General features: G+C 51.9%; 3 protein-coding genes across 3 annotated transcripts; 1 reads left to right on the forward strand and 2 right to left on the reverse strand.

Moving 5' to 3' along the window:
- The first annotated feature begins 1,156 nt into the window (after positions 1-1,156).
- Positions 1,157-30,783, forward strand: CDHR2 (cadherin related family member 2). The gene is made up of 31 exons (XM_005892582.3): positions 1,157-1,208; positions 1,480-1,551; positions 5,720-5,859; positions 5,970-6,023; positions 7,264-7,353; positions 9,523-9,612; positions 10,033-10,158; positions 10,235-10,381; positions 10,464-10,539; positions 10,639-10,757; positions 10,900-11,133; positions 12,018-12,173; positions 12,254-12,415; positions 12,696-12,757; positions 13,025-13,268; positions 15,415-15,654; positions 17,364-17,433; positions 17,564-18,169; positions 19,310-19,381; positions 19,807-19,856; positions 21,414-21,565; positions 21,715-21,823; positions 21,913-22,001; positions 22,463-22,531; positions 22,633-22,710; positions 22,805-22,865; positions 22,956-23,080; positions 27,134-27,247; positions 27,328-27,408; positions 27,591-27,648; positions 30,649-30,783. Exons 1-31 carry the CDS (start codon positions 1,157-1,159, stop codon positions 30,781-30,783), a joined length of 3,933 nt encoding a protein of 1,310 aa, XP_005892644.2.
- Positions 30,784-30,996: 213 nt separating this feature from the next.
- Positions 30,997-34,759, reverse strand: GPRIN1 (G protein regulated inducer of neurite outgrowth 1). The gene has a single exon (XM_070374847.1). The coding sequence runs from the start codon at positions 34,603-34,605 to the stop codon at positions 31,852-31,854; it is 2,754 nt and encodes a 917-aa protein (XP_070230948.1). The 5' UTR covers positions 34,606-34,759; the 3' UTR covers positions 30,997-31,851.
- An 18,324-nt stretch (positions 34,760-53,083) lies between these two features.
- SNCB (synuclein beta) lies at positions 53,084-61,990 on the reverse strand. The gene is made up of 6 exons (XM_005892571.3): positions 61,733-61,990; positions 60,969-61,098; positions 58,181-58,222; positions 57,851-57,969; positions 54,043-54,132; positions 53,084-53,712 (listed from the first exon to the last, which is right to left on the reverse strand). Exons 2-6 carry the CDS (start codon positions 61,087-61,089, stop codon positions 53,680-53,682), a joined length of 405 nt encoding a protein of 134 aa, XP_005892633.1. The 5' UTR covers positions 61,090-61,098; positions 61,733-61,990; the 3' UTR covers positions 53,084-53,679.
- Between the last annotated feature and the right edge of the window lie 7,698 nt (positions 61,991-69,688).

Here is a 69,688-nt window from a genome sequence, read left to right on the forward strand (position 1 = left end):
CATAGTTTTGTGCACTTTACAGCTTCAATTTATCTTCGGAAAAGTTCACGTATTCACTTAGCAAACAATTCAAAAGGCACAAAAGGCTATACAGTACAACGTCCTGTTTTATGGAATAATTACACAGATGCAGGCATGTAGCACACTTTCTTGACAGAGGGCAAGAAACATCTGTGGAACTATCTTGCTTTCCCTTGGCTTTGGTATCCATCATCTTTTGGGATGAAAGAACCTTGGCACTTCAGGCGTCTCTTGATGATAGTGAATCCAAGTCCCCCTCTTCCTGGATGAAGGACAGCTTCATCAACATAAGGCGACCAAGAAGACTGGGCCAGGCAGGGTCTTCCAATGGTGCCTGCCCAGCTCTCAGTCAGCAAGAGGAGCACAGAGTCCTTCCCATACCGACTTGACCCGGGACCCCTTCTACTATGCGGCATCTTCCAGGGCTGGGGTTCCGTGGAGCACACTTTGAGAAAGGATGCCAAGGCAGCTATTTATTGGGTCAGCAAGTAGGACAAAGGACCCTGCCCACCCACAGAGTCTCTGGATGGTCCTGGACAAGTCACAGTGCCTCTCTAGGCCCCTGATTTTGAAGGACACTATTAACTTGGAGAGTTGGACACAACTGAAGCGACTTAGCAGCAGCAGCAGCAGCATTAGCTTGGACACTTCAAATAGGCAGGGCAGCATAGTGGTTGAGGGAATGGATTCTGGAGTCCAAAGACCTGTGTTCAGAGCACGGTCTGACGCTGACTCTGTGTGGCCTCAGGCAAGCCCCCTCCTCTCTCAGACTTGGTTCTTTAGCAGTCACTTTGTCGTTGTAGGAATAAGGAGATTATGCATCCAATATACCTGGGGCCATGCCTGCTACACAGTGGGCCCTGAACTCTGGGGTCAAGTTCAGGCTCAGTCTCAGGCTGAAGCTCTAGACCAGGCTCAGCTACCCTGCCCTCCCTCTCATGCCACACCCCCACTTCCCCTCCCGGGGCACATCTGGCAAATGGGCAGCATTTGATAGGGGCCTGGGGGAGAACCTTGAGTGATGATGATGAGTGGGCCAGGGCTGGACCCACAGACAAGGCTCCACCAGAGGAGGGAGGCCTGGGCTCCAGTGCCCCTTTCCTGACGTCTCTTCCCGCAGGTCCCTCCAGACATGATGGGGTGGCCGTGGCTGTCCTGCCTCTTGTTTCCTGCCCTTGTGGTGTCTGGTAGGTACCTCCCCTCTCCCATCAGCACTAACCTGGAGGCCCTCAGCAGAACCCTCTAGAAGGGCGGGCTGCTGCTCCATCAGCAAAAACCTAGCTGCTACGGCCCAGCTCTATGCTTGGCTACCCTGGGGAGGCCTGGGGAGGAATCCAGCCCCAGACTGGTGAGCTGGGCTGAAGGCTGGCCTGGGACTGGTACGGGCTCCCGTGGGGGTAGATGGGGTTCAGTCTTTCCAGAGGTGTCCAGATGTTCCCGCACCCCGTGTCCCTGCAGTGGCAGCCAACACGGCCCCAATGTTCACGTCCAACATGTCAATGGTGAGCCTGCCTGAAGATCTGCCAGTGGGTGAGTACAAGTTCCTGTGCCCATATCGTGCCAAACCCTCACCCATAAGAGGGCCCGGGGTCCCCTGTGGGCTTGCTCCCCATCCCTGCAGCTCCACAGCACCTCATGGCCCAAAGATGGTTCCAGAAGTTTCTTCTTTTCAGCTTTTTGGTCAAAGACCCTCACACAGCATCAAATAATTAAGACCCACCCAAGAGAACACCCCTCTTGTTTCCCATCTCTTTCAGGCTTTCTGATTTTCCCAGGGAGAAAGTATCCATTCGGTACCATTATTTTTCTTCTGTCTCTCTCACTTGCTCATCTCTCTCCATCCCTTGCTATTTTTTTCTTTTTCTTAAACAGACAGAGAGAAGACTTGAGGCTCAGCGCCTTTCACGGACACATCTCATCACAAGTCGACACCTTTGCTTTGCTTTTGTTGTCTTTGTAGAGTTACCTTCCATCTGTGGCGAGTGAGACAGGTTTTCCACGTACAGTAACAATCTAAAGTTCGCTTCTAAAATAAATGTATTTACATAAAATAGTAAGTCAATTAAAAGGAGGGTCATAAATAATGAGACATGGTTGGTAGTAAAGATCTTGGCAGTGCACAGGAGTGAATGACGTTCACAAAGCATTGTTTTGGATGAAGCCACAGGGACTGGATGCCAAATTCCCAGCAGGCAGGATGGGGGTTTAAGAAGCTGAAAGGATGGATGGCTGTATTCACTGGGATATAGGGTCAGCTGCGCAGAAAGTGTTAGTCGCTCAGTCGTGTATGACTCTTTGTGATCCACGGACTGCAGCCCCCAGGCTCCTCTGTCCATGGAATTCTCCAGGCAAGAATACTGAAGTGGGTAGCCATTCCCTTCTCCAGGGGACCCTCCCAATGCAGGGATCGAACCCAGGTCCCCTGCACTGCAGGCAGATTCTTTACTGTCTGAGCCACCAGGGAAGCCCTAGCTGCACATAACAGACCCCAAATAATAGAAGTATAAACGAGGTCAGTGTTTACTATTCTCTTACATAGTCTCCGAGAACAGTGAGTCAGGGCTGTTGGAGGGTCTGTTCAGTCAAGCTGGCTCTTGCTCTCTGCTTTGGGTGTCAGGGACCCTCCTTCCATTTCTAAGTTCTGCCTCCCCTGTGGCATGGACTTCATCCACAGGGTCCCAGATGGCTAGTGTCACACCCTATTCCAGTGAGAACTTGGGGGAGGAAAGGGCCAGGAAGGTTCACTTCTTTCTCCTAAGGACAGGCCTCCAGATTTCACGCACGTTACTTCTGCTCACATCTCATTGGCCAGAACTTAGCCTCATGCCCTAGCTGAAAGGCAGCTGGAGAAATGAGGGCTTTGTTACTTTAGTTACGCATGTGCCTGGCTCAAAATCCGGGGTTCTATTAGTCTGAGAGAAAAGGGGATTTCTCTTTGAATACTGGGGGACAATTTAGTCTTTGTTGCAGTGTCAGATATCTAAATCTACCAGATGACACAAGAGACGGCATCAAGGAGGCTGAAATCCAGAGTCTGCCTTGGGATCCAGAAGCCCAGGTCTGGGTACACGAAGAAAGGGTGGGTGATGGGCTTAGCAGCCACAAAGGCTACATCCATTTGCATGTGGTTGTCAGGACAGCGTAAGTGTTATATTAATAAAGATTTAGAGGCCAAGATGAGGGAGGTGATAGTCTCATTAAATCCCGAGATGGCATAATCCTCCCTGGAGGACTAGGCTGAGGTTAAACTATTTGATATCTATGAATGCAACAGAGAAGTAATATATACGTGTTAATGATATTTTACATACGTTTTCATAGCTGTTTAGTCATGGATAAACACACACACACACACCCCCTTCCAAACAAATGTCACAAATACATGTAATCCAAATGCCCTCATGATCTCCATTCTCTTGGGTAACCCTTTAAAATCAAGTATGATCTCCGCCAGACCAAATGAGGGTCTTCTTTAAATATATAATTTACTTATGTATATATTTTGGTTGTGCTGGGTCTCTGTAGCTGCATGCAGGCTTTCTCTAGTTGTGGCAAGAGGGGGCTACTCTTCATTGTGGAGTTCAGGCTTCTCACTGTGGAGCTTCTCTTGTTGCGGAGCACAGGCTCTGGGCACGCAGGCTGCAGCAGTTGCAGCAGGCTGGGTCAATAGTTGTGGCTTACAAGCTTAGTTGCTCCCTGGAGTGTGGACTCTTCCCAGACCAAGGATCAAACCCGTGTCCCCTATGGGCAGGCAGATTCTTATCCACTGCACCACCAGGGAAGTCCAAGGGTCTTTTCTTCTGTAACCCTGGGGCCCCTCTCTGGGCTTTCTTAAACCAAAGGGCAATTTTTTCCTTTCTGAGATGAATTCCATGGTTCTCTAGGGATGAGAAAGCATTTTCAGTCAGGTTTAAAAAAAATGTTGTTTAGACCTTTTATTTTGAAGTATAGTATATGTAAATGTACAGGGAGGTACACTGAATTACCACATGTAAATCCCTGGTGGCTCAGATGGTGAAGAATCTGCCTGAAATGCGGGAGACCGAGTTCAACCCCTGTGTTGGGACGATTCCCTGGAGGAAGGCATGGCAACCCACCCCAGTATTCTTGCCTGGAGAATCCCCATGGACAGAGGAACCTGACGGGCTACTGTCCATGGGGTTGCAAAGAGTTGGACACGACTGAGCCACTTTCACTTCAACTGCCAGGAACACCTACACCTCAACCCATCTCTCCCCTTCTAGTCACTCTCCATCCTGCATAAGACCTGTTTTCCTGACACTAACACTGTTTAATAGTTTAGTTTTGTCAGGCAGACTCTTTTTTTTTCCAGACTTTAAAAAATACATTGTATTTTAAATATCAAATTCTACTTTAGTGACAGAGACCTAATATATGTCTTTTATTTCTATGGCTCTTATTATCTGTTACATTTGACTTTTTTCAGACAGACTTTTAGAAAAGCGTTTTCTCCCTGATCCATCTTTCTGTGACCATGGACACGTGTACAGAGAAAAATTTACACACACCCACTCACCTCCCATATTTCCTTGAGTATAAGAGCCATGTCAGTTTACACCTTGACATTTCTGAGTCAGGATGTATCTTATGTTTGAGAGAGTTGCTTAACACAGAATGACTCCCCACCCTCATCCCAGCATGCATTAAATTAACAGTGTGTCTCATGGCAGAGTAAACACAATGTAGACAGCAACATTTTTCTAGTCCGATGGTCTTCCTGGAGGAGGGGGCCTGGGTGGGGAGAGACCGAGCTTTCCAAGGAGTTTCTGGAAGAGGCACGACTGATCAAAGAAGAGCAGGCTCCAGGTGTGTGGCCCAGACTGTCCCCGAAGGGCCATCGTGGGCAAGAGGGAGCAAGCTGGTTCCCTGGGACACGCAGGCTGCAGGCTGACCCCGCCATCATGTCACCATTCTAGCACTTTTGCCTTTGTGGGCCTCTTCCATAATTAAAAGGAACAAGATACAATTGACATACAACATGATATTAGCTTCGGGTGTACAACATACTGATATATTTGTATATGTTTCAAAATAACTACCCCAATAAGTCTAGCTAATATCTGTTATCACACATAGTTACAGAATATTTTTCCTTTGCTGTGAGAACTTTTAAGACCTACTCTCTCAGCAACTTTCGAATACAGTATTATTAATTATAGTCACCATGCTTATACATGTACATTATATCCCCAGGATTTACTTATTTTATGACTGAAAATTTGTACCTTTTGACTCTCTTCACCCATTGTTCAGTCTCCTCACCCCACGTCTGGGAACCACCAATCTGCTCTCTGAATCAGTGACCTTGGATTTCTGTTTTCAGATCCCGCATGTGAGTGAGATCATCATATAATATTTGTCTTTCTCTGACCTATTTCTTTTAGCTGAATGCCCTCTAGGTCCATCCATGTTGTTGAAAATGGCAAGATTTCATTCTTTTTTTTATGGCTGAAAATATTCCATTTTGTACAAAATTTACAAAATATTCACACACACACATACATATATATACCACATCTTCTTTATCCATTCATCCATTGATAGACATCCACTGATGCCTTGGCCCTCCTAATTTTAAAAGAAGTTAAATGTACCTGCGGGCCTCGTGGGCAGCTTGGACAGGCCAGCATCGAACTAGGTGGCCGTGGACCCTGGGCATTCCCTGTCCCTTCTGCAGGTGCCGAGGCTTTCTGGTTGGTAGCTCAGGACCACGACAATGACGAGCTGAAATATGGGATTAGTGGCTCCAATGCCTACTTCTTTAATGTCACCTCAAATACTGGGGAAGTGAAGCTGGCCAGCCCTCTGGACTATGAGGTAAAGGAAAACAGCTTGGGAAGGCCTTGTGAGGGGTAGGGTGGTGGGCAGGGCCCTGGCGGACACCCAAGCAGGGCTCACCTTGGTGCCTGTCTCTCTGCCCACTGCAGACGCTCTACTGGTTCGCCATCACCATCTCCGTGAGCGACAGTTACAACAACCAAGTGAGTCAGCAGCGGGGGGGAAGGGTGAGGGTCCCAGGATCAGAGGACAGGGGCCTGAGGGACCACGGCTAGTGGTGTCCCGACCTCAGACAAGCAGAGTGAGCCTCAGTTAACAAAAAACAAGTTGAATGTTTATTTTTATCAACATTATACTTGTCCATTTTTCATCATACAGTATTACCAAGATTTTAGTATTTACTATTAATTTGCTTTAATTATATGCATATGTTTATATATATATATATGGTGTATCTATTTTGCATATCTACTGTTTGTAGATATACTGTTTGTATATTTGTATATCTACTGTTATCATGAATTGCATTATTAATTCATATTAATATGTGTATTAATAAGAAAACAGATGCCAAATAACTCCCTACCTTCTCTCCTCTGAGATCATCATTTTCAACTCCTTTGACTAATGGGCTGGTCTCAGTGTTCATGTTTCTCAATACCACGCTTATACAGCTACGTCTGTGTCTGTGAAAGTTGGGGGTTTTCTCTTTATGACCTGTTCCTTAAAACCTACGCATTAAAAGATGACTTGGATATTCATAAATACTTTATAAGAGAGATACTTTCTCTCTGTAATACTTCCCAACCCACTCCCAACTAAAGTATCCACCGTCACTGTTTCTTATCCCTCGCTAAGCACTGGCATACATATATGCATCCATGGAAGAAAGATTGTAGTTTTCGGTGTATTTTCTTAAACCCGAATGGAATCCTACTGCCTGTATGGTCTTGCACTGACTTGTCCACTCAACAATCAGCTTTGGAGCCTTTCTGAATCTGCACACAAGTCTCCCATTTCCTGTATGTCTATGGCCCAGTGTGGGACGTACCATGGTGCTTAGCTGGTCTCCTCAACACTTAGGTTGTTCACAGCTTTATTTTGTGGCTAACAAAGCTAAAAGGAAGATTCTTGTAATAAGACTGCTATGTTTTAGATTTCTTAAATGACCTAAAGTACTCTCCAGTGGTTCAGCAAACATGTGGAAAGAGAGAGAGAGAAACTAAATAAGGGGTAAATCTGCATGAAGAGTATCAGGAGTTCTTTGTTCTGTACTTGCAACTTTTCCGGCATTTGAAATGGTATCAAATAGAGAGTCACCCCAGACACTGCCTGATTGTTCTCCTGAGACGCTATGCCAACTTGCATTCCTGTCCAGGCACTTCTGAATTTGTTTTCCCAAACTCCCACGTTTTCTGGCTCACCTGGGCTTCTGACTTGCAGGTGCAGAGGGAAATGCAGGTGATCGTAGAGGACAGAAATGACAATGCGCCTGTTTTCCAGAGCATAAGCTTCTCCGCCAACGTCAGCGAGGTAACATCTGCCTTACCAGGGTGGGTGTATAGAATGCAGGCATCCTACAAATCTGCTCAGAGTGGGAAGGACCAGAGACAGTCAGCAGGTCATCCAGGATTGGGAAGAGTGCCTCCTAGAAAGGGCAGCCGCAGGAACCAAATTCAGGGGGTTGCATGTAACCCCATGTACAATGGTTACAGCAACATTTTTCAATCCATCACACTGGATTGGAGTTCTTTAAGTTATGATCATCCCAGGTGGAGAGGAAGAAATTGATTTTCTCATGTGTCTGGACATTTGAATGGTCTATCTGTCTTCATACATGGCTGGATCTAGGCACTCAAGCCAGTCATCAAGAAGAGACTTCTCTCCGCCTTGCACCTCTGTGACTCTTGCTGCCTTCATCCTGGGCTTGGGGGAGAAGTTCTCTCTCGTGATGATGAAAGTGCCCCAGCAGCTCCAGGCTCACATCCCACTGGCTTTGAATTGCAACACAGATTGTCTCTTTCTCAGTGGTCCCAACCAACACCCCAGGGATGACTCTCATTGACCCATTTTGGGTCACGTGCATGTGCCACCATTGTTTACTGGGCTTCCCAGCTGGCTCTAGTGGTAAAGAATCCACCTGCAGTGCAGGAGATGTAAGAGACACAGGTTTGATCTCTGGGTCGGGAAGATCGCCTGGAGAAGGAAATGGCAACCCACTCTGGTATTCTGGCCTGGAAAATCCTGTGGACAGAGGAGCCTGTTGGGCTATAGTCCATGGGGTCACAAAGAGTCAGACATGACTGAAGCAACCTAGCATGCATGCAGTTGAGGGGTGTGGAATGCTCCAGTTGTCAAAGTCTGCATCATAGGCCTTCCCCTTTAGCAAGGATGACAGCCTGACTTGAACTGCATGGGCAGGGAGGAGGTTCTCCAGTCGTCCACAAGCAGGAAACACAACACTCCTGAGTCTTCATTGCTACATGGATTCAAAGACCTGAGAGGTGTGCCCTACCCCCCCAGGCCAGACAAGAGGCTGGTGAGATCCAGACAGACCTTCAACAGGCTCTACTGAATGCCTACTATGTGTCTGGCACTGTCCTTGGTGCTGAAGATATCTGGCGATGATAGACTTGGTTGCCACCTTCAGTAGCTCACATTGTAGTGAAGATCACAGACACTAATGAACAAAACATTAAGCAGATAGGATTATTTCAGAGGTGTTGTGTTCAATGAAGAGCATAAGGGGTTGCTTTTAGGTTGAGCCAGTCAGGAAAGTCTTCTCTGGGTGGGTGACACCTGAGCAGAACTAAATGTCAAGGAGCCTCCCTGGGCTGCTCCAGGAAAAGGATTTTCCAGGCAGGGAATAGCAACTGCTGTGAGGTGTGAATCAGCCTGGAGTGTTGTAGGCATAGCTAGAAAGCTGCTGTGGATGGAAGGTGGAGTGTGAGAAACAGGTGAGGTCAGAGAGGTGGACCTGACCTGAGAGTGATGTGGTCTGGTTCAGGATTTTCAGAGATCTCTCTGGCCACCTTGTGGAATTAGTGAGTGTGTGGCCAGGTCCTGGGGCAAAGGCATCTGAAAGAAACTTTCAGCTCTGAAGAGTACTGTCTGTAACCTGGGCTGGAGGCTACAGAGAACCCACAGGGAAGTTTAAGCAGGGGAGTGGCAAAACCTGAGTTCTGGAATGATCATTTATACTGGCCCTGAGGGGCTCAGCAAATCAGAAGCTAGTTCATGTGGCGAGGGGGCTCCATCAGGGAGAGGAGAAGTGGGAACTCTGCTTCCTGCCGATGTACAGATGCCCCAAGAGGCCCAGCCCGGGCGAAGAAAAGGGGGCCACCTGTGGAACACTGGGCTTCAGGTTCTGGAAGGTCTGTCACTATCCCCGTGGTAGGGCTGTGGGCCCTGGAACTCCAGGTGGGGGCATGTGCTTGGGCATGAAGAAAATGGATTGGAACTCAGAGTTGATGAAACCTTTTGTATTAGAGGGGCTTCCCCGGTGGCTCAGAGGTTAAAGCATCTGCCTGCAATGCAGGAGGCCTGGGTTCAATTTCTGGGTCGGGAAGATCCCCTGGAGAAGGAAATGGCAACCCACTCCAGTATTCTTGAGAATCCCATGGATGGAGGAGCCTCAGTCCACGGGGTCACAAAGAGTCGGACACGACTGAGAGACTTCACTTTCACTTTCTTTTGTTACAGACCTTGCCGGTGGGCTCCCTGGTGTTATCTGTGCAGGCCACGGACAAAGACACAGGCTCGGCCGGCGCGGTGGTATACTCCATAGAAAAGGTGAGAGTGTATGGTCCACGTGGGAGTGTGGGCGCTGCCGCTCCTCGTGGCCACCAGGGGGCAGCATCTCCCACACAACCTGCAGGGACCTTCCAGCCCAGGAGCTCTGCCATGGCCCAGCCCTGGTCCCCACACCATCCTCTGGCCCCCTCTGGCCCCCTCTGGCCCCCTCTGGCCCCATTCGGTCCAGTCGCCTAAGAAGGGTATCTGCTGCAGACTGAACCCTTCTCCCCACCCTTTCACCTGGAGTGCTGAGGCAGTATCTTGCCCATTTCCCAGAGGCAGAAACTGAGAATCAGAGAGGTTATGTGACCTGGTGAGGTCAAGAGCAAAGCCAGGATTCGACCCCAGGCCTCTGAGAGGAGGTCCTAGGGGCAGAGCCATCCTGGGGCAGCCTGGCCTGACTGTGCTATGCCTCAGGTCATTCCTGCCACGGAAGGCAGTGAGTACCTCTTCAGGATCCTACCCAATGGTTCCATCATCCTCAATGGCAGCCTCGACTACAACACCAAGAGTTCCTTCTATCAGCTGGAGCTGAAGGCCTGTGTGAGTAGGGGCGCTGGTGGGAGCTGGGGGCATGGGGACCCGAGACCCAGATTCATGGAGACCTGTCTCCCGGCAGGACTCGGGTGGCCTGTACAACAATCACACCGTCATCCAGTGCTCCTCATCTGTCTTCGTGTCCATCTCTGTAATCGACAAGCCAGACCTGGACCCCCAGTTTGTTAGGGAGTTTTACTCAGCCTCCGTGGCTGAGGATACACCCCAGGTATGCTGGGCACCTGGGAGAGGGCCTGGGGGGAGCTGAGTGGTAGGGAAAGGGTCTGGCTACTGACCGTGCCTCCCTGCAGGGAACCTCGGTGCTGAAGGTGGAGGCCATGGATGGTGACAGAGGCATCAATGACCCTGTGATCTACAGCATCTCCAGTGAGAACGGGATGTCCCCAGGCTGGGGCTGGGGCAAGGGAAGGGGTGGGGGTTCCGTCAGAGCCACCGGAAGGAGCTGCTCCTGCTGCTTCTTCCCAGATTCCACAAGGCCTGGCTGGTTTGATATTGGCAAGCAAGATGGGGTGATCACAGTCAACAGTCCCCTGGACAGAGAGCAACTGCTAGAGGAGGATGAGGAAGTGCAAGTGCAGGTCACGGTGAGTGAGGGAGCCACTGCCCTCTTTGCACCCCCGCTCTCTGCACCCCCACTCTCTGCACCCCCACTTTGACCTTTGATCTCAGCTCTCTCAGAATGCTGGTTCTCTGACCTCTGCCTTCCGGCTTCAACTCTGCTCTCAGGCTACCGAGACGCACCCCAACATCCACGGGCAGGAGGCCAAGGCGAGCATATGGGTCACGCTGAGAGTAACAGACGTCAATGACCACGTACCTGAGTTTTACAACTGCAGCCTCCAAGACTGCGCATTCACTCCCAACGAGACTCAAGTCAACTTCACTGGCTACGTGGATGAGCACGCCTCCACGCGCATCCCCATTGAGGACCTCACCATGGTGGTCTACGACCCAGACAAGGCAGGTGCACCCAGATCATAGGCAGGGTGGGCGGAAGTGATGATGGGGGATCACTGGGGAGGGGAGGTGGCGAGTGACCAGCAGAGCACCGACCATGGTACACAGTGTCACAGTGGGTGACAGCAGTGCCAACCATGCGTGGAGGTGACAATCAGAGTTTGAATGACATTTGGAACTTCTGAGTGATGCTGAGCTGGTGGGAGGTCTTGTGTTCAGGGTGGAGCTCAGTGGTGGGGAATGGAAAGGCAGGATGCTGGGTAATGTTGAGTGGAATGTCACTTTCGGTGGTGGTGTGTAGAGGGTAGTGATGGGTAGATAGTGAAGTTGAGGGGAGCTGGTATTGGATATTGGGGGATGTGGGAGGTGTTGAGCACGGACGCTTCTAAATGGGTGTCAAATTGGAAGGCATTCTTGGGAGAGGTTGGGATTGAGTGGTGGATGATTTGGGTAGTACTGAATGCTGAATAAGTACAGTGGTAGTGACAATGAGTTGATACAAAGTGTTGAGTGGGGGATGATTTTGGGTGGTGGTGGTGGTTGGGTGGTGTGTGGAGTTTATGGTTGGCATTAAGTGGAGAGGGTATGGAGCAGAAGGGGCGTGTGGGTAATGGGCCAATGTTGGGCACTGATGGTGTTTGGTGTTGGAGTGCGTGGTGGAGGGTGGCTGGTACAGAAGACTCAAAGGGAGTGAGTGGTGTGTGTCCAGGCTCTGCAGCCCAGGCTGGGGCCCACAGTGCCTCAGAGAAGTCTTCTTCTGATGAGCCCACATCTACAGGGACTAGTGACCAGTCCACCCTCCCAGGGTCTGTGGCCAGGGATTGGGGGAAAGACGCAGGAGGGTACACTGCAGGACGGGGGTCCCTACTTACAGCCCACCTCTACAGGGCAGCAACGGCACCTTCCTGCTGACCTTGGGGGGCCCGGATGCCGAAGCCTTCAGCGTCTCCCCGCAGCGGGCAGCGGGCTCAGTGGATGTGCAGGTGCTGGTGAGGGAGCCATCGCTGGTGGACTACGAGAGGCAGTCCGTGATGCTGGTGCAGGTGAGCGGTGCTCGGTGGCCCAGGGGAGCCAGCCACGGGGCGCTCCCACCCCCACGCCGCTTCTCTTCCTCTGTCCTTAGGTCACAGCCACTGACTCTGTCAGCGGGAACGCCTCTGTCGCCTCGGTGACCATCCACCTTCGAGACACCAATGACCACAGGCCCACGTTCCCCAGCAGCATGTACAACCTCAGCGTCTTTGAGCACAGTCCTGTCGGCTATGTGGTCACCGACAGCATCCGCGTGAGTGACGGGACAGGGCTGGACTGGGCTGGGAGAGGCGTGGAGATGGGCAGGCCTGGGGCTGGCCCTGCCAGAGTCTCTGCATCATCTGGGGTCATCGGATCCCAGCAAGCGTGCATGTACATGTGAGTGTGCGAGGGTGAGCGTGTCAGTCTGAGTAGTCAAGGGCTTCTCCCTTCGGCTCAGGAAGCAAGCCTGCCCTGTCCTCATCAATTACACGGTCAGCAGCGAGGGCATGGCTTCTGCTCAGTGTCCCATTTCCTGTCTCTCTGCCTCGCAGGCCTCCGATCCCGACACAGGAGAGGGGGGCCGCGTCACCTACAGCCTGCTTCCAGGGAACGGGTAACGTCTCTGATGGGAGCGGGGCAGGTGGTAAGGGGGACCCAGGTCCGCCTCTCTGCCTCACAGTGGGGCTAGAGGAGCCAGATAAAATATAGGGTACCCAGTTACATTTCAATTTCAGATAAATAAATTATTCCTTTTTTTGTTGTTGTTGTGTAAGTAGGTTGCAAATATTCCATGGGACGTCCTAAAATACTTTTCATTGTTTATCTGAAATTCAAATTGAAGTGGGCATCCTGCATCTTTTTTCGCTCCATCTGGCCGCAGGGCGGACATCTTTGCAGTGGATCCAGACTCGGGGAAGGTGACGGTGAGAAACAGCGAGCTGCTGGACCGGGAGAAGCAGGCTGTGTACTACCTCACGCTGCAGGCCACGGACGGCGGGAACCTGTCGTCCTCGACCACGCTACAGATCCACGTGCTAGACGTCAATGATAACAGTCCCGTGGTCAGCGGCTCCTACAACATCTTTGTCCAGGAGGAGGAGGGAAATGTCTCCGTGACCATCCAGGTGCGAGCCAGCCTGAAACTGGTGGGCGGAGGGAACAGGCCCAGGGCACCAAGCCTGGCTCTGTGGTCATGTTGGCCCTGTGCTGGAATCTGGGCTCTGCTGTGTAGCCCTGAGAAAGTCACTCAGTCTCTCTAGGCCTCCATTTCTTCTTTGGAAAATAAGGTCAATCATAGACCTTATTCCCAGGGTCATAAAGGATATAAAGTACTGCCTAGCACAGAGCAAGCCCTCAAAAACCACACTGCTCTTTAAAATGCAGGTCCCGACCTCACTCCAAAAAGGATTTGGGTGGCTTAGATTTAAAAGTATAATAAAAGAAATGAAGAAAAAGAGAAAATAAACACAAATCATGTCCAACTCTATGTGACCCCATGGACTGTAGCCCACCAGGCTCCTCCATCCATAGAATTGTCCAGGAAAGAATATTGGAGTGGGTTGCCATTCCCTTCTCCATGGGATCTCCTGACCCAGGGATTGAACCCAGGCCTCCTGCATCACAGGGAGATTCTTTACCATCTGAGCTACCAGGTGGTGTAAGCACAAAGGCAGGGTTAAACCCGAAGCCATACAATTGCTAGGAGAGGGCTGAAAATTCAGTTGTGAGCTTCATAATGGCCAGAGCAAAAATGGAAATGAGACCAGTGGCCAGGTTCTCAGAGATGAGGAGATAAGAACCAACTGTTGGCTCCAGAGGAACGCTGGGGAGAAGCTCCTGCACCGAATCATCGATAAGGACGTCTTGTGAGAAGCAGGAAACAAAGTCTTCAGAATGACAATCATGTGGCCACGGGGCCCTCCCGTCTTTCTGGGGCTTGTGGTTTCCTGATCTCTTGATAACCTTGTGAAGTAGCTGCTCTAATGGTCCCCATTTCACGGAAGGAGAAAACAGGCTTAAAGAGGTTAAGTGACTTTCCTGTGGCTGTACAGCCAATGAGTGGCAGTGCTGAAACCTGGGTCTTTCTCCATGCATCTCAATGCTTCTCACCCTGGTCTGAGAGCTCTTTGGGGGCAGGAGCATCTCAGATATGCTGCTGGAACCACAGTGCCCGGTTTCAGCCCTGAGAAGTGCTTGGCGAATCAGCCGGCCTGAGTTCAGAGTGCTGAGGGATGAACAACCAGAGTTTTTCATTTCATAAACAAGAACCCGACAGATCTAAAACAAAAAGAGCTGAAGGTGTCAGTATGCGAGGGAGGAGACTAAAGAATTGGGTCCAAGTCAGACTAGCCCAGCTCTGGATTCAAAGCCACATTTGCTGAGCACTTACGTGCAGCAGGCCCTTTGCTGAGCCCTGGGTCCTCCGAGATGAATTCACCATAATTCCTGCTTCCAGAGAGGGTGGCAGACCATCACGCAAGGGTGTCACTTGTGCTGTGTGGAAGGCGGCACAGGGGTGGGGGAAGCCCCGCGGAGGGACCAACCTGACCTGGAGTCAAGCAGACACGGTGTCGAAGGCATTCGTGTGTGAGCGCAAAGCCCTGATGGCAGGGGAGAGCCTCTTGGGCTCTCTGTGCCCAGTCACCCTAAAGGCACACCAAGCGTGTGCTCAGGAGCCTGGCAGGACAGGAATACACACACACAGATTGGGTGAAGAATTTCAGCTACTTAAAAAAAATAATAAAGCACTGAAGTAGTCATGATGAATCAGAATCTCGTTGGACTTCACACTTACTTTTTTGGCTGCACCACGTGGCCTGTAGGATCTCAGTCCCTCTACCACCCCCACAGCCAGGGACTGAATCTGGGCTCCAGGAGGCAAAGTCCAGAATTGTAACCACCAGGCCACCACGGAATTCCCCTACATTTACTTCTGTTGGTTAATTTTTACGTTTGACTGTCTTTAGTATATTGCCCCCACACCTCTCACCTCGCTAGAATATCAGCTCCATACGGGAACTGTCTTGATCACAGCTCTAGTCCAGTACCTAGAACAGGGCTGGGCATGTGGTAGGTAAACATGTGTGGGATGAAGGAATGACCTCAGTGTTTAAGACCTCAGAAGGTCTTGCAAGCTCTTGTTGGTCCTGTCCTCTTAGCTGGGAGACAGGAGCTGGGAATTGGGGAGAAGCCCTCTGATTTTAGGAGGGGGAGGCCCATGGGTGGGCAAGCACCTGATGGCGGGCATCCCAACCCTGCTCACCTGCCCAGGCTCACGACAATGACCAGCCAGACACCAACAACAGCCTGCTGCACTTCAGCCTCCTGCCCAGCCCCTTTAGCCACAACTTCTCAGTGGACCCCGACAAAGGCATTCTCAGAAACCTGGGGCCCTTGGACCGAGAGGCCATCGACCCTGCTCTGGGGGGCCGCATCGTGCTGAGCGTGAACGTGTCTGACTCTGGCGAACCTGCCCTCTGGACCACAGTCGGTGTCACCATCACCGTGGAGGTAAGGCCCGGCTCAGTTGGGGACGGGGTTTGGGATGAACCCTGTATTGGGAGGCTCCCGAGAAGGTGGCCTGTTCTGCCTCCTCCCAGCTCAAATCACATTTCTGCCCTTGCAATATAGTGGGTAAAAGAGTTCTGGAGCCAAGCTGATGGGTTAGAGTCCTGGCTCATTGGTTGTGTAACCTTAGGCAATCAGTCAGCCTCCCTGTGTCCTCAACTTCCTCATCTGTAAAATGGGGATGAAAATAATATGAGTTAATAAATGGAAAGTGTTGCAAAGAATGCCCGGCCTGGAGAAAACACTCAGTGCACACCTGGCCCTGCAAGGGAGCGGGGGTTAGCTCCATCATATTGATCAAAAAACTAAGGTGCACAGAGGTTCAGTAGCTTGCCTGGGTCACAGAATGGGGCTTTGAATTCAGTCTGGTTCTAAGGCTGCTGTCCGGCCACAAGCACCTTATGTCCACGATGTAGTTGGCGCCCCCTTGGGTTTTGCAGTGCACAGCCTGCACCACTGTACACAGCAGTCTTGTTTCCCACTGGGTTGGGATGTGACACTTTCCTACAAGGGTCAGAATGTGATATCAGGGAAAACAGAAACAGAAGATATCAGAAGCCAGGTGAGGTCTCACCAGCTGTCTTTGGGGGTCGGGGGCAATAGGCCATAAAGAAGGAAAAAAAGCAAAACTGCCTTTCTTGAGCCATCAGGGTTCTTTCACACCCATGAGCCCTGTGAGTAGGGATGATGACCCCAATCTGCAGATGAAGACACTGAGGCTCAGAGAGGTCAGAGTCACACACGAGGAAGAGATGGAGCTGGGTTGAACTTGGAGCTGTGCTTGTAGCTCCTCCTGTGAGGACGACCTTGAGAAGGCAGCTGGCCATGGGCATGGGGCAGTGATGCCATCTCTGGGAAATCTCCATCAGAAATTCCACCTGGTTAAGAAGGAGAGGGCTCTGGTTTTCAAAGATGTCCGTCCTACCATTATTTAGAAAAAGCCCAAAGCAAAAGTCCATGAGCCGCCCTGGGGAAGGACCCGGAGAGCCAAGAGCACTCAGTATACCAGCGTCAGGGGAGGAGGTGCAGGCGGAGTTGGCCTGATGCTGTGACACAGGAGCAGCACTCTGCGTGGGTGACCAGAGAGGCCACTGGAAAGGGAAGGCGAGAACAGAATGCAGTGGGCATCCGAGGGCAGGACCAGGTCCAGCCCTGGCATATGCCCCCAGCGCCTCCCCACCTGAGCTCAGAGCGAGTGTGGTGGGGCCAACCAAGGGTAGGAGGGACAGGAGGAAGGAGGGGACCAGGAAAAACTTGGGTATTTGTGGGATCATGGTGGTATTGGGACCAACACAGTAAATCCGAGAGATGGGGAGTCAAGCTGGGCCAGGCAGGGACACAGGTGGGGATGCAGAACCATCCTCTGGAGAGCAGGGTCTGAGACAGCTGTGAGTGGTGGGCAGGGAAACACAGTGCGCACCCAACTTCAGAGGGCCTGCCGTGGACCTCGGAGCCCCAGGAGGTGGGGTCTGGGCTAGCTCTGTCCTCTTGAAGTCTGTTTCATCATTTCTGAAGTGGGCAGCGCTGTCTGAGGAGAGGGACAGAGAGAATGGACCGCAGGTCAGGGGAAATATTAGCTTCTCAGGCTATGTCTGGGGAGGCCCAATCCGGGGGCCTGAGTTCCCTGGGCTCAGAACAGCCTCTGTCTGCAGGACATCAATGATAATCTGCCCATCTTCAACCAGTCCAGATATTCCTTCTCAGTGAGGGAGAGAGACCCAGGTAAGTCCTCCCTGGGGCTCCCTGGGTAAGTCAAGGGCAGGCCTGAGGCCCCCAAGGTGGGTGAGGATGGAGGATGCCTCCGGTGGCCGCCAGGCCGGGGGTCCTTCTGCACTCTGCCCCTCATCCACAGGAGTGCAGGTGGGCATGGTGGAGGCCTGGGATGCAGACCAAACGGAAGCCAACAATCGTATCAGCTTCAGCCTGTCAGGGAGCGGCGCCAACAACTTCATGATCCGAGGCTCAGTGCTGGGGTCTGGGCAGGCAGTGGGCCGCCTCTCGTTGCCCTTGGATGTGAGCCTGGACTACGAGACACAGGCCTCCTTCAGTCTGATCATGAGTGCCGAGAACGCGGACGCCCAGGGGCGTGAGACTACAGCAGAAGTCCTTGTAACTGTGGAGGACGTGAATGACGTGCCACCCACCCTGGACTCAGCCTCGCTCCAGGGCATCCGGGTGGCCGAGAATGGCTCGCAGCACGGCATTCTGGTCAACGTGGTGGCCCAGGACAGGGATACCATGTCCCAGGTGGAGGTACAGCTCGTGAATGTCATCTGCACCAAGGCTGGAGTTGACGTGGGCAGCCTGTGCCACGGCTGGTTCTCTGTGCTGGCCAACGGCTCGGTGATCATCAACCAGAGCGAGGCCATCGACTATGAGGCCTGTGACTTGGTCACACTGGTCGTGCGGGCCTATGACCTCACAACAGACCCCCGCTTCCAGGCCTACAGTGACAATGGTGAGGCAGCCTGGCCTGCAGGGCTCAGCAGGCTGCAACATAGGGGCTGTGGGGAAGGACTGGAATTTGTAAGGTCGGGGTTCAAATCCTGGCTCCAGCCCCGGCCAGCTGTGCCCCTGGGAAAGTCACGACACTGCCCAGAACTTTAGTTGCCCCATCGGTCAAGTGGAGTTGGGTAGTAGGTTGCCTATGAAGAGTACATGAGAATATGTATGGAAGGCATTGAGTGCAGTGCTTGGCATGCTGTTGTTGTCCAGTTGCCCAGTCGCGTCTGACTCTTTGCGACCCCATGGACTGCAGCATGCCAGGCCTCCCTCTCCCTAACCATCTCCCCCAAATTTGCCCAAGTTCATGTCCATTGCGTTGGTAATGCCATCCAGCCATCTCATCCTCTGACTCCCTCTTCTCCTCCTGCCTTCAATCTTTCCCAGCATCAGGGTCTTTTCTAATGAGTTGGCTGTTCACATCAGATGAACAAAATACTGGAGCTTCAGCTTCAGCATCAGTCCTTCCAACGAGTATTCAGGGTTGATTTCCTTTAAGATCGACTGGTTTGATCTCCGTGTTGTCCAAGGGACTTTAGCACTTAATGCTGTGATGCTGAGAGGCAGTGTAAAGAGACTTCAGAGCCACGTGTGTGCTCAGATCCCACGTCTGACACCAAGTAGCAATAACAGTCACATCAACAGCCAGCATATATTGAATCCTTACTACAGCCCAGCCTATGCTAGGCACCTTGCAAGCATTTCACCATTTTACTCCCACACAATCCATGTGGTAGGTGATCCCTAGCCAATTTTATAGATGAGGAAACTGAGGTACAGAACGGGCAGTTCAATAATGTAGCTTACACAGCTAACCAGGGCCAGAATAATGTTGTGGCCAGGTGGGACATACCTGGGCTGGGCTCAGTCCTGGCCCAGTGGTCTCACTGTGTGACTTTGGACAAGTTGCTTATCCTCTCTGAGGTCTGGGGAGAATGCTCCCTCCTACACAGGCCAGAGGAGACTGAGTTAGTAGGGGAGGGGTCTGACCGTGGGTGATGCATGGGAGGGAGGCTGCTGGGAACAAGCCTGAGGACCAGGCTTTGTGGGTCAAGTCTTGCTTAGAGACCAAAGCCAGCCAATCTTTTCCCTCTAGGAAGCCTCCCCATCACCATCGAGGATGTGAATGACAACGCGCCTTATTTTCTGCCTGAGGATAAGACTTTTGGTAAGCTGCAAGCCCCTCCCTCCCCACCCACACTGTACTCTGCCAGAACTACCTTTGGGCAACTCCCACAGATGCTGCTCAGACCCCAGGTGTGCCTCTGGAAAGGGAGGAAGGCCTCCAGCCCTGTCTCTCTCTCAGGGATTCAACAGGAGGAGAGACCCGAGTTTTCACTCTATCTCTGTCCCAACTCACATCTGACCCTGGGCCCGGCCCTCCTTCTCTGGCCTCAGTTTCCCCATCTGCACAATGGGGGGTGGAGGACCTGCTAACTAGCGGCTCAGGGGTAGCTGTAATGGGGGTCTGGCAGTAGAGAGCTTAAGGGCAGGTTTGGAGGGATGCGCCCCGAGCTGGGCTTATTATGGTCAGCAGTTGGCCCAGGGGCACTGGCCCTGATGCCACTGACCTCTTCCTGTCTACACTTGCAGTGATCATCCCAGAACTCGTCATGCCCAACCAGCAGGTGGCGTCCGTCCGGGTAAGTCCCTGGCTCCAGCCGTTGTCAGTCACATCAGCCCCAGGAGACACAGGGCCTAGGCCTGTGGGTCTTTCAGCCATCCTCCAAATGTTTAGACACTAGAAAGAAAATGTATTAACTCTCTGGGATGGAAATGAAGCACCTGCTTAATTGATATCATTAAACTCCATTAATTGTTAAGTGTGGTATTCATAAACAATTCATGACCCTAAAAACCACTTGCAGTGCTTTTCTTCAGAATTCTGGACTATTACAGAGAAATCACAATAACTGTAAATTAAACAAGTTCCTCGTATTAAATAATTTCCAGAGCAAGCTGCAAAAATGCTTTCAATTTTTATAGCAGTGGATGTGTTTATATTAGAAGGTGGTAGCTGTCCCCGCAGTGGGTGGGGCTGAGGCCTCCCCCACAGCCCTGGGGCCTGGGTCTGGCCAGGCCTTTTAACTGAGCTGGGGAGCTGTTGTGCCTTTTAGGAACTCACTTTCCCTTCCAGACAAGAAGCTGTCAGCTCTTGGCAGTGACTCCTTAGGGTTCAGGCGTTTTAATATGTGGGTGGCCCTCCTTGAGTTATGGAAAGGGCATGGGTGTGGAGATGGATGGGTCTGGCCCTCCCCACTTACAGCCGAATGTGCCCTGGGGAAGACAGGTCTCTGTCAGAACCCCAGTGTCCTCCCATAAAAGGGGAATAGTAATTCTCCCTTTCTGGGCCTTCCCAGGTGGCGCTAGTGGTAAAGAACCCGCCTGCCAATGCAGGAGACATAAAGATGTGGGTTTGATCCCTGGGTTGGGAAGATCCCCTGGAGGTAGGCATGGCAACCCACTCCAGTACTCTTGCCTGGAGAATCCCATGGACAGAGGAGCCTGGCGGGCTACGGTCCATGGAGTCGCAGAGTTGGACACGACTGAAGCCACTTAGCACTCATGCAGTTCTTCCTCTCTAGGTTCTTTCTAGGCTCAAAGGGTCAGTTTTCCAATCTTCAGCCCTGGCTGAAGACGTTCATTCCTACGTCAGGAGTGTGGCCCTGGCTTTGAACAATTTTCTTTAAATCAACTCCCTTTTGAAACGTCAACACCAGCTTTAGCCTCATCCTGAACAGTGACATCAGTGGCCTCACGGCTCTGTGTGTTGGTCGTATTCTTCTCCGAAAGGCACTAGAGTGAATAAAAATGCCTCATTTCATGGTCCGCTGGGGGAATTCATACTCCTGTTAGCGAGTGCTGAAAGGAGGGGTCTGGGGGAAGGTGCTTGGTACACAGTAGGTGCTCAGGACAACTGAGTGTTCCTAGGCTTGTGCGTGTGTGGCAGTGAGAGGGGGAACCTTCCCAGGGTGACCTTCTACCTGGGAGAGACTTGGGCAGTGACCTGTTGAGTTGAAGCAGGGACATATTCAAACACTGTTTGTTTAAAGCACTTGGTCAGTGGCCTGGGGAAGGCCAAAAGAGGTCACGGCAGGGCCAGGCTCCCAGGCTACCCTAGCTTCAGATTCCTGCTGGGGCTGGAGGGGTGCCTGGCCTGGCCCAGCCCCCACAGTGTGTTCCCTCTGTCTTGCTCCCAGGCCAGAGATGACGACTCAGGGAACAACGCAGCCATCCTGTTCTCCATCTTTCAAGTGGATTTCATCGCTAAGGATGGGGCCGTGATCCCTTTTCAGGGCTTCTTCCGGGTCTCCACTTCCTCGGAGGCCAGCGTGTTCACTGGCAACATTGAGTAACTGCGGGAAGCCCCTGGACAGGGGTGGGGGAGCCAAGCGGGGCCTCAGGGCAGTGAGTTCCCCATCCTAGGAGGGGTCCAAGGGGGTTCTGAGAGGACTACAGCTTGGGTTTCAGAACTGAGTGGTGCCCTCCTACCTTCCGTAGCCTGGTGACCAGCCTTGATTCCACTCTCCAAGGCACCTACCAAGTGACGGTCAAGGCCCAAGACAGCCCTTCTGAGGGTCCTGCCCAGGAAGCCAGAATCACCCTAAACGTGAGTGTTAGGTTCTGTCTCAGTTCCCAGTGCCCTCTGCCACTCCAGGGTCCCTTGCGTCTCATCTTCCCCATGTCCCCCTCCCATAGCTCTTTACCGTGGACCAGAGTTACCGCGTGAGGCTGCAGTTCTCACTGAACAAGGAGGAGGTGGGCGCCAACTCGGAAAAGATTAAGGAGTAGGTCTCAGGAGCCAGGGGGCGGGTGGCTTGTGGGGAAGAACAGGGCTTGGGAGGCTAGTCCCTGATAGAAATCTGAATGGAATATCTCTCAACCCTGTCCGTGACCCACATTTGATCTGGTCCTTGTCTTTGACCCTATACCTGTACCGGCACTTCCATTCTGCATGTGCCCAGAAGCCTATGGTTGGCTGGGCAGAGACAGGCCTAAATAGGGCTGCCACATATAGTTGCAAAGGCAGTGCACTGCACAAGGGCACTCTGCTTGCTAAGCTATAAACCCGGTCCCAGAGGAAGGGGCTTCCTTGTCTAATTTGCACAAGAGTGCTACTTGCTTAGCCAGTGGAGCTGTCCGGAGGAGGTGACCCTCACACAATCCCTAATTTCACTGCAGAGCCCTGGCCACAGGCCTGGGCTAAGGCCCCTACCCCAACCCTCTGTGACATCTGCCCTCTTTGCAGGGCTCTTGCTCAGGCAACCAGGACTACTGTCTACATTGTGAACATTCAGGACATAGACTCCCAGGTTCGGTGAGTGCCCACTCGGTGGATGGGGCGAGAAAGACAGGATCAGCAGCAGGGGTGTGGCCGGGTGGTCCTGGGCTGCGGGCTTCACCTCTGCCCCATTCCAGGGCCCGAGGACGTTCCTATCTTGATGCCTATTTTGTCTTCTCAAATGGGTCAGCCTTGACCCTTGACCAGCTGAGTATGTGAGTGGGGCTGCCCTTGGGGTGGGCAGGAGGGTAAGCAAGAAGCCTGGGGGATGCCAATGTCCCTCGGGCCTGAGCGGGGCTTTGTGGCCAGGATGATCCGGAATGACCAGGACTCCCTGACGCAGCTGCTGCAGCTGGGGCTGGTGGTACTGGTGAGTGTTGGTGGGACAGAGGTAATAGGAGAGCAGGGAGGCGGGAGACTGACCCCACAGCCTCCTCCCATCACACTGCTTCTTCTCCAGGGCTCCCAGGACAACCAAGAGTCAGAGTCACAGGACACACTCCGCAACGTCACCATAGGACTGGGAGTGGCTTTGCTGCTGGCCATTGTGATCTTTAGCACAATCATCATGTGTACCCAGAAGAGGTGCTGCTCCCATCACCCTCTGTGTCTCAAACCTCCCCTCTCTTACCACCCAAGATATCTAGGGGTAGAAAGACCTGGAGCTTAGGTGTCAGGAACATCTGTATTAAATCCCCAGTGACTCCTTAGGATCTCTTGGGTAGGTCATCTCCCCTTCCCAAGCCTCAGTTTCCTCATATGCAAAATAGGCTTGATGCTAGATTCCCCAGATCATTTCAGGGATCCACGTGCATCTCATACCAGCAGACATCTGGCATATGTTGTTGTTGTTCAGTCACTCAGTCTTGTCTGGCTGTCTGCAACCCCATGGACTGTGGCACCCCAGGCTTCCTTGTCCTTCACTATCTCCCAGAGTTTGTTCAAACTCATGTCCATTGAGTCGGTGATGCCATCCAACCATCTCATCCTCTCTTGCCTCCTCCTCCTGCCTTCAATTTTTCCCAGCATCAGGGTCTTTTCCAATGAGTCAGCTCTTTGCAGCAGGTGGCCAAAGTATTGGAGCTCCAACATCAGTCCTTTCAATGAGTATTCAGGGTTGATTTTCTTTAGGATTGACTGATTTGACCTTGCATTCTAAGACTCTCAAGAGTCTTCCCCAGAATCACAGTTCAAAAGCCTCAATTCTTTGGTGCTCAGCCTTCTTTATGGTCCAACTCTCACATCCATACATGACTACTGGAAAAACCATAGTTTTGACTACAAGACTTTTGTCGGCAAAGTGATGTCTCTGCTTTTTAATATGCTGTCTAGATTGGTCATAGCTTTTCTTCCAAGGAGCAAGCGTCTTTTAATTTCATGGCTGTAGTCACTGTCCACAGTGATTTGGGAACCCAAGAAAATAAAGTCTGTCACTATTTCCACTTTTTCCCCATCTATTTGCCATGAAGTGATGGGACTGGATGCCATGATCTTCATTCTTTGAACACTGAGTTTTAAGCCGTCTTTCTTTCACTCTCCTCTTTTTACCTTCATCAAGAGGCTCTTTAGTTCCTCTTTGCTTTCTGCCATTGGGCATATCTGAAGTTGTTGATATTTCTCCCAACAATCTTGATTCCAGCTTGTGAGTCATCCAGCCTGGCATTTCATGTGATGTACTTTGCATAATTTAAATAAGCAGGGTGACAATATACAGCCTTTGTGTACTCCTTTCCCAATTTTGAACCAGTCCGTTGTTCTAACTGTTGTTTCTTGACCTGCATATAGGTTTCTCAGGAGGCAGGCAAGCTGGTCTGGTATTCCCATCTCTTTAAGAATTTTCTACAGTTTTTTGTGATCCATAGTCAAAGGCTTTAGCCTAGTTAATGGGGAGAAATAGATGTTTTTCTGGAATTTCCTTGCTTTCTCTATGATCCAATGGGTGTTGGCAATTTGGTATCTGGTTCCTCTGCCTTTTCTAAAACCAGGTTGTACATTTGGAAGTTCTTGGTTTATATGCTTTTGAAGCCCAGTTTGAAGGATTTTGAGCATTACCTTGCTAGCGCGTGAAATGAGCACAATTGTACGGTAGTTTGAACATTCTTTGCCATTGCCTTGCTTTGGGATTGGAATGAAAACTGACCTTTTCCAGTATTGTGGCCACTTGTGGCTGAGTTTTCCAAATTTGCTAACATATTGAGTGCGGTACTTGAACAGCATCATCTTTTAGGATTTGAAATACCTCAGCTGGAATTCCATCACCTCCACTAGCTTTATTCATAGTAATGCTTCCTAAGGCCCACTTGACATCACACTCCAGGATGTCTGGCTCTAGGTGAGTGGTCTCATCATCATGCTTATCCAGGTCACTGAGACCATTTTGTAGAGTTCTGTGTATTCTTGCCACCTCTTCTTAAACTCTTCTGTTTCTTTTAGGCCCTTGACATTTCTATCCTTTATTTTGCCCATCTTTGCATGAAATGTTCCCTTGGTATCTCTAATTTTCTTGAAGAGATCTCTAATCTTTCCCATTCTACTTTTTTCCTCTATTTCTTTGTGTTGTTCACTTAGGAAGACTTTCTCATCTCTCCTTGCTATTCTCTGGAACTCTGCATTCAGATGGGTATATCCTTCCTTTTCTCCTTTGCCTTTAGCTTCTCTTCTTTTCTCAGCTATTTGTTAGGCCTCCTCAGTCAACAACTTTGCCTTCTTGCATTTCTTTTTCTTGGGGATGGTTTTGGTCACTGCCTCCTATACAGTGTTACAAACCTCCATCCATAGTTCTTCAGGCACTCTGTTTACCAGATCTAATCCCTTGAATCTACTCATCACCTCCACTGTATCATCGTAAGTGATTTGACTTAGGTCATGCCTGAATGGTCTAATGGTTTTCCCTACTTTCTTCAATTTAAGCCTGAATTTTGCAATGAGGAGCCTATGATCTGAGCCACAGCTCCAGGTCTTGTTTTTGCTGACTGTAGAGAGCTTCTCCATCTTTGGCTGAAAAAACATAATCAATCTGATTTTGGTATTGACCATCTGGTGATGTCCACGTGTAGAGTCATCTCTTGGATGACTCTTGGGTTGTTGGAAAAGGGTGTTTGCTATGACCAGTGTGTTCTCTTGGCAAAACTCTGTTAGCCTTTGCCCTGATTCATTTTGTATTCTGAGGCCAAACTTGCTTGTTTCTCCAGGTATCTCTTGACTTCATACCTTTGCATTCCAGTCCCCTATGATGAAAGGGACACCCTTTTTAGTTAGTTCTAGAAGGTCTTGTAGGTCCTTATAGAACTGATCAACTTCAGCTTCTGTGGCATTAGTAGTTGTGGTATAGACTTGGATTACTGTGATGCTGAATAGTTTGCTTTGGAAACAAACCAAGATCATTCTTTTTTTTTTTTTTTTGATTTCATGCAAGTACTGCATTTTTGACTATGAGGACTATTACATTTCTTCTAAGGGATTCTTGCCCTTAAATATGCCCATTCCTATCCATTTTAGTTCACTGATTCCTAAAATCACTGATTCCTAAAATCAGATGTTCACTCTTGCCATCTCCTTCTTGACCACATCCATGGTCATGGACCTAACATTCCAGGTTCCTATGCAATATTGTTCTTTACAGCACTGGAGTTTACTTCCACCACCAGACACATCCACAGCTGAGTGCCAGTTGTGCTTTGGCCCAGCGTCTTCATTCTTTCTGGAGCTATTTCTCTGCTCTTCCCAGGTAGCTTTCTGGACACCTACCCATCTGGTGGGGCTCATCTTCCAGTGTTATTCATATTTTGTCTTTTCATACTGTTCATGGAGTTCTCAAGGCGAGAATACTGGAGTGGTTTGCCATTCCCTTCTCCAGTGAGCCATGGTTTGTCAGAACTTTCCACCGTGACCCGTCCGCCTGGGGTGGCTCTGCACAGCATGGCTCATAGTTTCACTGAGTTACACAAGGCTGTGATCCATGTGATCACTTTGGTTAGCTTTCTGTGATTATAGTTTTCATTCTGGAGGCTGTGGGACTGTAGTTCTTGCTTCTTCTGTCTGCCCTCTGATGGAAGAAGGTAAGAGGCTTGTGCAAACTTCCTGATGGGAGGGACTGGCTGTGGGAAAAATTGGGTCTCCTCTGTTGGGCAGGGCCATGCTCAGTAAATCCTTAATCCAATTTTCTGCTGATGGGTGGGATGCTCCCTTCCTGTTAGTTGTTTGGCCTGAGGCGGCCCAGTCCTGGAGTCTACAGGCTCTAAGGCAGGCTCTAAGGCAGCAAACTGCAAAAGGACTTATGCCAACATACCCCTCCTAAGATTGCTGCTGCCAGTGCCTGAGGGTGACAGTGGGTTGGCAGTGGCCTGACTCGGGGACAGGGGCACTGGCACATGCTATGCCTTTAATAAATGCTGCTTCTTTCCCCCTTTCTAATGCATATGGGGGCAGTAGCCATATCTGGGTGTGGTTCTAGGCTTTGCCACTGATCAGCTGTGTGGTCTTCAGCAATGATTTTCCTTCTGTGATTCTTATGCTCTGTAAGATGGAGCTAACCTTCCACCAGCCAGGTTGTTGTGAAATCACACTCTCAGGGCCTGTACTGGGCACACAGTAGGTGAATAGGGAAAGTGGTGACCTCCCATTCTGGGTTCCCCATAGCTACCAGCGGAAGCTTCGGGCTATGAAAGCTGCCAAGGAGGCCCGGAAGACAGCGGTGGGGGTGATGCCCCCAGGCTCTGCCATCCCTGGGACTAATATGTACAACACTGAGAGGTAAGTGGGGACCAAAGGGTGGGTAAGAGGCCCCATGGGGTGGTTAAGCCCATGGTTACTGGACTGGGCTTTCTCTCCAGGGCCAATCCCATGCTGAACCTCCCCGCCAAGGACCTGGGCTTTGAGTCCCATTCTTCCTCCAGCGACTTGGACCACCTCAGGTGAGCAGTGCCCCTGGCAGCCAGGCTGGTTGGTGGTAATAGTCATGGTGCAGGGAAGGGTGAAGTGACAGTGATGGTGTGGTGATGGTGTGGTGATGGTCATGGTGGTAGTGGAAGTTGTTGGCCACAGACAGGTTGGATTGGGCCTGCCAACCATCTGAGCTCCATTGTCTCCCCTACAGCGTCAACTCCCTGGATGACAATTCTGTGGATCTGGAAAACAGCGCGCAGGAAATCAAGGCAAGATGGGGGATGAGTTGGTACCTGGGGTTTCTGACTTAGGGTGCTTCTCTGAAGAGGTGGGGTTCAGGACAGAGCTCAAGGGACCTGCTGCTGACATGGGTGTGTCTCTGCCCTCAGCCTTGGGAAATCCCATGGCTTTGGAATGGGACCCAATCCTTATTCCTCTACTCATTCACTGTGACCCTGGGTGGGTGACTTCTTCCCTCTGGTTCTCAGTTTTCTAATCTATAAATGGGGATCAGAACACCAACTATTCAAAACTGTTGTGAGGATGAAATAAGAGTGGGTATAAAAACCATCTGGCACAAAGCAAGTGCTCAGAAATCTGGTTCCTTCCCTTTATATCCTTTATATAAAAGCTGGTGGGGTGGGAAGAGGAGATCCGGAGATGAACATAATCCAACTGAAGAGCAAAGGTGGGCTCGAGTGAACAACAGTGCTGTTGTTTGTTCAGATGCTAGTTGGTTCGGTTAGATCAAGCATTTGCATAGCCTGGGCTGCTGACACGGGGAGCTCTTTAGATGTGAGTGTATCAGGTCACAGCCCAGGGATTCTGATCAGCTGGGGTGGGCCTGGGAAGGAAAGCTCCCGGGATTCTAATGTGCAGGTGAGTGAGAACCTCACAACTGGGAAAGTAGATCAGAGGGCTGGGTGGGGGATGGGGCGCCAGAACCAGGAGCAGCTATCCTCTCCTTCACACTTTGTAAACCACCACTGGAGTAGAAGCTCTAAGGCCCACTGACATTTGATAGTCTATGGCTGTGTGTGTGTGTGTGTGTGTGTGTGTGTAGGGATGGTATCCTCCCGCCATTCACCTTATCCATCCGACTTTGGGTCCTACCCTCAGCCTAGCCCTGCCCTCCTGGGGATCCATAGCCACCCTTCATGCTTCAAGACTTTTACTTTTAAAAAAAATATGTATTTGTTTGTTATTGGCTGTGCTGCGGCTTCCCTGATAGCTCAGTTGGTAAAGAATCCGGGCTGTGCTGGGTCTTTGCTGCTGTGTGAGGGCTTTCTCTGGTTGTGGTGCGTGGGCTTCTCATTGTCGTGGCTTCTCTTGTTGCAGAGCACAGGCTCTAGGGCAAGTGGGCTTCAGTAGTCGCAGCACACAGACTCCATAGTTGCAGTTTGCGGGTTCCAGAGCGCCGGCTCAGTAGTTGTGGCCCAGGGGCTTAGTTGCCTCGAGACATATGGGATTTTCCTGGAGCAGAGATCAAACCTGATTTCCCTGAATTGGCAGGCGGATTCTTAATCACTGGACCACCAGGGAAGCCTCATGCTTCACGACTTATTTTCCCTTAAGGATCCCTTACTTGAAAAGATTTGGTCAAACAAAGCCTCTCACAGGTGTTAAAATATCAGAATGCTGCCCAAGGACCTGGCTGTCACTCGAAGGCCTCCAAATGGGCCCCCAAGGATGAAGATGACGGATGGGGGTTCAGGCTGCCAGGCAGTGCTGGAGGCCTCTGGATGGATGGCTCATCTCTGGGTTCAAGATGGTTTGGAGCAAAAACTCCAACTTAGGTGGAGGGGAACAGTTTTGTGGGCTGGAGCTGGTGACTGGGCAGGTGGCCCCTAATGGAGGCTAAGTTTGACTCTAGTGGAGGAGAGTGGAGTGGGGAGGGGAGAGGAGTCAGAGACCCCAGCAGTGGGGCTGGACCTGTGAGTTGGGGAGGGCCAGGGAACTCCCAGGGAGTCTGGAGAGGGAGGAGGATCAGAGTGCAGGCGTCTTCAGTCTTCAGGCCGGGAAAGAGCCAATCCTGCGAAAGCAGGGGATGGGGTTCAGTCTCCGAGATCCTGCAGCAGAAGGTGGGCCTTGAGGTCTCCAAGTGTGGAATGCAGGTGGGGCCTTTTTCCACAGTCCCCTTGGTGCCAACTCACCTAAGCCTTCCATAAATGTTTGTGTGGAAGGTCTGAAAGACCTGAGGGCTCATCCAGTCTGAGTTTTTCAAGCAACCGAGGCCAGGGAGGTGTGTTGAACTGCCCAAGATTAGAAAGCTCGCAAGGTCAGGGCATCCCAGAACCCAGGTCTCCTATCTCCCAGGCCAGGCCATGTTTCCTGGGCTGCAATGTGCCAACTGTTCCCAGTGGGGGTCTGTGTGGAGGGCTCTGGGGAGCATGGCAGACTGTTTAGCTCCTCCTGGGACCCCCTCAGATGTTCCACTGCTTACCAGGGACCAGAACAACCCCAGTCTGGAAAAAGCCCTTAGTGAGCCCTAGGGAGGGTGGAGGTGGTGGTGGTGGTTGGGGCTTTTCTCCCATGAGTGTCTTCATGGTGGAGTAACTGAGCCTGGGGGCCTGGCTGGTCCACAGGAGGGATTCTTGTGAAGGTGTGAGTGTGACATGTCACATGGTGAGGGGGAAGAGGGAGGGCAGGAGACGAATTAGTGTATGCCGTGATGGCCGGCAGGCAGGACCTGGGTGTGATGTATCCCTCTGGGATGGCAGAAGGACCTGCCAAATTCAATCAGGGGCAGCGTGGAGTTGTGGACAGGCTTTAGAGTCAGGAAGACCAGCTGTCCAAACCTTGTTCTGCCCCTTCTGGGCCAGAGAGCCTTCCAAGCCTCAGTTTCCTCATCTGTAAACTGGGGGACGTTATCCCTCCCTCAGGAGGTCCTGTGAGTACCTCAGGTCATGGATGGCTGTGCCCAGCACCCACCATGCATGCCATGAGGTACAGGTGGCAAGGACTGTGGCTGGACTGGTTCTGGCACAGGATACAGGGCTTGACATTATTCAGGACCTGGCAGAAGACCAAAATGCCACCATGTTCATGGGCAAGACAAAGGCTGGAGTAGATCCCTGAGGCCTGCCCCATCACCTGAACCCATCTGCACCACCAGTAGTCATGCCGCCTCTGGGACAGAGTCAGGAAACTGAGACCCCAGCCAAGGAACCATCTGGTTATGAGCTTGAAGGCCCAATCGTTCTCCTAAGGACTGGGGAGATCACTCCATCTTTGCCCTGGCCTGACCCCTCCCCTCCCTCTTTCCACAGAAGGAACCCCAGCATGGTCCCATGGGGCCACATCCAGAGCCCAGGAAGAATGAGCTGTCCGGGAGGAAGGTGGGCTCAGAGCAGAAGGAGGAGCTGGCCTTCACTAACCTTGGCCTGAACACCACAGATCTGTGATGGGGGCGCAGCCACCAGACCCTGGCCACAGAGCTCCACACGGGCCCCCACTCTTCTGATCCACCTCCAAAGAGGCCTTGTTACCCCCAAATTACACCTACCCTTCCCTGATCATAATAAGATAAGCTGCTCCACCCCTGTCTGCTTGTAGCCAATCACAACTGACGAGGGTTGGGGGAGTATTTTATTACCAATGTATTGTGACAGTTTGTAGCCAAAAACCGTGGCTGGAGGGTTGGGGGACAGGGGTACTGAGTGGTCACAAGGGACTTGTGGGGCTCACGGCTCTGGGGAATGAGGGACCGGAGAGGGTGGTCTTTTAGGGACTACGGTGGTTGTAGAGTGAGCTCTCCGTCGTGTCCCCAGCACCCAAGGCCAGCTGTCACCAGGCTGTGGGCCTCTGACCATGACCCTCTGGCGTTTCTGTGACTCTTGCAGCTGCGCCCACAGGGCAGTCCTTGCAGCTGCCTTTGGCCTGTCTGGGAGTTGTGGAGTGGTGTCCAGTGAGGGTGGGGATAGGGCCAGGTGAGGGGGAGACAGGAACTGGGGACAACTACCAGCATGCAAGAGATGCCCAGGCCATGGGGCCAGCCCGCCGCGTGGACACGCACTCGCATACACCCCGGGCTTGCACATCGGGGATCTCACATGCCAATCCTCACATACTTGGGGCTTTTGTACACAGTTTCTCCCGTTCTGGGGACCTGGCTGCCTCTGGAGACCACAGCGCACCTGTCTAGACATCTCAGGAGCCTGCCCTAGCTCTCAAGGCTAGGTCCCCAGAGGTCGCCTAGTGTGGCCGGGAGAGGGTGGCGCTGAGGGCTATGAGGGGACGGTGGGGTGTCGGGGCTGGGTTCGTGGGCTCCTGACCACGAGGGAGCTGGGTAGAGGGCATTCATTGGTGTGTTTAGGAGGGGAAAGGGGGCTGGAAAGACAGGATGAGAAGACCCTAGATGCTGCCCGCTCCTTGGAGGCCTGTCGCGCGTTGAGGGGATCCCTTCTAGGGGCCTGGGATCGAGAAGGGAGCCTGAGAAGGTTGGAAACCCGGGCGTACAAAAGCGGAGCCGATCACTCGGCCGTGGGCCCGGCCCGCGAGCAGCATCGCGGGCGCCGCACACTCTGCAGCAGTGCGCGGAAGAGGCCCGGCGGGCGCTTGGCGGCTCCCTCAGGGGGCGCGGTGCGGACAGAGCCCGCGCGGCCGGGGCCCGGGCGCGCAGCGGGGGGTGGCGGCGCGGGCGCCCCCTGGCGACCGTGCTCCTCGATCTGTCGCTCCAGATGCTTCTGGATGGCCATGCCCAGCACCTCCACCTCCATGGCGGCGCCGTACACCTCCCACGTCATACCCTTTTCGTCCCAGCTCACGTCGCGCACCGGCTCGACCGCCTCGGGGGGCGCCGCGGCGGCCGCCAGCGCGGAGCCCGGCCGCACCCGCACTTCGGGGAAGGCGGGCGGCGCGGCGGCCTGCGGCGTCATGGGCCCGGTGGCCACGGAGCGCGTCTCGGCGGCGCCCAGGGACACTTGCAGGCCCGCGTCCCGGCGAGAGGGCGGCCCGGGCGCGGGGCTGGGCGCGCGCGGCGCCCCCTGGAAGCTGAAGGCCGGGCCGCCCGCGCCGTCCTGCGGAGACATGGGGCTCACGGCCACCGACACGCAGGCCTGCGAGCCCGCCTGCGTGCCCGCGTCCTCGCGTGGCGGCGGGGCGCTCGCCTCCCACGACGGCACCTTGGTGAAGTTGTCGCGAGTCCGCGGCCCGGGCGGCGGCGGCGCCACCTCCTCCGGGCCGGGGCTTCTCTCGGCCCTGGCAGCCGCCGGGTCCTTCCGGACGAGGCTGGAGGCTTCGGAGCTCGGTAGTGACGCTGGCTCCACGCGGCCCCCGCCGTCTGCGGGAGGAGGAGCGGAGTCACAGGGTTTGCCATCTGCCTGCCTGGAGGAGGCCTTCTCCAGAGTCAGGCTGTCCCCCTTCCCCAGGGATGGGGGCTCCCCCTTTCTCGGAGGCACCGAGTCAGTCTTGTCCAGGGCTACAGGCGCCACCTTCCCAGAGGCAATAGAGCCTGCTGATTCTGAGGATCCAGGATCCGGCTTCTCTGGGGCCAGTGGCTTCTCATTTGGAGATTTAGCCTCTACTTTCCCTGCTGAGGAGGTGCCCTCCTGCCCAGAGGGTGTGGTTTCCGCTTTGCGCTCGGACTTGGATTCTGCTTTCCCGGAGGCCCTGGGATCCACCTTCGTGGAGTTCATAGGATTGCCCTTCTCGAGGGGCAGAGCATCCACCTTTCCCTCTGGGACAGCTTCTGCCTTTCCCGAGGATGCCCGGACTGTTTTTCCTAGGCTCGTGGGGGTCACCTTTCCTGTGGACTCGGGGAGAACAGCTTCTGGCTTCCCCTTGATCATAGGGTCCATTTTCCCTGAGGTGGGGGGATCAGCCTTCCCCAAGGCTGGGGGACCCACCTTTCCAGGGGCCAGGGGACCTGTCTTTTCCGAGGACAATGGGTCTGCTTTCCCCCTAGTCACTGCCTCAGCTTTTTCAGAGGAAGGAGGACCCATGGGACCAGAGGACGCAGAGTCTATCTTTCCTGATGATTCAGGATTTACTTTTCCAGGAGGTGATGTTTTTGTATTTCCCACAGAAATGGGAACCCCCTTTCTGGAGGACACTAGGTCCTCCTTTCTTGAGGATGCAGTTTCTGTCTTTCCCACTAACATCAGTTCTGCCTGCACGGGAGACAAGGGCTCTGGCTTTCCTGAGGACACAGGATCCACTTTTTCCAGAGAAACAGAACCCACTTCGGCTGAAGACACGGGGTCCATATTTTTCAAAGACGTGGGCTCCACCTGCCCAGTGGACATGGTTTTTGTCATTCCCACAGACGTGGAGCCTTGCTTTCCTGAGGAGGCAGGGTCCATCTTTCCTAGGAACTGAGGGTCCTCTTTTGTGGAGGACATAATTTCTGCATTTACCATAGATGCAGGATCTGTCATCCCCAAGTGAGTAGGATCCACCCTTCCTGATGGCCCCAGAGCCACTGTTCCAGGCATGATTTTGTCTGGTGACCCTGGAGTCAGCATTTCCAAGGACACAGGATCCGCGTTTGCTGAGAGCTCGGGATCTCTCTTTCCCAAAGCTACAAAATCTGTCTTTTCTGCAAATGCAGGCCCCACCTCTTCTGAGGACACTCGAAGGTCTTTTCCTGAATACCTGGGCTCCTCCTTTCTTGGGAATACAGGATCCACTTTGCCCAAGGATCCAGGCTCCTCCTTCCTTAGGGACACTGTATCCATCTTGTTGGAGCACTGAGGATCCACCTTTCCCAAGGATCCAGGATCCTCTTTTCCTGGGGTCACAGGATCCTTCCTTCCAGAAGCCACAGAATCCCCTTTCCCTACGATTGCAGGCTCTGTCTTTCCTGTCAACATAGGATCTGCCTTCCTCAAGGACCCAGCATCTTCCTTTCCTATGGAAACAGAATCTACCTGTTTTGAAGACTTGGAATCCATATTCTCTAAGAACATCGGATTTCTGTTCTCTGAGGGTGAAGGATCAGTTTTCATTGAGGACACAGGCTCTGGCCTCCCAGAGAAGGTGGTTTCTGGTGTTCCTGAGATCAAGGCTCCTTGTGTCCCTAATGTCTCCTTGGTGGCTGCCTCTTGGGAAGGGATGTGGGTCATGGAGGGGTAGGCCACACTCCTGCCAGGGTCCTCAGAGTAGGACGCCCCTTCCCCAGCCCCATTGGGGCTGCTGTGTCTAGAGTCCATGCTTGGGCTTTGGGCAGGGGTGAGCCTTGGGTGTGTAGGGATGGCCTTTTGCTGGGAGGGGCAGCAGTCCCTCATGGCCTGGCTCCCAGCCCCCAGGCTCCCATCCTGTGGGCAGCAGAAGGCTGTGGGCTGGGGTCCTGGGGGGCTGGAGTCCTTTCGAAGCAGCTGGAGCCAGGCTGGGTCTTCAGCACTGCCCAATTGCCCTCATGACCATGCTTGGGCCCCAGGCTTCTGTCTGGTTCTGAAACAGAAAGAGCAGACTCAGACTCAGAGGAGACCCAGTGGGAGGAGCCTCTATCCAGGCCTCTTCCCTCTCACTGTTTCTAACAGCCAGGCTTTCTTATCACATTCTCCACCTTTGTCTGATCCCCTCCTGTCCATAGGGTCTGGGCTAGTAAATGAACCCAACCATACCATTTCCCTGCTTCATTGCTCCCATTGGCCCTCTGGATAAAAGCCAGGCTTCCTAAAAGGGCATTCAAGGCCCTTCACAACTTGGCCACAATCTAACTTTTCACCCTCCCTTTTCAGCCCACCCCATGCAACATGCTACCTAGAAGTTATGCTGTTCTTCTTTAGGCCATATACCAGATTTTTAAAATCTTGAATTAATTGGGATATTTTACATTAAACTTCTGTATTTCCCACTTCTGACTGATACTACCAGGATGCCTGGTCACAAATTCTGATGCCATAGGGGCCAGGTAAGTAATCTAATTGAGGGAAGCAGACTGGGTCCTAAACAGTAGGGAGTGGTCGGGACTAAGGCAAACTGGAGAGCACGTGCCCTGTCTAAAGGGGGGACCATACTCCATTAGCCAAGTACTGTCCTGGAGAAATGCATCCTGGTAGTATCAGTCAGAAGTGGGAAATACAGAATTTTAATGTAAAATATCCCAATTAATTCAAGATTTAAAAAATCTGGTATTTGGGCCAAAGTATGTCTGTGGATCACCAGTTTATATCTGTGTAGGCCCTGGGGAAATGGGAATGGTTTACGATTGAGGAAAGGGCACAGTCTGAAATGTGTGTTTTCAAAGATTGCTTAGGGGTAGTGTGGAGGCTGGAGAGGAGGGGTTGGCCAATCATTTATTCAACCTCTCATGCATCCTGCTCTTCATTCATTTACCCAGCCCTTTCTCTGTGATGGTCTAGATGAGAGACGGTACGGCAAAGGTGGTGGGGATGAAGAGTTGGCAGCTTTGAGAGGTCTGAGGGAAACTGACAGGAACCAACTGGATGTAAGAGGTGATCATGGGGGTGGTCTGCAGGATTCTGGCTAGGGTGGGGGTGTTGCTGTGTAGGACATCTGGGGAAAGGAAGAGTTGCATTTTGGACAAACTGAGTGTGTGGTACCTGGGGTACACCCAGGGAGAGGATCTGGCAGGCCGCCGGATCAGCATGCAATTCAGTTTTTTCATACACTCCGCAGCCAAGGCAAGCAGAGCTCTGATTCCCCCAGACCTCTTCCTCCCGACATCTCCAATGCCACACTGTAGTGCTCAGGCCAAGATCCCTCGACTTCTCAAACCCTCCAGCCCAACATCCGAGCAAAACATAATGGATCTACCTTCAAATAAATCCAGAATTTGGCAACTATCCTGAGCCAAACCCACACCATCTCTGACCAGAATTATTTTTGCTTTATCCTTCACTCTATTTGTTTATTCTCAACACAGCAGCCAGAGGGATCTTAGTAAAATTCAAGGCAGACCTCCTTTGCCCAGAACCACGTAGTGTCCTCATTTCATGCAATGTAAAAATGTTAGTCACTCAGCTGTGTCCAATTCTTTGCAACCTCATGGACTGTAGCCCGCCAGGCTCTTCTGTCCATGGAATTCTCCACACAAGAATACTGGAGTGGGTAGCCATTCCCTTCTCCAGGGGATCTTCCCAACCCAGGGATTGAATCTGGATCCCCCAAATTACAGCAGATTCTTTACCATTTGTGCCACCAGGGAAACTCCTCACCATAGCCCACAAGCTCCTGCATTTTCTGGCCCTGTCACAGCTCTTGGTCTTGTCTCCTACTGCTCTCCCCTGATTACTCTGCTTCAGAGACCCGTCTGCCCTGTTGGTCCCTGAACCCACTACCTTGGGGCCTTTGCACTGGCTGTCTCCTCTCTGCCTGAAATGCTTTCGCTCCCAACATCTGCATCTCCCTGAAGCTTTCCCTGACACATCCAGTATAAAGTAGCCTCCTTTCCAACACTGGCTGATGTTCTCCTTCCCCCTTGCCTTGCTCCGTTTTTCTTTCTGGTACCTGTCTTCATCCTCAAATTGCATATGCTTGTTTATTGCCCATGATGTGTCTCTCCCATGAGAATGTCCGCTCCAGGAGTGTGGGGACTTTGCCATGTTAACTGATGTAGTCTCAGGGTTGAGAACAATGACTGGCACATAGTAAGCAAGTGGTTTCCAATACATGTTTGTTAAATAAATGACTGAATGCCCTTTCTGTGACGTTGGTCCCACCATGCCACTCTTGGCTCAAAGCCCTCCTTGCTCTTTTAGGGGAAATAAATTGGTTGCAATCTTTTTGGAAGGACATTTATCAATATCAGACTAATGGTGCATGAGAACATGGCTGGTAATGAGAAGAAAACCAGGAAGTGGGTTTGTAAAATGTGGGACAAACATATGGGAAACCCTCCACCCCCCGCAGCTGTTAGAATGGGTGGAGTGATGAGGAAAGATGCTCAAGGTAAGTTAAGGGAAAAAACCAGGGGACAGCATGGCTGGTGGGTTCCTGTGAGTGTAGGCAAGGAAAAGGATAGATACACATCTGTAGGTTTATTTAAAAAGAGAAAATTTCTGGAAGGAAACCCATGAAACTTTTAGCAGTGATTGCCTTTGGGAAGAGAGACCAGAGATATCTGGAGGTAGAATAAACTGTTTTATTAATGCTGCTTTGTGATACTTGAATTTTGATTATGTATGCACGTATTATTTTAAAAAAACACACAGAAAAATTTTTTTTAAAAAACAGGGAAAAAGAAACTTTTAATGACTTCTTGTTATCTTTAGGGTCAAGTCCAACTCTTTAATGTGCTTCTGAGCCCCTGAGTATTTACTCACTTGGTGGGCTGTATCTTTCATTATGCACTCCATCCCCCACAGCATGTGTACACACACACACACTCAAAACTGCTTTGGGTTCAACCAGGGGTTCACATTCTCTCCCATCTTGGCCTCTACAACTTTCCTGCTGGGCTTTTATTAAACCTTCAGTTCCCAGTTTAAACGCCACCTCCTCCAATGACCTTCTTTGCCTACCACTTGCCTCAGGGTTCCCCTGGCCTCTTGTTCTACTCCTAACCAGACTCTTGTCATTCTGCCTATAGCCCTTTACACCTCTGGATCCCCACCTAGCCCTCAGGTGCCTGGATGGGGATTCAGCTGCTATTGTTCACCACTGGGTCCCCCAAGCTTTGGGCTTATGGGACTTAGGGGGTGAGGATTTCACCAAAATGGGGGATGGGAGGAGAAGCAGTCTTACAGAGGATGGTAGGGGACTGGGTTTTGGGGAAGTTTAAGTGGGGGGTCTGCGGGTCTTATAGGGGAGATATCCAGGAGGCTTCTGGGAGACAGGTTTGAAACACAGGAGAGGTCTGCTGGAATTCTTTAGATCTGGTTTTCATCAGCATAAAAACAGCAGGTGTATGGGGAGCTTGGGGCTTCCCAGGTGGCTCAGTGGTAAAGAATCCGGCTGCCAATGCAGGAGAAGTGGTTCGATCCCTGGGTTGGATCCCAGGGAAGATCCCCTGGAGAAGGAAATGGCAACCCCCTCCGGAATTCTTACCTGAGAAATCCCATTGTCAGAGGAGCCTGGTGGGCTATGGTCTATGGGGTTCCAAAAGAGTCAAAAATGACTTAGCGACTAGACAACAACAACAAAATAGGGAGCTTGGGCTGGAACTGGAAGGAGTTGCCAAGGGCTACAGGAGGTATGCTCTGAGTCCTCACCAACCTTTTCACCCCTGGTAGCCCAGCCTCGGGGTCCTCTCACACCGGCCCCTCCAACAGGCTCCCTCCCGCAGGTGAGGCATGGGCCAGAAGTCAGGACAGCTCCCCAACTTACCAGCTTCCTGATTTTTTACCAGCTCTATGACCTTAGGCAAGTGCCTTCTTATCACTGGGGACCCTAACAAACCTACCCCCTGCTTCCCTAGGGCTGCAGGGAGAATTAAAGAAGATGAAGGGTGTGCACGTCCCTGCTACTTTAGGGCTGGGCTGTGTACATGCAAGGCCTGTTTTTATCTACTCAGTCTGTCAGAGCCCAGCTGTGCTCCCAGGAGGGAGCAGGGGAGGGAGGGCCAGCAACACAGGTACAAACTGGCAAAACCTCGCCCTTGGACATGCCTGATTAACTTGGGAGTGCTTAAAAAATTTTTTTTAAGTAATTGATCAACATTTAAAAATTAGAAGAGTTCATGTGAAAATCAGATTTCTAGCTTCTCTTGGAAAACTAAGATTTGGCAGTCTGCATGTGCTTCCTTCATAGCATCAGTGAGCAGTGGCTGCCTCCTTAGATGGATCCAATCAGCCACCATCTTTACCCCTCCCAGTGGTGTCCTGGGCACTGAGGTTGACTGCCTGCTGCCATTGACCACTGATTTGCACCATCATTTTTCTTATAGCAGCCCCTCATGGGTGTTATCCACCTGGTCTGTAGCCACCTGAGTTCTGACTCTTGACCTAGATGCCAAGAAGGCAGGAGGTGGCCCTGCACACATGACGTTCTTACAAAGCTTATTATGTGCAAATCCTGTACACCTTCTGGGCAAATGCTCTGGTCTTATTTTCCAGAGAAGGAAACTGAGGTTCGAAGAGGCAGGTATGGCCAAGCTGGCAACATGCCCCTTCCGAAAGTTCCATAAGAGGCTACCTTCTTAGTTCTCAGTCCACAATTCTCTGATGTGGAATAAGGTCCAAGTTGGGACAAACAGCCTGGCCACGTAGTTAGAAAGATGTGGGGGTCAAGCCCCAGCCTAGTCATTGACTTGTTACATGACTTTGGGTGAGTTTTTCCACACTCTGAACCTCAGTTTCCCAATCTTTCAAATGGGGGAGATGCATGCATGCTAAGTCGCTTCAGTCGTGTCCGACCCTTTGAAATTCTATGGATTGTAGACTGCCAGGCTCCTCTGTCAGTGGAATTCTCCAGGCAAGAATGCTGGAGTGGGTTGCCATGCCCTTCTCCAGGGGATCTTCCTGACCCAGGAATTGAACCCGCGTCTCTTACATCTCCTGCATGGGTTCTTTACCACTAGCATCACCTGGGAAGCCACAAATAGGGAGAGGATGTAGTTATACTAGTAGAACTGGCTGAGACCTGGGTTTACGATCTGTCAGGATACCATTCCTAGCAGGCTTGCAGTTCTGCTAGGCTTTACCCAGCTCTCAAGAAAGCCTTGGTATTCTCAAGTCACTTCTCCAAAAGGCAACCCACGTCTGGGGTCTCACATTCTCGCCTCCCATCTTCCACTGGACCCAGCTCCATCACTCTCCCAGTGTGCTCAGCCCTGGGCCCAGCATACTCAGGCTTGTTTTTGCATCTGGACTCCACAACAGTCTCAGGAGGGGGGCATTATCATCCCATTTCACAGATGAGGATGCTGAGGTCAGAGGCATTAAGGACTTGACCAAGAGCACACAGCTGGGAGAGGGTGGGGCTCTGATTCAAAGCCTGTTTTGTCTGAATCCAAACCCTGGTTCTTCCTACTCATACAGCCAAGATCTTGGACATTGATGCATGGCTCTTAAAACCCCTTTATGCTCTTCAGGGTCATGCCAAGGGTCCTCCCAGTCCCCTGGATCTAACAGGCAACAGCACAAGGAGGTGTCTGGGAGAGTAAGCAAGAGTGTCTTCTGTGTGAGAACCCACTTGTGGGCACACCCTTTGGGCAGATGATCCTGCACACTTCTGCCTCCCGATGGAGGTAAAAGGTTGAAATGCCCCCCAGTTGTGTGGGCTGGCTCACCCAGCGTGCAGCGGAGCACGTAGATGGCTTGTCGATATCTGCACCAGCCTGGGGAGCCAGAGTCTGGCTCCTGCGTTTTGCTCAAGAACTTGGTGTGCACATGTGCAGTCTGTATGTGCGGAATGCCCTAACTGTTTGTGTCTCCTGGTGGCCATTTGGACCCTGTGGGTATGCACATTTATGGCCACCTGGCCTCAGAGCCTCATTCATGGGAGAGCTGGCCGGTATGTGCACAAGCATTGTTGTGCCCTGCTCCCAGGCAGAGAAGCCCCTGTGAATGCTCACTGAGCCTGGCCAGCCTGTTATTTCCCCTTTAGGATTTCTTCCCAAATTGGAGCCAGGACTGCCAGGCACCTGCAATCACCTCTACCCATGGTGATAAGATTGACAAAGGCTTGTGGTACTTCAGCAGGTGTGTGTGTGTGTGTGTGTATGACAGTCTAGGTGTGCTGTACCTCACCCTCTCATCCCCTTGTCTTCTACAACCGTCAGAGCGGTAAAGCGTCCTGCCTGGGGCTGGATGGGAGAAGGAGTCTAGCAAAGGGTGATATCCAGTCTTTCTTCCAGAAACACCCTTCAGGGCAGCTGTCCATCCACTCACAGGAGGGCAAGAGTGGACATGCAGGAGTTGAGGGGTGGAGAGCAAGCTAAAAGTGTGTGATGGAGTGTATGACACACCTACTCCAGGGTCTGGGGGTACATGAGGGATACCATGATGTGCAGGTGTGAACAGGCGCAAGCAGGCCAGAGCAGGGTGGCTGCGAGTGCGTTGTGATGGGGACTATTGCTGAGATGAGTGTGTGCTATGATAGGCGATGGCTGATGTGAGTGCGTAGCAATGCCTGGGTGTGTACGCAAAGATGTACTGGGTGGGTGCACAGGTGGCCATGTGTATGAGTCTGATGGAATGATCAAGGACCATAGTGTGTGTAAACCTGTGGCCTCGAGTGGTGAGTGTGTGACAGTATACGTGGTGGACCCCCAGAGTGTGTGCCACATCGAGCGTGCGACAGCGAGTGTGCTTGATGGTGCCAATAGAGCCACTCGATCGCCGAGCTCGCTCCATGGGGAAAATGAATCAACGCGGGCGGACCCCTTCCCCGCGGTGGCGGGAAGCGCCCCCTCCCGCACCACGGTGCCAAACAAAGCGGCAGTCAGAGGCGAGGCCAGACGCGGGGCCGGGGTCTTACACACAGGGCGGGATGGCCCGCAGGGCCCCTCGGGTGCTCGGCCAGGACTGCGGACCCGCCCCCGCCCCGCCCCAGAGAGGAACCTGGAAATGGACACCCGCCGCCCCAGTAGCGCGCGTACCTTCACCCAGGCGCACGCCAGACACACGCCGCGCGCTGTGCCCAAATCCCGCCACCCAGGCGGTTCGAGGACCCTGGACAGCGGCTCTGGGGCTGCTGCGAGCGGCAGAAAGGGGTCGACACCGCCCGTTTGGAGCGAGCAGCAGATGCAGGAGTGGCGCTTACCGGGCTCTGTCGCCGTTCAGTCTCCTCGGCGCGCTGCGCTCTGGCTCCCGCCACCTCCACCGCCGCTGCCCGAGCTGCCTCGGCTGCCTCCGGCCGGGCTGGCGGGCGGACCCGCGGACTCGGCGCAGCCGTCCCCCGCGCCAGCTCCGCGCTCCCACCCCGCGCCCCGCCCCGGGCATGCGCGCTAGCTGACTGGCGGCCTCGGAACCCGGGAGGGGGCGGTGCCGACAGGGAAGCAGGGGCCCAAAGGAGGGAGGGGCGCCCCTCGCCCGCAGCCCCTCACTGCGACCGCTAGGCTCCTGGGTTCCCCGCCCTCCTCGACCCGGTTAGCGTTTCACAGACTGGATACCGAGGGGCGGAGAGGCTGCCTATTTGCTGCGCGCCTGTTGAGGGCGGGGCACGCTGTCACTCAGATCTCACTCAATCCAGCCCCGCGAACGCCCTCTGCTTGTTTCACCGAGGAGAAAACTGGGGCCCAGAGAGGGGAGGCCAGTTGTCCAAGGATACTTGGCCTCTGAATAGAGACCCAGGTCTGCGCCACGTCCGAGCTCCCCCTGCGCGGAATTTCCCGCCTCCTCCTTGGCCGCACTTCCGGCCTTCTCCCACACCCCCACCTCGCCCCGCCCCCGTCCCCTTTGTCTCGCCGCCACCCACGCTCCGGGGGTGGAGGGCCCTGCGTGGTTGCGGGAGGAGGGAGAGAGCCTTCGATTTCCCCGCTATCGTCCTCCCTAGCCAGGGTGCCCGCTCACCTAGTCTGTGCAAGCCGGGTTCTCCTCCACCCTCCAGCAAATCATTTCACCTTTCAGAGTCTCAATTTCTCCATCTGTAAGATGGAACTAACATGAATCACCTTACAGTGAGTAGTCTTGGAAGGATGAAGGAGCCTGAAGTAGGTGTTCAGAGGCTTTTAGCTGAATTTGAATTGCCAAGGACAGGAGGACTTGCTGTCCACCCCGCCTCGACGTTTCTTAGCAGAGAAATAGTCTCCTCCCCTTTGATTTCCCAGAAGGGGAAAAATAAGTCTGTAATTGCCAAAAGGTGATAAAACCCTCTCACGTGTACTGTAAAGCCACCTACTAAAAGTGGTAGCAACTAACATTAATATGCTTATTTAGGGGCAGTGTTTTTATGGTAAAGCCCTCAAGTTAAAGTAACAAGTAACCTTACCTTGTTTTCAGGTTTCATCTAATTTCCATTTCCAATCACTTATAAGCAAGTTCATGTGAATATATTATATCCCGTTTATCAGATAAGAAAACAGATACTGATGATAGGTCACTCGTTTGTTAGTAATGAAGGTAACTCCTGAAACTTCAGGCTTCACCTTTACTTTCTATTCCTCTGACTTACCTGGTGAGCCACAAGTCACTGTGATCGTTAAAATAAAAAAAAATTTTTTTTTAATCTAGATGGCACACATACAAAAAACAAAAAAAAAAAAAAAAAACCAATACAAAAAAACCCCAAAAACCTATCGGACTGACGTCTTCAGTTAGCATCCCAGGGAAACAGAAAATGGGGAGTGCTCAACCAACTTTCAGCACCACGGACAGCACCAAGGAACCGGCGTCTTTAGCCCTGAAAATTGCTCATTTACCACAAAAGCATTTCGCTTCACGTTTACAAACTCTATTCTACACTCATGGTTTCATTTTATTTTCCCTGCAGCCCTTCAAGGTATACATCGTTGGCCCCATGATATGTGAAGACACCAAGCTTTGGGTAGGTTCACAAGACACAAGCAGTAGCAGGAACGTGGCTGTGATCTAAAAAGCACTCCCACCCCCCGGGGGGAGGGGGCAAGGCGAGCGTGGATGACAGCAGGATCAGGGCATGAGTGAGGAGGCCATAGCAGGTGAGAGGTAATGATGGCTGAACCATTGGAATGGAGACTAGGGGCCAGATTTGATAACTATTTAAGGGTAAAGTCAACAGGTCTTGGTCATGTGGTGAATGCGAGTGTGAGAGGATTCTACTGCCTCTCTGAGGGCTTACCTTGGGGAGCCAAATGGATGGAGAATCTGATGAACTCTGGGGAAAGAAGGGACTTGTGAAACAGCTACACTGAGACGTCTGAGTCCAAAACTGAGCTCTGAAGTAGCCAAGGCTGGAGACAGGGCAGGGAGCTGGTGACGGAAGTCATGAGAGGTGTGTTGGGATATGAGTGGAGAGTATAGACCAAATAGGGTGAGACAAGGTACCCTAGGCCCACCCTGAGGAACACCAATATTAAAGGGAAAGGAGGCTGCAAAGAATGAGAGAGTAGTATAAGAAAACCCAGAAGAAACCCAGGAGAGTGTGATGTCTCAGAAGCCAAGGGGAGAGAACATTCTAGAAGGAGGTCAGGGTCAACTGCATCAGGAAGACAAGATACAGCCTGAGAGATATCCTCTGGACTTGAAAAAAAGACAATGGAAATTTGATGAAAGCACAGTCAGTGGAGTGGTGGGGGTGGAAGCCAGACTGGGGAGGTGGGGCAGGAACTGATGAATTAATGGAACCAAGGAAGTGGAGAGGACAAGTAGATGACTCTCTAAAGTTTGGGTTTAGAGCAAGAAAGGAGATTTGATAGTCTCTCCAGGGCATTGGAGGTATTTAAGTCCTGATTGGAGTGGGGCAGTAAAGAGGGAAAGGGAGATGCCAAGAAAGGAGATCATAATGGCTGAGTCCAGATGCTCAGTGTGGAAGGATAGGATGGGATCCAGCACCCTGGGGCAGCTCACAGACCCTGAAATGAAGCTTGAGGAAATGTGGTTTATTTGGGAAGTGCAGGGACACCAGCAGGCAAGTGGGAAGGTGACCCAGGCAGAGAAGGCATCCAATGAGAGGTGGTTATCAAGTCAGCTACCATGGTGAGTGATTGATAATCCTGCAGGAAGTCTTGAGAAATGGGGTAAATGCACATCTAGAATTCCCCTGGTCAAGAGCAAGGGAGCTTGTGTATTTATATCCCAGTATCTGGCAGACCTTGGGGAAGAGCCAGCCCATGGGCTGTGTGTTAATTCCCAGGCACTTCTAACCCACAGTGCAGGTAGACAAAGTGGTTTACACAGCCTGATACAGTTCTTTGACAAAGATGCAGAAAAACATCTACTTCTGCTTTGTTGATTATTCTGAAGCCTTTGACTGTGTGGATCACAATAAACTGTGGAAAATTCTTAAAGAGATGGGAATACCAGGCCACCTTACCTGCCTCCTGAGAAACCTGTATGCAGGTCAAGAAGCAAATGTTAGAACCAGACATGGAACAATGGACTGGTTCCAAATTGGGAAAGGAGTACATCAAGGCTGTATATTGTCACTCTGCTTATTTAACTTATATGAGGAGTACATCACGTGAATGGCTGGGCTGGATGAATCACTGGAATCAAGAGTGCTGGGAGAAATATCAATAATCTCAGATACCATTCTAATGGCAGAAAGTGAAAAGGAACTAAAGAGCCTCTTGAGGAGGGTGAAAGAGGAGAGTGGAAAGCTGGTTTAAAACTCAACATTCAAAAAATTACGATCATGGTATCTGGTCCCATCACTTCATGGCAAACAGATGGGGAAACAATGGAAACAGTGGCAGATTTTATTTTTTGGGGTTCCAAAATCACTGCAGAAATTGACTGCAGCCACAAAATTAAAACAAGATTGCTTCTTGGAAGGAAAACTATGACAAACCTAGATAGTGTATTAAAAAAACAGAGACATAACTTTGCTGACAAAGGTCCATATAGTCAAAGCTATGATTTTTCCAGTAGTTATGTATGGATGTGACAGTTGGACCATAAAGAAGGCTGAGTGCCAAAGAATTGATGCTTTTGAATTGTGGTGCTGGGGAAGACTCTTGAGAGTCCCTTGGACTGCAAGGAGATCAAACCAGTCAATCCTAAAGGAAATCAACCCTGAATATTCATTGGAAGGACTGATGCAGAAGCTGAAGCTACAATACTTTGGCCACCTGATGCAAAGAACCAACTCACTGGAAAAGATTCTGATGCTGGGAAAGCATCAGAAGGCAAAAGAAGGGGGCAGCAGAGGATGAGATGGTTAGATAGCATCAGCAATTCAGTGCACATAAATTTGAGCAAACTCTGGGAGATAGTGAGGGTCAGGGAAGCCTAGCAAGCTGAAGTCCATGGGGTTGCAAAGAGTCAGACACAATTTAGTGACTGAACAATAACCTGGCTGTTATAGTCTGCCTGGTGGGCACAGAGATAGTAAAATCACCAGAGGAGATGTGGACAGAGCTCCAGCCATGTCTGCTACATGCACACAGTCTGGGCCTCTTTCCATCTGTGCCCTTTTCCACTCTCCAACAACTCTTGTTCCATGAGGACTTGTTGATAAACACATGTTTAAAAATGAAAATTTCCAGACAACAGAACAAAACACTTGCCAAAGTAGAGTGGAAGATCAAGAAGGACATGGATGTAAGCAGTGTAGATTTGGATCCCGACTTTGCCAGTTACTAGTGTGTGTGGCCTTGACTGAGATCTCTCTAGGCCTCAGCTTCATCATTTGTAATTCTTACTTCTCAGAGCTCTGAGGAGGATGAAGGGAGGAAAAAGTCCTCAAGCACCAAGCATAGTGTAACACTCCTGGTGGGTGCCAGGGTATGGCAAGCCCAGAACTCTGTACCCTTATCTGACCACAGCACCTCTGTTTTCCTTGGGGATCCACCTCCTCACTCCAGTATATGTGGTGGAGTGGGATGGGCCCCACTGCCATCTTTAGGGGTGGGCAGTGACCCTGTCCTGGTCAATCAGTGTGTGGTGATTAGTTTCATGGCTGGAGGCAGAGCACAGGATCATAGCCAGGGCAACCAGTCTCCCACTTCCCTGGAGCTTTAGGGGTTGCTAAATTGATGGTGTGCCTGCCTGGAGTTACTGAGGGTCATCTTTGTCCCCACGTGGAGAGTCTGCCTGGGCCGGGATTGTGGCTTGTCTTGGGGTTCAGGTTCATCCTGTGAGAACCAACATGGTCACCCACACCCAAGTGAGTGTGTGTGTATGTGAATCTTGGGTTGGTCTGCCTCTGGGAAGCCACACACACTCGTGCACACCAGAAGATAAACAAGTGCCTGCAGTTCTTTGGCTGGCGCCCAGGCCGGGGGTGGAATAAACAATCCCAGTGACTTTCTGAAAAGCAAGCGTGTGTGGCAACAGGCGCCATGGAGACAAGCAGACTGTACCACAGCACGGGCAGCAGCCACCCCCCTGATACCACTCCTGTGCACACATACACACGCACATACACAAGCACTTCTCATGTTCAGATCATATTTGTATCCACTCCATCACACACAGTCCTGCTTCCACACCCAGGCACACCACCCTTGGGGTCTGCCCCCATTTCAGTTTTGCTAGAGGCTAAAGGCTTTTGAGAAGGTCTGAGATTTCTAATATAATAGCATCCATGGTTCCTCACCCCTTTCTGGACACTGGTTCTGATGTAGGCCAAATTTTAGCAAATCATAGCCTCTAGGGAAGTGTGTGTGTGGTGGGGGTTGCCGGGGGAGATGGAAACAGAGAGAAAGATGGAAGAGGAGAGAGATGGGGGGGGGCAGGATCACACGGCAGGCAATACTATATAAACCCAACTTCCTAGAAAGTTCTTCTCTTTGCTCCAAAGATGCACACTCAACAGACATGCACCTGCTCCTTCAAGAAACACCCGCCTAGCCACCCTCTTCCAGGCGTGTATGCACACGACACTGGGTACAAACATTCACATATGTATCGGTCCTCATACATGCAGGGGGTTAACCCAGAATCCTACAGGTGATGATGGCGGTGGTGTACAATTTACTGACTGCCTAAGTGTTTTACAGTCATCATCTCATTACATTTAAGCCTTAAGAAAAGCCATCTGAGATTGATATTATTGCCATTCCCATCTCATAGCTGAGGGTACAGAAGTTCAGAGAGGTTAGGTAACTTGCCAGGGTCACAAAGTTAGAAAGTGACAAAGTCAGGAGAAGAATCCTGCCCACACTATGAGACTTTCTTCATTTAGTCAGATAGACATGCAACACGCATGTGTGCACAGGTGTGTGTGTGTGTGTGCGCGCACACACACACATACATACGCAAACCCTGCCTCCTTAGTTAGTGCAGGGAACTGATGCCCATAAGGTCATCTTCCTCTTCCTCTCTCTGACCTCCTCATGGGCATCACTCCCAGCCCCTCACAGCACTGCCCTGCTTTTTAGGAGCGCCCCTGGCTCAGACACCTATGAGCACAGCTTGCTGCCCACAAAGGTCCCCTCCCCCCAGCAGCTGTAGGCCCCGGCCCAGCTGGGGGCGGCCCTGGGATTTGGCTGGGTGACTCAGGCTGAATCATGGCCCAGCTGCTCCTTGGCAGCCCTCTCCCCTACTCTGCCCAGAGAGCCTATTTTGAAGGCAGAGATGGGCCTGGGGTGGAGGGCAGGAAGCATGGGCACTTGAGAAGGAGGAATCAGGCACAAGAAGGCCTCTGTGCCCACTTCTACTCCTCAGTGGTCTGCAGGCACACAGGCAGCCCCTGCCCATGCCCCTCGTTCTCCCAGAAAGAGAACCCTTTTGCCTGGACATGAGCATGGGTCTCCCTCTCTGATTCCAGGACCCACGTTGGCGCCCTTGTCCCACTTTTTGGCTTTCATAACAACGATAACAATATTTACTATTCTAATGGATTACTCACATGTTACAGTATTCCACAGTTTTCAAAGCACTTTCTCATCAGTATTGCATTTAATTCTCTTATTAGTTCTAGAGTGGACTAATAGCATCCTTAGGAGTGGAAATTAGTATCCTTAGGTTTGAGCTTATGTGAACTGTTTAAGGTCACACAGTGGGTAAAGTGACAGAGCCAGGAAGCAAATTTTAGGCTTCTTGGTCCAACCTGTGAAAGGTAAGCATTAAGGCTGGAGTTGAGCTGCAGTTGGGCGTGGGGGGGGCGTGGCATGAGTATATGGGGCATGGCAGGGCCATGGTGGGGCCATGGCTGGGGCATCAAAAGTAGCACAGGGGCGTGGCAAGATAGGGGGTATGCGGAATGTATGGAGGAGGCATGCCTGGTGGCTTGGTGTGTGAGGATCATGACAAAATTATTCTCTTCACCCTTCTGCAATTAATAGATTATGGAATCATTTATGCTTTAAAATCTTCTTTTCCATGTTTCAGGCCAATATCCTAAGCTTAACAGGTCCATCACCAACTCAATGGACACGAGTTTGAGCAAACTCTGGAAGATAGTGAAGGACAGGGAAGCCTGGCGTGGTGTAGTTCATGGGGTCGCAAACAGTCAGACACGACTGAGCAACTGAACAATGACAAGCGCAGACCATAGAATTTCTACTGAGAAGACTTGACCTATAGGACCTTTGTTTTCCAAAGCCTTAGTTTGCTCATCTGAAATGATGGGTCCGGGCCTCCGGTGTGGTAGGGTGTTGAGAGGCATGCATGCAGTCGTGTGCATCATGCCCTTTAGAAGCCATGAAGGACTTCACAAAGGCTGATGTTTTTCACATTTTGTTTTATCTTTTTAAAAACGTCTGTGAGTGCTGGGCAGAGGGGTGGGTGGGCTTCTGGGAACCTGTGTGCGGTGCTGAGAGGGGGAGTGGGTGACAGCTCTTCCTTCCCCCAGCTTGGTCTCAGCCTGGCCTTCCCCCACCCTCAGCCCAGAGCCGGTTTCTAGGCAACAGGATGGATGCAGGGATGGTTCGGAGGGGAGAGAGCTATAAATAGGGAAGGGAGAAAACAAAAATAAAGTTCCAGAGAAAGCAGTGGAGCTGTATTACTAGAGGTGGGGGCGGGGAGATGGGGAGGGAAATGGGTGAAGGGTGGGGCACAGGGAAACAGCAGCTGTCCCTTCATCAGAGGAGCCGGTAGTCTCAGGTTAGCCAGCTGGCAGTGGTCCACAGAGTGCTCACACAGGTGAGGAGGGGGGTTTTCGTGTGCATAGCTGAGCCAGATGGGGGTGAAAAGGAGAAGTCTATTATGGCTGGAGAAATAGGGGAAGCTCAGAGGCAGGGATTTCAACAGGCAGAGTGACAGGCAGATGTCCAGGTGAAGGAAAGAAGCCGGCAAAGGACTGGAAGGTGTGGATCAGCCAGGCTGGGGCCGGACTCCCAGATCTCGAAGGCCTGGCTGAGCTCAGTCTCGCCGACCTCACACCCCATGTCCATGCAAATACGGGTGGGTTCTTCCTGTGCTGCAATGCTTGCCCTCCCCAGATTTTCCAGGCCCCTCCTTTTCATTCAGGTTTCAGCCTCTCAGACACCTGAGCTGATCCACCCAGTTGAACGTTGGTCACTACCCTTGCTGTGTCACATTCTATCACATGGCTTTATTTTATGTTCTTCATAAAACCCCAAATTGTCTCGATCTGTGTGTTCACTGATCCATGGACATGAGTTCTTCTGGGGCAATGACCCCAGGGCTGTTCCCTGTAGCCCCTTACTTCTAGGACCAGAGTAGGTGAGCATCACACACTGTTGAATGACTAAAGGCACCCAACACGTAGACAACCTCCTTTTTCATGTGTGAACAGAAATATACCTGCATCTATATGTAAGTGTGATACACAGCTCAACCCCACCACACACACACTCACTTGCAGCCTCCCTGAAACTGCATGAGATCTGTTATCTCCACTCTGCTGCTTCACATTTTCCTGTTGTTGATGGGTTTTGTTTGTCTCCCCTCAGAGCAAGTCCCTTTTGGAAAATTCCAAAGAAAGAGGGCTTCGGAGTCAGGCTTGGGGCTGAATGTGGCCTTTGCCACTTCCCAGCGATGTGACCTAGGGCGGGAAACTTTGCCTCTCTGGCCTCCATTTTCTCAACTGTAAATTAGGGCAAATAACAAGGAATCTTTGAGGATGGTTTCAAGTGAAATGAATGGAGGCAAGTGCTGGATGCCTGGGAAATGCTGGGCACTGGGGAAATGGCTCTGTCCCTGTCATGAAGGAGGCACCCAGGAGCTAGCTGTGTGTTCCCACAGAAGCACTCACAGTCAGGACTTGGGTCTGACACAGGGCTGGCATCTTCTGCTGACGCTTCTGGGCTTGTGCCTGGAATGCATTTAAAGTGACCCCTGCAGATGAGAACATTGGTCTCTGAGCAGAAAATCGAGCTCAGGAAACCAGGTGCGTGGCCTGGCACCCAGGAAGGAGGAATAAAGCTCTTCACAAGCAGATGGTGAACCTGGTTTTGGCATCTAAAAATGGGGATCAGGTGCTGGTAGCTGGCAAGGAGGTGACAAACTCAAATTCCTCAGAGACGAAGCAGTTCATGAAAATGAGTGAAGTGGATGGAAGGAACACAACAGGGAGGGAAAGGGACTGTCGCCAACTGGAATCAAATGAGAAATATTTAAACCTTGTGCTAGCAAATTAAACATCTCTACAGGCCAAATTCAACCTAAGGACCACGAGTCTGCAGTCCTTGCGGACTGTGGGTTGCAAATAATGTCTTAATTCAGACAAAGATGATCTGGACATCCTAGTACTCGCACGTTGAGTCAGAGAATTAGAGACTCCCACGGCCCCACCCCCCACCCCCGTTTGTTCTCCCTACACACACGTCTGCCAGCAGCTTCGTACTTCCGGAAGTAAAGGCTCCTTCACTGCAGGCCAAAGTGACTCAAGTGACCCTGGTGTCCCCCAGCGTTCAAGGCCTTCTGCACCCTACCGCCCCCAACAACTCAGGGAAGGAGGGGACGCTAAACACTTGGGGGTTGAATAAATAGAGCAAGCTTCTTCTGGCCCTTAGGTTTCCAAGGGCGAAGAAAGGTTTGAGTCGGAAGGGAGGTCGGACTTGGCAGAGAAAGGATGGCGTCTTGATCAGGCGAGGTTTAGGGGCTATCGTGACAAGGAGGTGCTGGGCTTCCGCATGGGCAAGGGTGGTGGCCTGGGTCTGAGCCAGGTTAAGCTACTGCTGCGGCGAAAGAGAGCAAGAGCGCCGCAACGGCGGGGGCGGGGCCTACCCCTGGCTGGGGCGGGGCCTCGACGCGGGCGCGGTGTGTTCTATGCCAATCAGAGCAGTGCTTTCGCCCTGATGGGGGCGGGGCCTCTGTGCAGCACCGCGGCTTCTCCGCCCCTACTCCCCAGTGCTGAGGCGGTGTTGGGGGCCCTCTAGTGCAGTACCTGGAGAAGGAAATGGCAACCCACTCCAGTATTCTTGCCTGGAGAATCCCAGGGACAGAGGAGCCTGGTGGGCAGCCGTCTATGGGGTCGCACAGAGTCGGACACGACTGAAGCGACTTAGCAGTAGCAGCAGCAGCAGTGCAGATACCGATCTGCGCAAGGTTCCGGGCCGGCTTCCCAGATTTCTGCAGACCCTAGCTCACCTCAGCCGAGGTCGCAAACTTTCCGAGGCTTTTCTGGGAAGGGTGGAGCACTGGTTGCCCGAACTCTGCCTTTTTTGGGGGGACAACTGTCCATTTCCTCTCCTCCGGGATGAGTTTTTCTGCAGCGGGCCGGTGTGCGCAGGGGTATGTGCATGTCAGTGTTCTTGGGGTGTGTGGGGGCGGGGAGTTTAGGGTCAGCAGCTTCTTCCAGTGATCACGCTGCTGTTTTCCCAGAGCTTCGCGGTGCGCGTGCAACTCTGAGTGCGCGCCCGGTTCTGCACTTGTCGGCCAGCGTGCTGCGCGCGTGAGTGCAGGTGCGTGTCTGTCCGGTGGGTACACTCGAGTTGGCGCGCAAGGACCAGCGTAAGTGCACACAAGTCCGCGGCGCGTAGCCATCGATGCTCCTGCGCTGCCTGTGCCTTGAGGTGTGAGCCCGTGGGCCCTGCGCCTCGGCTGTACTGGGCTTCCTTCTGCCCAGCACCCCCAGTAGGTGCTTTATGGTCCAGTAGGTGGCGCCCGAGGCCGCCTCCCTGCCAGCAGCATGTCCCAGCCTGGGAGCGAGGCGTGGGGGGTGCCGCGTCCATCCAGGTCGTCCATGCGGGAGGGTAGGAGCTGAGGCCCGAGGTGGTCAGTCTTACACGTGGTCTGGGTGTGCCGGGCCCCAAAGAGTGGAGTGAGGCAGGCTGTAACCTGAAAGTCTGTCGGCCCCCATCCAGCGCCCAGCCCAGCCCTGCCCTGCCCTGCCCGTGCGGCGCCTGCTACAGACAGATTGGCTTTATTCATGGACACGCAAAGAGGGGGGCGGCCGGACCCGCCCTCCCGGAACACGCTCACACGAGGGTGGGGGACTCTCCATGCTACAATCACGATACACGACGCCCGCGCTCGGACCGGGTCGGCTAGGGGAGGGGTCATGGCACAGCCTGGCTCCTGGTTTTGGTTTAAAAGAAAAAAAAGGTTCTTGGGGTCGATGTGGGAGTGCGCTGGAGGGCTTTGGCAGGGGTGCCCGGAGGCCCTTCAGAGAGCCTCTATCGGGGGGTGGAGGGGAGCCGTCGCTTTCCTGTTCGTTTAAAAACACATAGAACATGCTACAACCGCGCAGATACCAGACCGGATGGGGCGCGGAAGGGGCAACATACGTGCTGCGAGGTTCCCAGCCTTGGCCGCAGCCCCAGCCCTGTCCACGCCCCAGGGTTGGACGCGGGCGGGAAGGACAGACAGAGAGACTCAAACACGGGCTCCCAGGGGGCACCTCGGAGCGAAGGAAGATCTCGTGTTTTGAGGGGAAGGGGTAGAAGGACAGCCCTGGCTCTGGGGGGCGGGGCAGGGGACCGGGAAGGGATTGTGCTGCTGGTGGGGGGCCGTCCTGGGGCCTTACGCCTCTGGCTCATACTCCTGATACTCCTCCTGCATCAGAGGGATGGGGGTAGAGTGGAGAAGAGCAAAAGAGGAAGGGGTTGGAGACCAAGTGGCCAGGCCGCGCCCCGAGACCCTTCGCCCACCAGGAGGAATAGTGAACGCCCCTCCCCCTGGGCAGGGGAGAGACCTAGAATTTGGGGACGGCTGGGATGTTCCTGGGCAGGGGTGCCTGAGACCCAGCGACAGGCTCCATCTGCCCTCCCTCCCTGCTGCATCTCTGGGGTCTGGGGTCTGGGAGCTTGAAAACTCACTGTCCCAAACTTATCCTCCCAGGAACCTCCCACCCCAGCCGGGGACGCCCAAAGCCCCACCCCTCACCTGGGGCTGTTCCTCATAACTCTCTCCTTCAGGCTCCATCAGGGGCTCGATCAGCGGCTCCTCGGCAGCTTCCTGGGCCACTTCCTCTGGCTGCAGGAAGAGAAGAGACAGGGCCTTTGAGGCCAGCTGCGCATGCCCCCCAGATTCCTACCCTGGGAAGTTTTTGGCTGATCTGGGGAAGGCTGGGCTTTGTTGGCAGTGCAACCAGAATTTTTAATTGTTTATTTGGAGTGCCTTGGAAATGGGATGGAGCAGTGAAATCCCTCCAATCATGGCTTGAAGCTGGGGATGTTCAGGGGTTGCAGGTACCCATACCCCTCTCCCAGCAGCTGACAGCCTCCTGTGCTTCCCTTGATGGGACTGGATGGGATGGGGAGATAGCACACATAATCATCCATTTGTCCCTCTTTGTGTCAGCTCTGTAGGTGGGGGGTGCTTAGGAGGACCCCAAGATAACCCTGGAGGCTCCTCTGGGCTGGAGGGAGATGGAGGCTCAGGGACAGAGCTGAGCAGGGGCTCTGAGCCATTCCCCTGCCACTTTCCACCCATCCCTCCCCCAGGGCCCTGTGTGGCCTGGTTTCTTCAGCTGTTGCTATTTTAAGATAAGCTGGAAGCAACAGCTCATGGTGTTGCTTGGATGTGTGAGCTAAGACTCTCCCCTCCCCATAGCATCTGCTGCCCAGACCTGTGCAGGCCAGCATATATGCAAATAGGGGGCTGCCAGACATATGGCCAGTCCCCTGTGAGCGAGCACATATATGTGCACAAACACGAGACTGAGCTGATTGCACACGTGGGCACACACAGTAACCTGAGGTTCATGCTCTGTAGGCAAGGGGCCCCACCACGTCCCCCAGTTGCACATGTAACCACAGTCCCTCCCTACTGGGCAGATGTAAGAATCTTGGGACCCATGAGGGCTGGCACCTTGGCCTAGTTGCTCCAGCTCCGTCCAGGCAGCTTCAGCTCCTTCACATTACCTGTCTAGGTGGGCCCTGTGACCACATGAGTTTACACTCCTGGCTTAGCTCACTTCCCCTAGTTACAGGGAGTCCACCACAGCCCAGGAGGTGGGGAAATGTTAGCTTGCCCAAAGTCACCCGGCTATGACCAGAACACAGGAAAGAAACAGAATGTGAAGAATCCCAGCTCTGTACATTGTTTGGAAACAAATGTCCAACAGCAGGAGAATAATGTGTGCACTGTGGTCCTGTCACACAGAGGGTACTGCACGTCTAGGATGGGAAAACCCAGTGCACACCAAGGCGTGCTTGAGTCCCCTTCTGAGTGATGAGTGAAAGAACCCGGGTACAAAAGAACATGTGCTTTAGGATAACGTTTACATAAAGCTGAAAGACACCCAGATAATCTGTGGTGATAGAAGCAATTAACTGTGGAGGGGACAGGATAAAGGTGAGGAGAGTCAGGTGCCGGGGATAAACGAGACCCTGGAATAAGTGCCCCCTTAAATTTTGTGCCCCAGGCACTCCACTTCCCTCACCCTAGTCTTAGCCCTGGGAGTAGGGTGGGAGGGAGGGTAAGGGGGGCTTCTAACGAGCTATGTCTTCTGTTTTATGTCTTGATCTGGGTGCTTGATTACCTGGGGAGAGTTGAGTTTGTGAAAATTCCATGGATCTGTGTGTTTTCTGCATGAATGTTTTCTGCATAATATACTTCAGTAAGAAGTTCACTTAAAAACCACCCCAGCCTTGCTATTCACACCTCTTTGGCATCAGGTCAGTTGCTTCACCTCTGATCTCAGCTGCCTCGGATGGGAAGCGGGATGGTGTCTTTGCTTTGTATGCGTGTGGGGAGGCTTCCACGATACTGTATGTGGGCAGATTGAGAGGTAGAGACAGAAACTCACACTCTTAGCTTGCATGACTTCTCCATGGGGCCAGTGGCCCCAAACACCTGGCTTTAGATTGTAAGTCTATGATCTTGAGTTCTCTTGAGAAAGGAGGTTTGAAATGTCAACAAGTGCTGGTAAGAGAAAGGCAGCCTGAGAAAAATGATTGTGTGCAAAAGCCCCCTCACCAAGCCTCAAGCTGACAGCTCTGCTTTCTCTGCGCCCTAGCTCTCAGTACTGGGCCTTGTCCCATGTTGGCATCAAGGGACTACAGTGACATGAACCTGAGCTTAGCACCTCCCAACTACCTTCTTGGGGGCAGGCAGGATTTGGGATCTTGAGTAAGTCACTTCACCTCTCTGAGCCTCAGTTCTTTTACCTATAAGATGTGCTAATTGTGATACCTTTTTTTACAGGGACATTGTGAAGATTCATTGAGTGACTCCATGTACAATATTTAGAACAGCACCTGCCCACACAAGACATCAATGAATGGGAGTGATCACTGGAAACAAGGATAAGAAATGGGAAGTCACACAGCTGGTAAAATGCAGAGACAGGACTTGAACCAGAATTTCTGAGCAGAGGGAAGGAACCAACTGAGCAGAATGTCTAGAGTGGAGGGTGCTGTGTGGTCTCCTCCCGCAGCCCAGTGGATGGATCCGCTCATGCCGAGATCACACGGAAGGAAGCCCTACCCCCATGGAGGCAGATTCAGCATTTGTACGTGGAAAACATGGAGCACCGCACAGGAGGCAACTGTGCAGATGGTGTATAGATCCACAGAGTTCAACGTCCTAGCACACCTGTGACACAAGCCCCTGGGGGCACACACAGGCTGATCCTGTGATCGTGGGCCATCATCTCTTACTGAGCATTCACTGTATGTCATCCAGGCTCTTTACGTCAGTGGTTCTCAAGATGTGATCCCTGGACCTGCAGCATCAACATCACCCAGATACCTTTTAGAAATGTACATTCTAGCCCTACCTCAGACCGATCTGATGCACACTTACGTTTTTAAACACCTCTAAGCTACATTATCTCTAATCTACACAAAAGTCCTCTTGTATTCATCTCCTGTCTTAGAGGCAAAGAATCAGGCTCAGAGACGTGACAGGACCTGCCCAGGGCCAGACAGTCAAGAAGTAATGGAGCTGAGATTCAGATCCAGCTCTGTGGGGCTCCAGAGCTCACAGCCCTTACCCTGTAGCATGTCCTAAGGAAGGTATCTGACTTTGTGCACACATGGGTTGCTGCCACCACTTGCCTGGGGTAACATGTCTGCACAAATGTGTGAGACACAGTTCATCCCTCCCCATGGCCCACTTCTGCTCACGCCTGCCTCAGGGCCTTTGCACGTGCTGTCCCTCCTGCCTGAAATAGACTTCCCACACGGTGTGCCTCATCACTTGGGTGTCAGCTCTAATGTCACCTTCTCAGAGAAGCCCTCCCAACTAAAGTAGCCCCCTCACCCCTTGACTCTCTATCCCATCGCTCTTGTTTTCTTCATAGCACATATCCCTGTCTGAAATCATCTTGTGCACTGGTTAGCTGTTTACTGTATCTTCTCCCACTACAGAGCCAGCTCCGTGAATGTAGGAACCTATTTGCTGTGGTAACCCCTAGAACGATCCCTCCCTGGCGTGAATACTTGTTGACTGAAAAGACGTGAGGGAACAATCAGTGACATATGCAGATGAGGCCAAAAGCAGGCCAGATCACACTCACGAGCAGGATACATGTACCCAATCCAGATTTGGGTCACAGTCACGGGGATTGCCATGCCCGCACAAAGCCACATGCAGACTCATGCCGAGCTGTGTCTATCTGGGCCGTGCAGAATGTTAGGCGAGGTGGCTTGTGCCCCAGGCTGGCTGGGGGAGCAGGGAGCCTGGCGGCAGATTTATGGGTGTAGCTGGTATGTGTGTGTGTGTGTGTGTTGGAAGGATAGCTCACCTTCAGATCAGTGGGGAACTCCTCCTTCTTCACCAGACCTGTGGCTGCTGCAATGTTCCCAGCCCCAGAGAACACGGCTCCTCCCAGGTGTGATGCCTGCTCCTTGGTTTTCTCAGCCACTGTGTCAGGGAGAGGGTTGGGGGCAAAGGTCAAGCAGACATAGATGCCCTCCTCCTCCATAGTGTCCCAGGGCCTGACTTCCCACAGAGCACTACACCCCGCAGAAAGCTCTGGGGGTGCCCTCTCCCGCCGCCCTCTGCCCTCACTCTCTGGATGTCTGCAGACCCTAGGCCAAGGTAAGGGAACAAGTGGGCAGGGCTGGGCTAGTACCTGAGGCCACTCCTTGCACCACCCCTTCTCGGGTTTTGCTTCCTGTGGGGACAAAACGGAGCACACTTAAGGGCCGAGGGAACAGAAACCAGCAAGCACAGTGGTTACAGAGTGGGCAGAGGGGCCCAGGCAGCATGGGCATCCTGGTCCCTCCCTGCCTTCTTGGGCCCCCAAATCCCACAAGTGCCCCCTTCCATGCCTGCATCATCTGGACGTCCAGTTCTCCCCACTGTCTGTCCCGGTCCCATGCCCTGACCCACCCACCCTCCCTTGGATGTTGCCGACGATCCAGCACTGGGAAAGCACTCTGCCTGCCAGTTCATTTAATCCTCTGCCCTGGATGGGAGCAGGTGGGGGTGGGGGTGGACCTTGGGGTGGGGCGAAAAGATTCTGTCTTTGGAAAGGTGCCCCTGGTGCACAACTGCCCACATCCTGCCCCAGTACACTCACATCCCCATACCCCCTGCTCCATTTCTTAAGACTCTTTTAAATAGGGTGCAAATCTCTCCTTTTGGCCAAAGTAGCGAGTGTCTTAGATGCAGGATGGGTCTAAGGGTGACGTGAAGATGGTGACTGACAGCTACGGCATTGGCTGGGTCTTCCCAGGAGGGTAGTAACTGGGAAAGGCAAGAGAGCCTGTCCTGAGGTGGGGGTGGAAACCTTCGGGAGAGAGGGATGTCTCCAATCCTGAGGATCTGGCAACCCAGACAGCAGCAGATAGAGCCATAAACGGGAGTGTGGGCCAGCTGAGGCTGGCGAGAGGAGGGTGCAGGCAGACGGGCTTCTCAGGGCTAAGGCCAGCCACATCCAGACACCTGTGGCTGGGGACTGGGGACGGAGGGTTGTGCAAGCACTTCCATTTATTCCTCGCATAAACACTTGTTGGCACCTTCTCTGATTCAAGTCCTAGGCTGATGGCTCACTGTCAGATGAGGGACAGAGAAGAAGAAAGTTGGTGCCTTGGGCCTCAAAGTAGTGGGGAGAGGAAGTCTGGGCCTCCGGGGGGTTGCAGGATTGGGGGGGGTTGTTTCCCAGGTCTTGACAAATGGGAAGCAGTGGATACACAGAAAGGGGACTGAGGAGGGTGTTTTAGGGACAGGAAGCATGTAGGCGAGGCCTAGAGAAGTGTGATTTCAGGGTCTGCACGGGGCACGTTGATACGGTCTGTGTGCTCAGAGTGATGGAGACTGAGATGGAACCATGAGGCAGGTTGAATGCTAGGCTACAGGGAGCTGAGTCTTTGATGAACAGGAGCCGGGGACCATCAGGAGTTCCTGCTCAGGGAGAGGAGCAGGAGGTGCCAACCTGGGGGAAAAGGAGGTGGTTGTTGAGTCTGTTAGCAGGGAGACAGCATCAGGGATGTCAGGGGTCCACAGGAGTGAAAGGGCTGAGGGAAGAGGGAGGCCAGAGCTAGGGTCCAGAAGGTGTGAGCTCAAGCCTTCTCCCAGTCTCCATCACCTCTGGCCTAGCTCTAACCACCCTCATCTCGTGGCTATGTTACCTCCCAGCGGGCCTCCCTGTAATTTGTTCTGTCCCCAGAGTCCTAGGGGATTTCTCTATACTGAAGCCAGATCATGTCGGTCCCTGGCTCACAGTCTGCCATGACAGTCAGACTAATGCTTTGCCTGCAAGGGCCCCTCATGAACTGGCTATTTCTGATCTCATTTCTTATCCTTGCTTTCTGCCCTCTGCTCTCAAACCCAGTATCTTTCGCCCCATCCCAGGGCCCTTGGCACCTGCCTTTTCTGCACCTCCCTCCCCAACGCTTCTTATTCTCTGGGCTCAGCTCAAATGCTACCCTCTTTGATTACCAAAGTGGCTCCCCACCCCAGCCACTGGATGTCAAAGCCCGAGACTGGAATACTTGACCTCACCATCAGCAGAGCCGGCACCTACCAGCACAGAGTAGGTGATCAAAAAGTATTTTTCAAATTACCACCATTCCAAATCTGCCACAGCCCTGGGCAGGTTAACCAATCCTCTGCAGCCTGAATAGAAGATAATTCTATCACACAAAAGTAAGCCCTGAATCAGCAGACTGAATGCAGAGTTTCTTGCCTCCCTTTATGCAAATGACCCTGAAGCATCGCTCTTCCCCCCCCCCCCCACTTAGAGTGAGATATTTTAACCACTTGGCCTTTCTCCTGATGACAGCTGTTAGTTGCAAGGACGGTGGACCCCTAGGAGAGATGCCAATGGTGGAACCACTGAGAGGAGAGCTTTCAGAGGTGGAGAGCAGGGCTGGGAGGGAGCCCCAACAATACAAGAAGGAGAGTGGTAAGGGGAGGGGGGCACTTTGGAATCCATAAAGCTTCGCTAAAACTTCAGCTTCAGGTCTTATCAGCTGTGACCTTGAGCAACATAATCAAAGTGCTGGGAAGCCGGGGTTTCCCTGGTCGGTGGATGGGCAGGGAGCATTAAGTGAAGTAATAGATGTTGCAGATGTATTTCACACTGTACTTGGCAGACAGTAAGGGTTCAACACCAGATAACTATTAATAATGGGAAGAAGAAGCAGAAGAAGGCTATCTTCTTTGATCCCTGCCTTGCTTCTCTGGACTTTCAGCTGAACTCCACACTCATCAACCCTTCCTCCATTCCCCCCTACCGTCCGTGTCATCACTGACCCAGGCTGGCTATGTCCTCAGTGACCCTGCTAACCCGGCCCCATCTGCTGACTCATATTCTCCGGCCCAGACCCCCCACTTCCTCCCTCTGAGGACCTCGGCTCTGTCCTCTCGGAAGACACCCAAACCTCGCAGCCCCGGAAGCCCCGCCCCTCGCCCACCGACGTAGAGGACACCCTCCTTGGTCTTCTCCGCGGCCTCGGTGACCCCCTGCTTGGTTTTCTCCGCGGCGGCCACGACGCCCTCCTTGGCCATGGACAGGCCCTTCATGAACACGTCCATCCTGGCGGCCTGGGGAGGACGAACACACGGGCACCGGTGCGCTCGCCCACATCCTCACCCCAGCCCTTGTGAAGAGACCGCAGGTGTCCCATTCCCTCCCCCTGAGCCCGAAGGCGCCCTTCTGGCCCGGAACCTCCTCCCACCTTACTCCCTTCCCCAGCGCCAGGCCACAGGGCCGCGGCGAGTCCTAGTGTCCTTGAAGCCCGTGAACGCAGGAGGGGCCCCCCGCCTCGGTTATCCGGGGCCCTGCAACCTGCAGCCCCGCGGAATCGGAGTGCTGGGCATGGCGCGAAGCCCGGGGGCCTGCCTGTACACACGCGACAGACACACGGCCACGCAAACAAACATACTCCTTGGACACGCTCACGTGCACACACAGGACCCTCAGACATTCGAACGCGCACAGACACGCGGACACACCACGGGGCATACGGGCGCGGGCGCACGGCCACACGGCCATCCAGGCAGCTGCAGACACGAAGCAAGAGAGACACATACCCCGGGTCGCACACCGACACGCACCCCGCGGCGTTCTGTTTACGTTCTCCGGCCCCTTCCCCATCCCATCCCGTCCCCCTCCACTCCATTGCCAGACCTTTCCCCTTCGGCTAAGCCCGGGGCGCCAGGAGCGCGGCCGCCTCACCTAGATGCGGGGCCCGGGTTGGGGATGGAGTGGCGGCTGCGGCAGAGGCTGCGGCAGGTGGACGCACAGGCTCGGCTGGGCTGGGCCTGGGTGGGCTCGGGCCGATGAGGGATCGGGCCGTGTCCAGGCGTTCAGGCTGGTCTGCAGCAGACGAGGCACGAGCCCTGAGCCTAGGTGCAGTAGTGTCCGGGCCTGGAGTGCTTCGCCAGCCGCCGCTCGCTTCTAGCGCCCTGCTGTCTCGCGCGCTCCTGCTCCGGCTGGGGCGCTGCGGCAGCTCTGAGCTCAGCGCCACCCCCTGGCGGCCGCGCCACCCCCTCGGCCTGACTGACAGGAGGCGGGGAGGGTGACATCTCCGCGGAGCCAGCTAGCCTCACGGGGCGGGCCCGAGACACGCCGCTGGGGACCCCGGAGCGTCATCGGACTCAAGTCCTGTGCCCCAGGAACCTAGTCTGGTGGGAGACACAATGCGGCGTGCTTAGAGTACGGGAGAAATACTGCAGTTGGTTTTAGTGTTCAGATGGGTTTGGAGGTCTTTATTAACTGTGGGACCTTGGGCTACTCAGCTCTCCTTTCTGAATGTCAATTTCCTCTTCTGTAAAATATGGATGGTTCATTCAGCGAACGTTTACTGAGCTCTTAGGTACCAGGCAGATTTGAGGCTGGAGACAGCACCAAAGGAAAACTAGACCCCTCCTTTTTGGGGAGTTTGCAGTGGTGAATTTGTGTGTGTGCAGAGATGGGACACAGGACAGAAAATAAACATCAGTGCTTAAGCCAAAGGTTATTTCAGCTTGTGATTAGAGTCATGGAGATGATAAAATGGAGATGGACAAGAGTTACTAGAGTAGGGGTGCTTGAGATCTGGTGGTCAGGGAAGGCCTCTATGAGGAGGTGAATGGAAGCAGAGATCCCAGAGAAGCACCAAGATCAGGATGCTTGAGGGCAAGATCCATAGAGAGGGAACTGTATGTGCAAAGGCCCTGAGGCAGGACTGTGCTTGGGAACAGATAAAACACAACGTAGCGGAAGAAGCAACAGGGAAGGAGAAAGAGGTGGACATGATCCTTTTTTCTGTGGTTACGGTCTGGATTGTCAAAATGACCCTAGAGTGCCAGTCACACATAGGTCCTTAGTTGGTATATGACTGAATTATGCCCAGGAAGCTGTGGGATACCAGAGGAAGGGGTCTCTGACAGCTCAACAGAGTCAGGTAAAGCTGTACAGAGGAGGTGACATCTGAGCTGGGCCTTGTGGAATTTCATCTAGCAAACAAAGGAGGAAGGACATTTTGGGTTGTGGACATAGCATCCGCAAAGGCACCATGGTTGGAAATGTAGGGTGTAAGTGTCAGATGATGAGGTGAGAGGGCAGCCAGGAGCCAGACTATGCAGGGCCTGGAAAAAATTGTTCACAGATTGCTGATAGAGCTGCAAACTGGCACATGCTTTTTGGAAGACAATTTGGCAATGTTTACCAAAGACATAAATGCATGCTCCTTTAGAGCCAACAGTTAGTTCCCCTTCCAGGAATTCATCCTTTGGATCTCTACTCTCACAAGCACACAAAGACATGTGTGCAAGGCTCTTCGCTGCAGCATAGTTTATTGTAGCACAAAACTGAAAATAATCTAAATGTCTATCTGTAGAGGACTGGCTAGTTAATTATGGTTCATCCACTCAGTGCAATGCTGTCATTAGAAAGGATGGGTTAGACCCATGTGCATTGATATAGGAGTATAAGACATGGTGTGAGGTGAGAGAAGCCAAAGTACTAAACTGTAATGTGTGCAGCTAACTGATTTTTTAAGAATTATTTTGTTGAAATATGGTTGATTTACAATGTGTTAACTTCTACTGTAGAGCAAAGTGATCAGTTATACATATATATATTCTTTTTTCATATTCTTTTCCACTATGGTTTAATCACAAGATATTGAATATAGTTCCCTGTTCTATACAGTAGGACATTATTGTTTATCCATTATATATATGTAATAGTTTGCATCTGCTAATCCCAAACTCCCAATCCATCCCCCCCCCCCCACTCCCTGCCCCCTTGGAAACCACAAGTCTGTTCTCTATGACTGTGACTTTATTTATTGGCTTCTCTAATACCTCAGTTGGTAAAGAATCCACCTGCAATGCAGGAGACCCTGGTTCGATTCCTGGGTCAGGAAGATACACTGGAGAAGGGATAGGCTACCCACTCCAGTATTCTTGGGCTTCCTGTGTGGCTCAGCTGGTAAAGAATCTGCCTGCCAATGCAGGAGATGTAAGAGACATGGGTTTGATCCCTGGGTTGGGAAGATCCTTGGAAAAGGGAAAGGCTACCCACTCCAGTATTCTGGCCTGGAGAATTCCATGGACTGTAAAGTCCATGGGGTCACAAAGAGTCAGACATGACTGAGTGACTTTCACTTTCATAGATAAGTTCATTTGTGTTATATTTTAAGTGATATCATATAGTATTTGTCTTTCTCTTTTTGACTTACTTCACTTAGTATGGTTAATAAGCCAAGAAGTGATGTTTGTGACTCTTGACTAAGATTCCCTGAATGTCAGATGAGGAAGGACCAAGCAGTAGGAAGGAGAGAGGAAGAAGAGATAAAGAAGACCATATGAAGGGTGTCATCTTCCTATTGTAGGAATTGGTACGTCACTGAAGGATTTTAAGCCCAAGAGAAACTAAATGAGATCTGCATTTTATGGGGTCCAGATGGAGGTGGGTTGGAGGGGGACATTGCTAGATGCAGCAAGAGCAACGAGGGACCTGAGGCAGAATCCACAGGAAGAATGATAAAGCCTGGACCAGGAAAGCCTCAGTGAGTCTGGAACAGGACTGGAGGGGAGACCTGAGCATCATTTCAGATGTAACTTATTGGATGTTGGGGAAAAGAAAGTGGAATGAATCCAGGAAGATCCCCAGGTTTCTGGCTTGGACAATGGGGTGAGTGATGCTGCTGCAAAAAAAGGAAATAGGCATTGAGGGGTTGGGGCAGCCTTGGAGGGTGAGCTTGTTTAGGGCACACTGAATGTGCTGTGCCTGATAGACTAGCTGGACAAGGTGTGCAGCCAAGAGTTATCTGAGCCTGGAACTCAGGAAGCTACTCCATGCTGGCTTCAGGTATTTATTTGGGCCATGGTATACTGGGAAGTCTTTAATACATGGCTTTCCAAGCAGAGAAGCACCTTATAGAGTTTGCCCATACCCGTGGTGTAAATTCTACCCCTCTGGTTTGTTTCAAGCTGTCACTGTGATGTCTCTGAGCAGAGAGTTGGGAAGAGACATGTGGAAGCACTCCCTTATACAGCATTTCCACCATTCAGGTAAAATAGATATAAAATAATCTGAAAAGCATAGATAATAGTAAAATAATTAGGAAGTTATGTTTTAAGTGCTTATTATCTTTGTTTTTAACATTTATATAACCATAAGTTTATTTAATTTTTAATAATGGCTTTAATGTCTGTCTCACAAAATTCCTAAAACTTTGTTCTCACAAGCTGATCCAAGCCAGCCCAGGACACTGTTGGATTTGGAGTTATTTGCATGGAGGTGGTGGCTGGAGTCATGGGGAGTATGCAGCTGCCCAGAGGAACAGGGAGAGTGAAAAGAATGGAGGGTCGGAGCAGAATGCTGAGTCACTGCAAACTTCCTGAGTGGCCAGGGGCAGAGGAGCCCAGGGAAAGGCTGAGAAGAAGCAGCACAGAGAGGAGGAGAAGCTGGAGAGTGCGGTGGCAGGGAAACCAAGGGGATTAGAGGACAAGTGGACGAATGTTAAAGAGAAGCCAAAACAACAAGTAATAAAGAATCCTCAGATAGGCAGCAAGTGGGCTGTGGAGGAGTTTAACAGGAGCATCGGGAAAAGACTCATTGGAAAAGACCCTGATGCTGGGAAAGACTGAAGGCAGGAGAAGGGAATGACTGAGGATGAGATGGTTGGATGGTATCACCGACTCAGTGGACATGTGTTTGAGCAAACTCCAGGAGATAGTGAAGGACAGGGAAGCCTGGCGTGCTGCAGTCCATGAGGTCACAAAGAGTCAGACACGACTAAGTGACTGAACAACAGCAGGAGGCATCGTGAGTCCAGGAGAGAGGAAGCATCCAGGGAAAACCTCCAGGAGAAAGTGACATTAAAGCTGGGTTTTGAAAAATGAGAAGGACCTTACAATGTAATGGTGAACTTTCCCAGCAGGGGATCCAGCAGGTGGAAAAATCTAGGGTGTAGAGGGAATAGAAAATGGATTAAATTCTGAATCAGGTAGGAAGTTCATTTGGCTGCTCATCAGAAGCTTAGCAAAGCAGGTATTTATTCTTTCACTTAAAGAGGTCATGCAGTAGGCAGTCCATAGTTGGTGTGATGACTTCATAATCATCAGAGACCCAGAATCCTATCTTCCTATTCAATTATTCTTAGTACCTGGATTCCGCTTTCAAGGCTACTTCATGGCCTAAGATGGCTGCTGCAGCTCCATCCATCATGTCCATGCAGAAAGCAGGAGAAAGGGAAGTAGGGTAAAAAGAACACCTGCCAGTTTTCTTTTTCTTAAGGAATTTTCCTGGAAGTCAACAATTCCTGCCTACTTGTCATTGGCTACACCTAACTGCAGGGACGTTAGAAAAGTTTGGCGATCTCTCTGGGCTTATGACTTCCTTGAATCAAAGTATGAAAAGGGAAGAATAGTTATTGAGTGAGCCACTAGGCCCTCTGCCCCGCAAAAGGTTTTTGCCTCCAATTTTTTTTATTTTTAAAAACCTCAAGCCTAGAAAAAAGTTCCAAACATAATGTGAAGTTGCTCAGTCATGTCCAACTCTTTGTGACCCCATGGACTGTAGCCTGTCAGGCTCCTCTGTCCATGGGGTTTCCCAGGCAAGAACACTGGAGTGGTTGCCATTTCCTTCACAGGGGGATCTTCCCGAACCAGGGATCGAACCCAGGTCTCCTGCACTGCAGGCAGATGCTTTACTGTCTGAGCCACCAGGGAACCCAAACATAATACAATGAACAAAACCTTTAGAAAAGTCATAATATTAGCACAATGAATACCCAGATATCCTCACCTAGGTTCGCCAGTTAACATTTGCTACATCTTTCCTTCTCTATCTGCATATGGGCTGTCTCCAGAAGAAGGTGGCACGGTTACTGGGTCACCACTTCCCAGCACGCTGGACTCTTTACCCCATGTCTCATGGCTGGCCTTCCTTTAGGGCACAGGATGGCAGAGTCCAGACCCCTGGGTTTCTTTCTGGCCAGACCCTAAACCTGAGAGTTCTCAGGGCCCTCTCTTTGTTTCTGTTCTCTTTCTCACCTGGAAAATAGGCTCCGCTATTCCTCTTTTCTCTCCCCTTCTTAAGAATGTACTAAGAAGCTTCTGGAGAGGGAAGCCTGGGAGAGTGTGGGTAAGGGGATGGGAGAAAAATCCCAACTGGAGCAGCAGGGGTTCTCGTAAGAGAGTCCCAGGATCCTAGTTTCCGTTTGGGTTTCTATAAAAATCCAGATGTGCTTTTATAACTCTGCATGTGGGGCCTAACTATGTGACTGGACATTTAGCAACATTCCTGCTGTCCAGGCCTCAGGATGGGGAGGAAGGCAGGCAGGCAGGATGGGGGGCCTAAGATCAGGCGGGGGAGGTGGGTAATACTGATTGAACACCTGTGTGCCAGGCACTATATCTGTTATATCACTAAGTCCTGAGGTCAATCCTTTAAAGCAGGCATTTACATTCCCACTTTACAGATGAAAGACCCAATACCCAGAGAGGGAAAGTAACTGGTCCTTGGCATCTAGTCTTTTCAGCCGGTCTTTCCTGAGTGTCTACTGTGTGTGAGGTACTGTTCTAGGTACTGGAGACTCAGCAGAAAACAAGACGCATGAAGTTCTTGCTCTCCTAGAGCTTACCATTCAAGAAGGAGAAGGCAGATAATTAACAAATGATTAGTGACCAAATAAGATCCCTTAGACTGTGTTGTTGCTGCTGCTGCTGCTGCTAAGTCACTTCAGTCGTGTCCGGCTCTGTGTGACCCCATAGACGGCAGCCCACCAGGCTCCCCCGTCCCTGGGATTCTCCAGGCAAGAACACTGGAGTGGATTGCCATTTCCTTCTCCAATGCATGAAAGTGAAAAGTGAAAGTGAAGTCGCTTAGTTAGACTGTGTTACTTTTGTCAAAATCAGTGACACTTACCTCGCTAAGTCTAGTGTTAGTTCTCCCTTGTTGCTCTGACTTCTGAGTACTTGCCATGAGCCAGGCCCTGCCCCTGCCCTAGGAACTGCAGTACAGAGTCGTGAGTAAAAGAGGCCCTGGGGACCTGATGTTCTAGCACCAGAAGGCAGATGATGAGTAAAATAAATAAGTAAAATATAGGGTGTGTCAGGAGGTGGAAGTGCTTGGAGAGAAAGCAAAGAAGATAAAGAGCATGGGAGTGCTGCAGTGGGGGATGAGCGCTTGACCAGTTATATGCATTGGGCAGGGAAGGACTGGCTTGAGGTAGGAATTGAGAAAGCAGCCAGTGTAAAGTCCTAGGGCAGGTGTGGGTCTGGCATGTTTGAAGACCTGCAAGGCAGCCAGTGTGGCTGTAGGGGTAGAGAGTCATGGGGAGGGGGTGCTGAGAGTTGGTGGGGCCTTACAGACCTTTGGACTGTGAGCACAGGAGTGATGTAATTTCACTTTCCTTTTTAAGGTTCGCTGTGTAGACAGTCGCTCAGTCATGTCTGACTCTTTGCAACCCCATGGACATCTCCAGGCCAGAATACTGAAGTGGGCAGTCTTTTCCTTCTCCAGGGGATCTTCCCAACCCAGGGATCGAACTCAGGTCTCCTGCATTGCAGGCAGATTCTTTACCAGCTGAACCACAGGGGAAGCCCAGGAATACTGGAGTGGGTAGCCTATCCCTTCTCCAGCAGATCTTCCCAACCCAGGACTTGAACCAGGGTCTCCTGTATTGCAGGTGGATTCTTTACCAACTGAACTATCAGGGAAGCTGGGAGAAATATCAATAACCCCAGGTATGCAGATGACACCACCCTTATGGCAGAAAGCGAAGAAGAACTAAAGAGCCTCTTGATGAAAGTAAAAGAGGAGAGTGAAGAAGCTGGCTTAAAATTCAACATTCATAAAACTAAGATCATGGCATCTGGTCCCATCACTTCATGGCAAATAGATGGGGAAACAGTGAAACAGTGAGAGACTTTATTTTTCTGGGCTCCCAAATCACTGCAGATGGTAACTGCAGCCATGAAATTAAAAGACGCTTGCTCCTTGGAAGAAAAGCTATGACCAACCTAGACAGCATATTAAAAAGCAGAGACATTGCCAACAAAGGTCCATCTAGTCAAAGCTATGGTATTTCCAGTAGTCATGTATGGATGTGAGAGTTGGACTATAAAGAAAGCTGAGCGCCGAAGAATTGATACTTTTGAACTGTGGAGTTGGAGAAGACTCTTGAGAGTCCCTTGGACAGCAGAGAGATCCAACCAGTCAATCCTAAAGGAAATCAGTCCTGAATATTCATTGGAAGGACTGATGCTGAAACTGAAACTCCAATACTTTGGCCACCTGATGCGAAGAACTGACTCATTGGAAAAGAACCTGATGCTGGGAAAAACTGAAGGCAGGAGAAGAAGGGGATGATAGAGGATGAGGTGGTTGGATGGCATCACTGACTCAATGGACATGAGTTTGAGTAAACTCCGGTGATGGTCAGGGAGGCCTGGTGTGCTATAGTCCATGGTGTCGCAGAGTCGGACACAACTGAGTGACTGAACTGAACTGAACTGTGTAGACAGTAGATTGTTCTTGGGCCACGGTGGAAGCTGGGGCCAGTATGCATACCATTGCCATAGTACAGGGAAGATGACAGTCCATTTGGACTAGGGTGTGGCAATGGAGATGGAGAGAAGTGGCTGGATCCTGGATATTTTGTAGGTAGAGCTGAATATGGAATGTGCTGATGGG

Source organism: Bos mutus, chromosome 7 (genome assembly GCF_027580195.1).
Source record: "Bos mutus isolate GX-2022 chromosome 7, NWIPB_WYAK_1.1, whole genome shotgun sequence".
Classification (NCBI taxonomy): domain Eukaryota; kingdom Metazoa; phylum Chordata; class Mammalia; order Artiodactyla; family Bovidae; genus Bos; species Bos mutus.

Bases quoted from the DNA above. Each gene is read 5' to 3' on its own strand.
- GPRIN1 (XM_070374847.1), bottom strand. From the start codon at position 34,605: ATGAGGGACTGCTGCCCCTCCCAGCAAAAGGCCATCCCTACACACCCA.
- CDHR2 (XM_005892582.3), top strand. From the start codon at position 1,157: ATGGGGTGGCCGTGGCTGTCCTGCCTCTTGTTTCCTGCCCTTGTGGTG. The intron at 5,860-5,969 runs GTAAAGGAAAAC...TGCCCACTGCAG, and splicing joins CCAGCCCTCTGGACTATGAG to ACGCTCTACTGGTTCGCCAT. The intron at 12,758-13,024 runs GTAACGTCTCTG...ATCTGGCCGCAG, and splicing joins AGCCTGCTTCCAGGGAACGG to GGCGGACATCTTTGCAGTGG.
- SNCB (XM_005892571.3), bottom strand. From the start codon at position 61,089: ATGGACGTGTTCATGAAGGGCCTGTCCATGGCCAAGGAGGGCGTCGTG. The intron at 58,223-60,968 runs GTGGGCGAGGGG...TTGTCCCCACAG, and splicing joins GGAGGGTGTCCTCTACGTCG to GAAGCAAAACCCGAGAAGGG. The intron at 54,133-57,850 runs GTGAGCTATCCT...CTCTTCCTGCAG, and splicing joins AGTTCCCCACTGATCTGAAG to CCAGAGGAAGTGGCCCAGGA.